The following is a 69504-nucleotide window of genomic DNA, read 5'->3' as shown; positions in this document are numbered from 1 at the left end:
TGCCCTGTCTCTGCATCCCTGGCTCTGCCTGCTGCCCTGTGTGCTCTGTCTCTGTGCATTCCTGGCTCTGCCTGCTGCCCTGCGTGCTCTGTCTCTGTGCATCCCTGGCTCTGCCTGCTGCCCTGTGTGCTCTGTCTCTGCATCCCTGGCTCTGCCTGCTGCCCTGTGTGCTCTGTCTCTGTGCATCCCTGGCTCTGCCTGCTGCCCTGCGTGCCCTGTCTCTGCATCCCTGGCTCTGCCTGCTGCCCTGTGTGCTCTGTCTCTGTGCATTCCTGGCTCTGCCTGCTGCCCTGCGTGCTCTGTCTCTGTGCATCCCTGGCTCTGCCTGCTGCCCTGTGTGCTCTGTCTCTGCATCCCTGGCTCTGCTTGCTGCCCTGCGTGCTCTGTCTCTGTGCATTCCTGGCTCTGCCTGCTGCCCCAGCAGTACCGTGGGGCCAGAGCAGGTTTCTGCTCACTCCGCTTGGCTGGTGGCATGTGAGTCCCAGCAGGTGTGGGGCAGGGGGATGTTGAGGTGCTGGGAGCAGCACACAAAGACACACACAGACCTCCCCTCCCCCTCTGCCTAGGGGCCATAGAGGGGTACCAGCAGCAGTGGTGAGTGAGCAGCAAGAAGCTGCTCTGGCCCTGCTGCACTGCGAATGGTGGTGGCATGAGCCCATGGGGCGTTTTAAATCACCTGGAGTCAGAGGCATGGGGTGGGGAGCAGATGGGGTGGCAGGCAGGGCTGGGGGCCATACAAAGGAGAGTATGCAGGGGTGCCAGGTGGGGCCAGGGACAGGAATGAGGCTGGAATGCAGCCCTGGGTAGCTACCCTCACTAGAGTGCAAGCCCCAGATTATATGAAATTTGCCTCCTCCCTCAATGTGGAGAAAGACATGCGCAACTTTTGAACCCCTCCCAATTAGAAATGACACAAGCTGAGTTACATTATAAATAAGAAATACATTTATGAACTACCAAAGGTGGATTTTAAGTGATGATCCCACAGTTCCAGGCTGCATCCTGGGGAGCCCACCACACACAGGTCTGGGCTGCAGGCTCTGGCATAGAACCTGAAGAGACAGTTGCAGACAATGGGGCAGGAGAAGAGAAAGCCAGATCTGCATCTGCAGGAGTTGCAGGGAGAGATGCCCAGCCTCAAGAGCCAGCTGCCATGGGAGAGGCAAGAGATGCTCAGGTGGAGGGGCAGCTTGGCCAGGATTCCTGGACAGAGGGGCAACGACCCACTGCCTTGGTCATCGAGATGTCTGAGCAGCTTCACACTGAAAGCCAGGCAGAGGGACACATGGCCAAGCGTGGGCATGACCTGTGGGTCCGTGACGCAAGCCAATGGGAGATCGATGTTGAAATACCTTTGAGGAGCCTCTGGGCATTAAGTGCCAACTTTGAGTGCATTTTGAACACACCTTTGAGTGCAGAGTCACAGCCGGTATCTCTGGTGTTCAGCTTTGCCTTTGCTCTCTGAGCTCCAGTGACAGAGAATAATGGCTGGTTTTCAGACACTGGTGTATCCTTGACCTTCAAAACCACCTGTTCCATAAGCCAGTGTCAAACCCTATCTGACCCATGCGTCAGCTTTTATAAAATGCTTATCGCCATCGTATCTGAGCACCACACACGGGTGGATTTAAAAGCCAGCAGGGCAGCTGCCTGACGGTACAAACATTAACATCTGGTTATGATTTGAATTTCGAGGTATAATGTCCTTTCACTGAGATTGCTGGACGGGGTCAAGAAAACTTGAAACTCTTCTGAAAGCAGCTGCTTCAAAGGCTTTTCCTCGTTCCAAAAAGATCACTTAACAGAGCCAGGCCTCGTCTGATATTTAAAGTCACGTTTCAAGTGTTGCATTTCCAGGGGACTCAGCTGATTTGGGAAGCAAGAGTAGAACCCAAAACACACAAGGTAGAGAAGGGAGGTTGAAAAGCTGCGGCAGGATTAAAGAAGGGCTACAGGAGGGTCAAGGTCTGGCAAGTCTGCCTGACAGGGAGAGGTTTAAAGAGCTCCATTTATTCAGTATCAAAGGGGAAGCTGCAGGGAACTGGCTCACAGTCTGTAAGTTGATGCCGTCGGCCATTGCAGGGCCCTGTCATCCAGCGCACAACGGCATAACGAGTCCCAGGGGCTGGAAGCTGAAGTTAGACGTGTTCATCTTGGACATGGGAGGGGGGATTGAACAGCACGGGCAGCTTCCCCAGGGATGCGCAGAGCCTTTAGTTCACCTGCCAGTTAGTGGGCTGACGCTGCTCACCGGAGGGTCACGCTTCATTGTGTATGTGCGTGAGAGCGAGTGGGCCCTGCCCCACACTGCAGCCAGACCCCTCAGCTAGTTCCAGGCAGCCCCTTGAGTCTCCCCACCCTGTGGCCAGAGCTCGGTGGACCTGGGTGATTTCTACTAAAATCAGGCTCTTCTTGTTTTCTGGTTTCCCTGAGGCAAGTGGTGGGGGCCTGGCTGAATGAGAGGGGAGGGTCCCACTCACTGACCCTGCCCCCAAATCCCAGGTCACTGCCTCAGCTGGATCCCGAGGGAGCGACTGGTGATTTCAGAGGAAATCAGGAGTGTCTGGTTACTGCTGGCACATAGATGGGACAGTGCTGCCTCCCCAGCTGTGGCTCATTCCTTGCCCACCAGCTGTGGGGCTAGCAGGCTGCAGGCAGGGAGAGAGGTGGCAGGAAGCCACTTTGTACCAGCAGCAACTTGGCAGGATGGTACCCAGGCAACATGGTCAGAGCCTTGCTGGGAACTGAGGTGAGACCCCCACATAGTCGTCGTCCCTGCGGAGACCCCTTTTTCTGTCTCCAGGATCAGAAGGAAGGCTGGACTCCACGGGCCCCTGCGGCTGTGGTATGGTGGGAGCTGAATGGGAGTGGTGGGGCAGCAAGGCCTTTCAGGGCCAGCCCTCAGAGAGGCTAGAGGCACCGATCTCCCAGTGCCATCCAGCCGAGCGCCAGGGCACGCTCAGCAGACCTCCTGAGAGAGCTGCCGGCCGGTGTCGGGTGGGGAGTAGATGAGGGGGTTCCAAAGAGTTCTTCTGGCCTTCAGCACCCCGGGCCAGCTCCTCAGAGATATGCCAGTGAGCGCCACAGGCGCGGGATCAGAATCAGGCCCCAGCACAGGTCTTTGGCTTGTTTCCTTCCCCTCCCACTATGGGGGCATGTGCCCCAAAGCCCGAGCGCCCCGCCCTCCACATCGCCCCCCTCGGTCTCCAGGCAGAGCTCCTGGCAGGTGCTGAGCCGGCTGTGGAGGGGAGCCAGTGGCAGAGACGCAGGAGTGAAACCCCGGCTCCAAAGAAGCCAGTGGGAGATTGGCCATTCACTGCTGTGGCCCAAAGCAGCTGGCTCCCCATGGGGCTGAGTGTGCCCAGGTCCCACTGACTTCAACAGGAATGTGGGGTGCTCAGCGCCCGTGAGACGTCTCGCCATCCGAAGGCGATTTGTTCAGGCACAAGGCAGAGCTCGGGCCTGGCCCAGGGCCATTTGCTGCCACACCCAGCAGCCTCCGCCGGGAACGGCGCCAGCTTCTCCTGCCAGAGGGTAACTGGAACGACCCTCTCCTGGGAGGCCAGCAGCTGAGCAGACAATCACCCTCTGAATTAAGAGACACTAAATAAAAGAAGTGAGCAAAGCGAGCCCGGTGTGGTGCAACAGGCTGGAGAGCAGCCCAGCGCCAGGAGGTAACACTGCTGGTCCCGTCTGAGGGCGTGCTGCCCCGTGCACCAGGAGCAGAGGTGGCTGGGGGAGGAGCGATGCATTTTACTCCTCCCTTGGGACTCAGCAAACCCAATGCAAACCTCCCCCATCTGCGTGGCATCCGGCATCTGGGGTGGCTCCATGCCCAAGGGCTGTGTGGCAGGCAGGCCTAGCAGGGGCCGGGGGACTGGATTGGTCACTGGTGACCTGGGGCCAATCCTTCTCGAGAAGCTGTGAGGTGTTTTGCAGGCGTCTGTTAGCTGGTGAGAAACAGTGGGGCCTTGGGGCAAAGGAAGAAATGAGTGCCAGGCTGATGGCAGGAGTTTGGGACAGGCATGCCTGTGGTTTTGGGAGCTCTGGATTGACCCCCTGTGGGTCTGGACCTGAGACCAAGTCCAATGCTCTGCTGCTGGCCCTGGTGGGACCTCACTCCCCATCTCTGAGCCAGAGCTGGGTGGGAGGGCTGGAACTTCACCCGGACAGGCACGGCTGTTGCCAGCACCTGGGGAGCAGGTGAAGCAGATGAGATGGGGATGACAGATCTGTGCTGCTAATGTGTTCAAACCAGGAGGCTCTGTGCTGCAGGCCTTGCATTTTTCATGGGACTCTGGGCTTTAAAAGCCTGGACACAGCTAGGGTCCTGTCCCTGGAAGACCCAGCTGAGGGTAGCCTAAATGCAGTGGAGTTCATGGCGGAGGCAGGTCTCACTTAGCCTCTACACAGGCTTCTCGGCTTGTGGCTAGAAAGCCCCTGGAGATGATGTAACACCTCTTGGATGCCTTCCCTGGTGGGGTGGGACTCGCCCCAGGGAATCATCTCCACTTGTGCACTGGCCAAGTGAACCCTGATTATCTGATGATGCTCCAAGCCACAGAGAGGGTGGCGAGCCCCGTCACAGAGGAGATCCTGAGGCAGGGGGAGTTTCCAAGCTGGGATTTACACCTGGGTCTTGTGGTCCCAGGCCAATGCCTTAACTTTACGGTCACTCTTCCTATCGCAGCATCAAAGGGTCCTGTGGCACCTTATAGACTAACAGAAAAGTTTTGAGCATGAGCTTTCCTATTGCATGTCCCATCTGCAGAGCTCCTGCAGGGACATGATCCAGGAGCCCATTTGGTCCCTTTCCCTGTTAGGAAATGTTGCCTGTTTAGTATCCTGCCTTCTGCTCGTTTTTGCTGCTCCTCCTTCATTCATCTGCCTCTTGTAGCATCTGCCATCACTCCCCACCTGGCTGTACACACCGCTCCAGACCTTCGCTGATGGTCAGCATCGTCCCGTCCTTCGTAATCACTAAGCCAAATGCAAACATACAATAACAATAGCCCTTCTTCCGCCTGGGTCGGAGTGGGCCTCATTGTTACCTCCCCACTAGTGGCTGGGCCACAAAAAGGATAACATCCTTCTATGTCACCCTCCAGCAGGACTAGTCCTGCTGCTCAGGTGATAGTGACCCATGCTGAAGGTCACTGGTTCAGTCCCTGACAGATGCTCCTGGTATGTCTGTATAACACCAGCAAACCCCAGGCATTAGTGAGCAGAATCAAACCTGGGACCTTTTGAGCTAAATGAATGAGCCTCTACTGCATGAGCTAAAAGCTACATAGCCCTTAGCTAAGGATGTAGAACAGCCTCATTAATGTTGCTCAGGGTGGTCCTGGTTCCACCAGAGGGACAGAAAAGCACAGCCAGGAGTGTGGGTTACGTCTGCTCTTCCCAAGTGCCAGATGATCTTCCTGGACTTGATTTCAACAGTGGGCATTTTCTGATCCTCAGTGTGAAATGGACCCTCCTCTGCTGCTCTTTGTTCGGAGGGTTTGAGGGATCCTAGACCAGCCACTTCTCCACCTGTAACTGGAAAGTGCCAGCTTCCACTGGCACTTTGGAAGACTAGTAGCCATCCTCCAGGAGTCTGTCCCTGGTTTTTAGTAAGACTCAGTGTTGTGTTGTGCATGTGTGGAAATTGTGTCTGTGCTTTCGAGTGTTTTGTGAGCAAATGGTCAGTGCTAGGAAGACATGCTGCCTTGGTGTGAGCCCATGCTCATGTGCATTTTGTGTAGAGGGACTTAGGACATAAGAAGCTGTGTGTACAGCAAGTGAGAGAGCTACTGCTTTGGGCTCTGCTTAGCGTCCGTTCCCGAGGCAGAAATGCCTCTGGGAACCAGGCCCAGGAGAACACAAGAGGGGTAGAGGAAAGGTGGGAAAGGGGATGCGAGAAAACAAGGGAAGGTAACAGAAGGAGGGAGGGAGGGAAGGATGGACCCAGTGTGGAGGAGTGGAAATGGCAGAGCAGAAGGGAGGCTGAGCAGATGTAGAGGAGCGAGGGGTGGGGGTCAATATATATGAAGCCAGGGGTTGCTTTCATGCTGGGCTGCCTCCCCATGTGTGAGCAGTTCTTATGGGTGTCAGGGAAGCAAGTCCCCTTCGGGCTGACAAGCCACATGAGCTGGGCAGGTGTGTGCCTGGCCTGGCCCAGCTTGGAGCCAGACTACAAGAACTCATTCAAGCCAGCTCAACCCCCAGGAAGACGCCTCTCTTCCTGCAACTTGTGGGGCCAAAGGGCAGGTCCTACCTACAGGCAGGGTTTGGATTCAGTGAGCTCTGACTGCTCCTGGGCCGCATGTGCCAGAGCATATGGGATGGGCAGGGCCTGCAGCCATTGTTTTTATGAGCATCCAGCTGGTGAGGACTGTTCAGAAGGGCTGGAAGGCATTTCAGTGAGTCTAATGGGCCCGCTAGTGGTGCCAGGCCCCTTCCCACAGTGCCCAGCTTAGCCGCAGTGTGGGCAGCAGCCCCAGCCACTTCCTGCTTCGCTTAGCAGTCTACAGCATGGTCCTGACAAGTCACCGTGTCTCCAGCTGGCTGGTGCCTTGGGATCAGGAGAGCTGTGCTGCCATGTGGGCTCACCCCTGCCAGCCACTCACCAGACACCATCTACCCACCTGGGGCTCCAACGATGCCCAGGACAGCTGTAGTCTGGAGCCAGCCTGGCTCCCTCCTAGCCTGGCCAATGCTTCTGCCTGGCCCCAAACTCCCTTCCCTGCGGCACGCTCTCCTGGTCTCACATGCCCAGCTGCCATGTCCCAGGGCTTCTCCCTCCCGACGAGTGCAAATTCAGGAGGCCTCCTCAGGGCCCTGCATGGCCACTTTCCCCAAGGCCTCCTGCCCCACAGACACATGAACCCAAGAGAGGAAGAGGCCGCACCTGGGGAAGGAGGAAGAGCTCATGCCAGGTGCGGAGCATGGCAGATATCCCAGCATACACTGCAGGGCCTGGGGACACACTAGGCTACTTTGTAGGTGGGTTACAGGAACCCTGATCAGCCCCAGCTGGAGCAGGCAGCATGAAGGGTCCATGGGCCCACCCACGGCCCCGAGTGCCTCAGGGAGCAGAGACCTGCCATCCTGCCTGAGGGCAAGTCTCTCAGAGCCATCGGGGGCTGGTCATGCTTTTCCTGAGTCTTCCCCCAATGGGTTAAGTCTTCTCCCTCCATCTGTGTTCCCTAGTTCCCCCTTTGTCTGAGATCAGGTCCCACCCCTCTTCCACTCGAGTCAGCATTATTAGAAGCTGGTGCTATTACTCTTTGTGCTGTAGCCAGGACTGGGGACTCTAGTATAACAGGGCCTGTACAGACACAGGACAGAGAGTCTCTGCCCCAAGGCATTTCCATTCCTGTAGTACCTAAGCTCTATCCCACCATGGACACGCACTTCTGTCGCCTGGGCCTTGCTCTTCCTCACATCTGCCTCTTATTTCCAGAGGAGCTTGAGAACAAAAGGCACATTTGTGTACAAGAAAATCCCCTGCCCTCCCCCTCTTCTGAATGTAAAGATTTCTTGTCAAAACCGGAGGGGGATTTTGTGAAAAGGGCTTTAAACGTATATCCTCATTTTCCTTCCTGTTTAAAATCTCCATGTTCTGTGCAGACCTGCCCAGGATTTCTTCTCGTTTCCAAAGGCTGTCACATTGTTTTCCTTTGAATTTCAGCTCTTTCACATTTCCAGATGCTATCAGCAATAGCTTTTCAAAGGGTCCCAGCCAGCTGCCTCGGTCACCTTTCGCTTTGGCTCCACTGGTCAGTTCTCTGCTTCCCTGCTCACTGCTAAGCGTGCTTTGTCATTTTATTTAAAACTATGACTCATCCATCACCAGAGCATCCTGGCCGGTCAGCATTTCTCAGGTACATGGGTGCCGAGGAGGTGGGAAGAACCGATGCCCCCAGGGTGCGGGAGACGAGACGTGTTACACGGGTGTAACTTGCCGCTCGGGAGCTGCTCCGTGGCGGAGTGCCGATACGTGCGTTCTCTCAGCCTGGCCTTTGGGAAAACCTCTTCGGCCTCTTGGGCTCCCTGCGTGCTGCTCTCCAGCTGTGCTGCTAAAGTTCAGTTTCTGCTCTGGGGTGTCTCAGTGTCCAGGCGTTTCCTCCCCGCCCCCACCTGTGGAAGTTTCCATGCTCCATCCCTGCGGTCAGAGCCTTTCGCTGCCGCTGTAGCCGTGCATGTAGTTCTGTCCTCTGCAGGCTGCTGGAAGTGTAGGCTAGGGGTATGTCTACACAGCAAACCAACCCTCTCAGCAGGGAGTCTGAGCCTGGCTCAGCTGACTCAGGCTGATGGGGCTCAGGCTGCAGTGTGGACGTTCAGGTCTGAGCCCCCCTCCCTCCTCACTGGGTTTTAGAGCCCAGCTTGAGCCCTGCACCAAGATCTCTTCCTTGAGCCAGGCTGGGAAGGGCTGTGCCGGCAGCTGTGAGGAGCCACAGTGGAACCGCCATCTGCCCTGGGCAGAGGGACCAGAGGTGCCTCCAGCCTGTGTCCCTGTCCCCAGGACCCCACCCAGGGCCGGTCGAGGAGCCACGTCACCGCTCCTCACAGCTGCCTGCCCAGCTCTTACCGCCAGAGCCCTGCATGGATGCAGCATTTGTATCTGCCTCTGAGCTGCTGTCTGCAGAAATGGTCCCAGGGCACCCACAGCCCGGGACAGGGTTGTCCGGGCATGTAAAGCAGATCCCCGCGGCTTTGCAGGGCTCCAGGGGCAAGCTTGGGAGTTACACAGGGAGGTGGCTCCCCTCCTCTCTGTGCGTCTGCAAGGAGCTCTGTGCTGTGGGGCTCGTGGAGATAAAGGGAGCCTCGGGGTGCTCAGGGAGTAGAGGTGCTGCTCTGGGACGGCAGTGGCAGCCAGACCAGTGTGTGGCAGAGGAGTTCTGGCGGAAGTTCTGGGGACTTGACGCTGAGGTTTTAGAGCACAGTGCGCCCTGGAGCCCTGTACACGTGGTGCTGTACTAGCCTAGGTACTAATAGGGAGCTATCTCTTTGGCACCCCGGGGGAAAGGGAGTAGGAGTGAGCTGTGCCTGGGCAGTGGGTTTTATTAGTATTATGTGTCTGGATCCCTGTTGCTGGGCAGAGTTAGCACTCCGCAGGCCAAAGGTTCTGAAACTGGGGGTGGTAGGTGGGGGGTCTGCTCCAGTAGGCTCTGTGTCTCTGCTGGGGTCGGACTCCAGGAGGGACAGCGACCAGGACAGCTGCTGTTCTAAGGCCATGTGTCTGGGTGAGCTGGGAGCAGACAGCAGGCTGGTGCCCTTCCCTCTGAAGCACTTTGCTGCAGGTAGTGATAATGTGGCCCTCTGCCAGGGAACACGGGCGGGCAGGGTTAATGTCGTAATGGGGAAAGAGCTGTTTCTAGTTTGTTCTTCTCAGGTTTGGTATCTTCTTGGAGCAGGGGTTCCATTAAACCTGTGTGCTTGTGACTCCCCAGTCACTCCGTTAAACCTGTGTGCTTGTGACTCCCCCGTAACTCCGTTAAACCTGTGTGCTTGTGACTCCCCAGTCACTCCGTTAAACCTGTGTGCTTGTGACTCTCCAGTCTCGCCGTTAAACCTGTGTGCTTGTGACTCCCCCGTCACTCCGTTAAACCTGTGTGCTTGTGACTCTCCAGTCTCGCCGTTAAACCTGTGTGCTTGTGACTCCCCCGTCACTCCGTTAAACCTGTGTGCTTGTGACTCCCCAGTCACGCTGTTAAACCTGTGTGCTTGTGACTCCCCCGTCACTCCGTTAAACCTGTGTGCTTGTGACTCCCCAGTCACTCCGTTAAACCTGTGTGCTTGTGACTCCCCCGTAACTCCGTTAAACCTGTGTGCTTGTGACTCCCCCGTCACTCCGTTAAACCTGTGTGCTTGTGACTCCCCAGTCACGCCGTTAAACCTGTGTGCTTGTGACTCCCCAGTCACGCCGTTAAACCTGTGTGCTTGTGACTCCCCAGTCACGCTGTTAAACCTGTGTGCTTGTGACTCCCCCGTAACTCCGTTAAACCTGTGTGCTTGTGACTCTCCAGTCTCGCCGTTAAACCTGTGTGCTTGTGACTCCCCAGTCACTCCGTTAAACCTGTGTGCTTGTGACTCCCCAGTCACGCTGTTAAACCTGTGTGCTTGTGACTCCCCCGTCACTCCGTTAAACCTGTGTGCTTGTGACTCCCCCGTCACTCCGTTAAACCTGTGTGCTTGTGACTCCCCAGTCACTCCGTTAAACCTGTGTGCTTGTGACTCCCCAGTCACGCTGTTAAACCTGTGTGCTTGTGACTCCCCCGTAACTCCGTTAAACCTGTGTGCTTGTGACTCCCCAGTCACGCTGTTAAACCTGTGTGCTTGTGACTCCCCAGTCACGCCGTTAAACCTGTGTGCTTGTGACTCCCCAGTCACGCTGTTAAACCTGTGTGCTTGTGACTCCCCAGTCACTCCGTTAAACCTGTGTGCTTGTGACTCCCCAGTCACGCCGTTAAACCTGTGTGCTTGTGACTCCCCCGTCACTCCGTTAAACCTGTGTGCTTGTGACTCCCCAGTCTCGCCGTTAAACCTGTGTGCTTGTAACTCCCCAGTCACACCGCTAAACCTGTGTGCTTGTGACTCCCCAGTCACTCCGTTAAACCTGTGTGCTTGTGACTCTCCAGTCACGCTGTTAAACCTGTGTGCTTGTGACTCCCCCGTCACTCCGTTAAACCTGTGTGCTTGTGACTCTCCAGTCACGCCGTTAAACCTGTGTGCTTGTGACTCCCCCGTCACTCCGTTAAACCTGTGTGCTTGTGACTCCCCAGTCACTCCGTTAAACCTGTGTGCTTGTGACTCCCCAGTCACGCTGTTAAACCTGTGTGCTTGTGACTCCCCCGTCACTCCGTTAAACCTGTGTGCTTGTGACTCCCCAGTCACTCCGTTAAACCTGTGTGCTTGTGACTCCCCAGTCACGCCGTTAAACCTATGTGCTTGTGACTCCCCCGTCACTCCGTTAAACCTGTGTGCTTGTGACTCCCCAGTCACGCTGTTAAACCTGTGTGCTTGTGACTCCCCCGTCACTCCGTTAAACCTGTGTGCTTGTGACTCCCCCGTCACTCCGTTAAACCTGTGTGCTTGTGACTCCCCAGTCTCGCCGTTAAACCTGTGTGCTTGTGACTCCCCAGTCACGCCGTTAAACCTGTGTGCTTGTGACTCCCCCGTCACTCCGTTAAACCTGTGTGCTTGTGACTCCCCAGTCTCGCCGTTAAACCTGTGTGCTTGTGACTCCCCAGTCACTCCGTTAAACCTGTGTGCTTGTGACGCCCCCGTCACTCCGTTAAACCTGTGTGCTTGTGACTCCCCAGTCACTCCGTTAAACCTGTGTGCTTGTGACTCCCCCGTCACTCCGTTAAACCTGTGTGCTTGTGACTCCCCAGTCACGCCGTTAAACCTGTGTGCTTGTGACTCCCCAGTCTCGCCGTTAAACCTGTGTGCTTGTGACTCCCCCGTCACTCCGTTAAACCTGTGTGCTTGTGACTCCCCCGTCACTCCGTTAAACCTGTGTGCTTGTGACTCCCCAGTCACTCCGTTAAACCTGTGTGCTTGTGACTCCCCCGTCACTCCGTTAAACCTGTGTGCTTGTGACTCCCCAGTCACTCCGTTAAACCTGTGTGCTTGTGACTCCCCAGTCACGCCGTTAAACCTGTGTGCTTGTGACTCTCCAGTCACTCCGTTAAACCTGTGTGCTTGTGACTCCCCAGTCACGCCGTTAAACCTGTGTACTTGTGACTCCCCAGTCACGCCGTTAAACCTGTGTGCTTGTGACTCCCCCGTCACTCCGTTAAACCTGTGTGCTTGTGACTCCCCAGTCACGCCGTTAAACCTGTGTGCTTGTGACTCCTCAGACTCGCCGTTAAACCTGTGTGCTTGTGACTCCCCAGTCACTCCGTTAAACCTGTGTGCTTGTGACTCTCCAGTCTCGCCGTTAAACCTGTGTGCTTGTGACTCCCCAGTCTCGCCGTTAAACCTGTGTGCTTGTGACTCCCCAGTCACGCCGTTAAACCTGTGTGCTTGTGACTCCTCAGACTCGCTGTTAAACCTGTGTGCTTGTGACTCCCCAGTCACGCTGTTAAACCTGTGTGCTTGTGACTCCCCAGTCTCGCCGTTAAACCTGTGTGCTTGTGACTCCCCAGTCACGCCTTTAAACCTGTGTGCTTGTGACTCCCCAGTCACGCAGTTAAACCTGTGTGCTTGTGACTGCCCCGTCACTCCGTTAAACCTGTGTGCTTGTGACTCTCCAGTCTCGCCGTTAAACCTGTGTGCTTGTGACTCCCCAGTCACTCCGTTAAACCTGTGTGCTTGTGACTCCCCAGTCTCGCCGTTAAACCTGTGTGCTTGTGACTCCCCAGTCACGCCGTTAAACCTGTGTGCTTGTGACTCCCCAGTCTCGCCGTTAAACCTGTGTGCTTGTGACTCCCCAGTCACGCCTTTAAACCTGTGTGCTTGTGACTCCCCAGTCACGCAGTTAAACCTGTGTGCTTGTGACTCCCCCATCACTCCGTTAAACCTGTGTGCTTGTGACTCTCCAGTCTCGCCGTTAAACCTGTGTGCTTGTGACTCCCCAGTCTTGCCGTTAAACCTGTGTACTGGTGACTCCCCAGTCACGCTGTTAAACCTGTGTGCTTGTGACTCCCCAGTCTCGCCGTTAAACCTGTGTACTGGTGACTCCCCAGTCACTCCGTTAAACCTGTGTGCTTGTGACTCCCCAGTCACTCCGTTAAACCTGTGTACTGGTGACTCCCCAGTCACGCTGTTAAACCTGTGTGCTTGTGACTCCCCAGTCACGCCGTTAAACCTGTGTGCTTGTGACTCTCCAGTCACTCCGTTAAACCTGTGTGCTTGTGACTCCCCAGTCACTCCGTTAAACCTGTGTGCTTGTGACTCTCCAGTCACTCCGTTAAACCTGTGTGCTTGTGACTCCCCAGTCACGCTGTTAAACCTGTGTGCTTGTGACTCCCCAGTCACGCTGTTAAACCTGTGTGCTTGTGACTCCCCAGTCACTCCGTTAAACCTGTGTGCTTGTGACTCCCCAGTCTCGCCGTTAAACCTGTGTGCTTGTGACTCCCCAGTCATGCTGTTAAGTCTGTTCGCTGGCTGTCTGGAAGTGACCCATAGCAGAGGAAAATACAGATCTCGCTGGTGCTTGGTCCTGTGTGAGGGCAGGGGACTGGGCTTGATGGCCTCCCTTCCCGTGCTGGTGCTCTAGGATTCCACTAAGATCTGTCTGGATTCCCTCTGGGGATTCGCACAAGCAAGTAGGGGGAAGATGGTTCACACTCGGCAAATTGCGCATCTTTGGTGATCAAAGACAGTGACTGAGACGTGAGTGAACTAAACCTGAGCTTTTGGGACGTCTCCATTTCTTCTTACAGTGTTTTCTGGGGACTGAACGGTTGAAGTTTTACTTCCATTTTCTCCTTGTTTCTGCTCGTTGTGACTGTGAAGGGAACCTCTGAGGGGATATAAAATAGTTATGTCATGTTGTAAAAATTAGAGTTTATGAAGTCATGTGATTAAATCCACTTCTTTCGTTCCTTTTGGGGCATGAAGGTGGAGGCTGACCCTGTGCAGCCCTTGCTGAAAACCCTCAGGCTCTGAGCTCTGGCTCTCCAGCTACTTGCTGTGGGAACTGGGGTTAGTTGCTTTGTTTGTTTTAAGGCAGTGGAGAAGGGCAGTGACGTGGCCACCCCAGGTTACACTGTGCTGTCCCTCACAGACCCTGACTGCAACATAGCTCTGCAGGTGCAACCAGGAAACTTCCCAGGCTTAGGCTCAGGAGCAGCTCTGGGCAGCATTCGAACCCATGCCTTGAAACATCAGAAGTAAAGTGGTGATGCGCCAGGAGCAGGACCACCAAAGGCGTTGCCGAGTGAGAGAAGGCCCTGATGCAGCCTTGCTCACGCCTAGTCTGCTTGGCCAAGATCTGACCTGGTCACTCCGGGCCAGAGGACGTTGCCACCTGACAGCTGCTCGGGGGCCTGCCTGGGAAGTTTGAAAGGTGTGTTTCCCGGTTCCTAGTGGTGGCCTTCACTGAGAGGCCAGGTGCTGAGCTCTTCTCTCCCCTAGAAGCGGTCTTGCAGGGTTGGTAGCCATGACTGGCCCATCCAGACCTGCATGGCGCTGGGAAGACACAAGCAAACTTCTGCCTTTTCCTAGCATGAGACTCCCTCCCCGGGGAGTCCTTTCCGTGGTGGTGTGCTTCTGCGAGCTCGAGCGGCACGTGGAGCTCCCAGGGACTCAGTCTCATACCCGCTGAATTTTTGATGATTTCTGGGCTGCTGCCTCTGTGGGCTCATTTTGGTTTGTTTCTTCGCTGAGAGAGATGAAAGTTCTCAGAGATTTTCCCTGACCCGAGGAAACTCACCAGCGCTGTTCGCTTGGCTTTTAGTGGTTTAGTGCAAAAAGCGCACAGCAAATCTCCCAGGCCCCTTGTCAAGCTCTGCGGATGTAGCTATAGGGCTCTGTTCTCTTCCACTTCAGCCTTATTTGCTGGAGTGGCAGCTCCATTTAAATTACCCCCTGGAATTCAGCAGCCTGTCCTGCCCGGCTGTCTCTTCAGACAGAATATTATACAGTGAGGGGGTGGCTGAGGAGGGCAGGGAAGGAAATACTAAGCCACATCAAAGAGCAGGATAAACATCTGATTAGAGTTAGAGCTGCCCCGCTCTGTTCCCGGCAGGATCTAACAGCAGCAGGTGTCCCACCCAGGCCTGGCAAGCTCCCCTGCCTCCCATCAGCACCTCACCCCAACATCCCCAGGCCATGGGATGGGATCAGTCATACCCTGTGGAGACTGAACCCAGCTCCCCACACGCATAGCACAGCCCTTCTGTACGTCAGCTAGAGGAGGGACCACTCCCTTTTCTGCCCTGGGCTGGCCACTGGCTTGGAACAGAGCATATGCTCGGCCAGGCTGTGGCTCCGGCCCCACTGGGGGAGGCTGAGAGGGACAGAGGAGCTGGGGATGAGGCCTCGGGGCCTGGAGACATTGGAGGATGCAGGGAGGATGTGAGAGGAGACTGGGGTGGGGGGAGATAGCAAGTCCTTCATCCCGCAGTGCTCAGCACACTACAGCCCTTCCCATGCTCCTCTCCAGCACACCCCCTTCTGCTCATGTGCACCAGAGACTGCTACGTCCCACCTCCACCTCCAGGCCACGGCCCAAACCCCCAGGCTCAGCCTTTCTGGGCTGCCAGCGATGCCCTTGCTGGGGGCGAGAAACAGGCTCAGGAGAGAAACCCGAGGCTGAGCCTTTGGAGAAGACGCTTGAAGCCCCTATATGGGGAGGCCACCCCGAGGGCTGGACAGGAGGTGGATTTCCAACGCAGGCAGGGAGGGGACTATCTTCTGCTTGATGTGGTGCTGAGTTGGAGATGCAACCTGCAGCAAGCCTGCAGAACCTCCTGAGGGAGCAGAGGGATAACAGATCGTTGCAATAAAATAAAAAGCATGTGGAACCGCTATAAACATTCACTTCTCAAAGCCAGAGAGCCATAAATTGCAAGAGGCCATCCGGATAAAGCACTTGCTGCCCTCTGCAAGGAGGGGATCAATCTTCTTCATTTTAAAAGTCAAAGACGATAAGGAAATGGTTCTCCCTCGTTTTTCAGCAGAATAGTCCATTGCTGGCAAAGCACCATCCCAGCCAAGCGCTTCGGTGTGGCTTATTCTCATTAGTATTAGCTATGGATTTCTGAACTGCACTGCGCTAGTCTCACAGCCCATTGCAGGGCTGTGGATCAGACAGGGATGAGGCACACATCACGCACCCCTGAAATGCGTCTGCCTCTGGGGTGGGACGAGGCAGCTGTATAATGGCACACAGCAACATTGCACAACAGTTTCTGGCAGAAAGTGCTGGCCAGTCTTGCACCTAGCTGCTGCTGTGGCAGGGCAGAGGTTTCATTGTCAATGGGCAGTGCCCCAAATGGGGACTGGAGGGAATATTGGAGCTAACCCTAGGAAAAGCTGCCCAGGGATGGTGAGGGCCACCAGCTGGTCAGCCCCCAGAGGGAGTGGAGCACGTTCTGAGTCTGTACCAGACCCTACCACTACCCTTCTAATCACAGTGCCTCGGTGTGTCCCTGCTGCCTGCAGCATCCGCCAGCTCAGCCAACCAACCCCCTCCACCAGGATCCCAGCCCAGCCCACCGCGGCTCAGGAGACGGCCCTGGCTTGGGTCTGAACGCTCAGGGCTTCAGCTCCCGCTCCTGGTGGAGGCAGGGTTGGGTGGGCTCAGGATCCAGCTGCCTCTGGGGGTCGTGCAGTAATTGTTGTTGTCAGAAGGGGGTCCCCCTGCAATGGTGTTTGAGACCCACTGCTCCAGCCTGCTGTGTCCTGGGGCACCAGCTCCCAACCTGACCCTCAGCCAAAGGGGCTGGGGGATCTTGGCTGACCGCAAACGGCCAGAGCAGGTGCAGTGACACATCCTCTGTGTTATGTCTTGTCCAGATGGCATCCCCTCTTCCAGCACAGTGCTGCTGAGCTGCCGGCTGAGACCTGTGGGCCGTGCTGGCACTTGGTCTGCAGTCTGCTCTGCACTTCTGCTTGGGCTTCTGACAAGCTGCTGGCGTGGCTCCTGATGAGAGCAGGGACGCCCCCTGCTCCAAGCTGGACTTGTGTCCCCGGGATGCTGCCCAGCCCACAAACAGCCAGGGAGGCCCAGCGGGGATGCAGCCATGGCCACAGGAGACCAGGCACGGTCCCAGCGGTCCCTGGTTACTGACGAATGGTTCTGCATGGGAGCCCCTGTGCTGATGATGAATTCCAGCTTCTGTGCGTCACCCCTCCCAGCACGGCCCCATTTGCTCTGTTCCAAGCTGGCCCTTCCCTCTGCCCCCGACCGCCCACACTCACACCCTTTCATTTTTATGGCTGAGCCATAAAACGCCCGGGAAGAAGGCAGCTGCTGGGAGCGGGGGAGGGAGCAGGCGTTTTGCAATTGGGTTTCATGGAGCATAAATGAAATGAAGAATGTTGTTCCCACTCCCACTGCCACCCCCTGTGTCAATAGTAGGGCACTCCTGGGAGGAAGCTCGCAGCTGGCATCCTTTCTGGCAGGTGCACAGTGCCACATGCGGTAGGGAGCGGACACAGCTGCAAACAGGACGACGGGGACAGGGTCTAACTAGCACGGAAAGGACATTGCTGCCAGGGTTGTCATTGTGGCAAGAGAGGGCACTGCTCCGAGGCCAGCCACGCTGCTGGCGTCCCAGCTGGAACGGGCCTGCGGTGCCACTCGGCAGCAGGGGCAGCCAGCCCAGAGGGCACCGCTGTTGGAAAGCTGCCAGTGCTGGAGTCCTTCCTGCAAGGAAGGCCAGGCCGGCACATTTCTGCGCTCCTTCCCCTGGAGGAGCTGGCTGCTGGGAAGCTCTGACAAGATCCCCGGATTCCAAGGCCACCAGGGGCCATCGTGACCATTTCCTGTGCCCTCCTGGGGAGCACAGGCCAGTGAGCAGAGTTACCCATAGCCACTACTATGAGCACCTCTGGCAGGTGGGCTGTGCCAGCAACCGCCTCCAGCATCCAAACGTGGGTGCCAGGGGCTGACATCTTCTATGTAGCTCAGGCCAGAGAAAGCCTGGGGTTCGTGACGGGAGAGCTGGCACGGGGGGGACACTGCTCCAAGGACACTCGCCTGGCAGGCATGGGGAGCAGCTGGGGTCCCTGGAGGGAGGAGGGCTAGCAAGCAATGCTGACTTCCCAAGGACTGAGAGGCTGGCAACCTGTGGCTCACATGGAGTCAGAGATTCCACAGATCCCACTGAGGAGCCCTGGGGCAGAGACCAGCACCTCCGTTTCCATGTCCTTCCCAAGAGGACAGGATGCTCTCACTCTGCTGGCCTGGGGCCAGCTAATCAGCCACAAATAATGGATGAGATGCGGGCACCATACCAAGGGCACCTAATTAGACTCAGAGACTCAGAGAGATTTGCTGACTGCACCTTGGCACCAGTGAACAGGATGGCAGAGGGTACCAAGGAACCAGGTTCAGTCCGCTGGTACAGGGCTGCCATCCTAGTTGTGCTGCCCCAGGCCAGCACGTGGCTTGTGAGCAGCAGAGCAACGGAGGAGAACACAAGGCGTGCAGCTCCCCCAGCCTTGTGACATCATTGTCCCTTCATCTGGCCATGGGGTGGGACTGGGACCTGAGCAAAGCCAGGGTGAAGGAAAGAGCAGAAGAACTCTGGCAGCACAAGTACGCTACAGACAAGGCTACGTCCATTTTCACATTGGATTTCAACCTCCTTCTGAATGGAGAACACCGCTTACCCGCCCCACACTTAGGGCTCTGACTCTATGGGCGCAGAATGAATTTCCTCACAACTTACCAGTCAATCTGTTAATTAGTATGTTAATTAAAATTAATTAAAAGCTCTGTTCTTAAAAGAACTGTAGCACCTGGTCTTTTCTTTGCCCCAAAAGGAACTTAACAATGGACTAACACAAACTTCCATACAATTAAATTTAATTGAGTTCTTGTGCACAGAGCAGGTCTGTGAACATTAGGTTGTAATTAAGCTACATTGTCAGTGATCGTTGCACATATCTGTTATGGCGACCCCTCAGCTTTGGTCAACAGCTTGGGGGGTCATTGTAACATCAGAGGTCACTGGGACAATCACCACCTTTCCTCTCCGGACAAACTGAATCTCCCAGTGAGCTTTTAGACTGGCAGGACTCTTGTGTAACTGACTGTTCTGGCCTCATAAACCAGACCAGATGTGGCTCTCCAGACACAATAAAACGAACACCAGCCAATCAGTGTATGTAAATATACGTAGAACTCTTACGTTTCCTGGGGAAGGGACTCTTGCAAAGGTCACCAGGGAAGTAAAGGTCTCCTCTTCACTCTATATATTAGTGAATATAATTCTGCCCTTTGGGCTGTCCTGAACACATGACAGAAGAGTTACAAAGCAAAATACAATGATGTAGACCTAGGTAGGCCTTATACGTAGCTGGAGCCGTCCAGCGCAGAGTGCCAGTAAATATTTTCAAACCAATGTCAGGGCAGAAGCCCCAGCCCCTGACACCTCCAGCAGGACTAAAACCCTGAGCCCTGTGGCTTGGGGAAATGCTCTGAGAATTTAAGCGCTGGAGACAGGGAAGGGTGTCGCAGTTGCTGCTGCTTACACCACTAGCATGCGACCAGCTCTGTTTGAACTTTGGCAGTGTGGTTTTAGCAGGACAGTCGGCACGTGTTAAAATTACAGAAGAACAATGGCATAGTTACAGCACAGCTGAGTATTGTGTTTAAAGCAGAGAACTCAACCTCTCTGTTACATATCCATCCCTCAGAAGACAGCACATGCTAGTCCAGCGCTGAACCAGTTCTCAGGTCATTTCATTTATGAATATGTTAATTAGATTAGGAATTCAATATAAATACCAGTGGGTTGTTTGAGAAATACAGCGCCTAGTGTTAGACCTTATTTTGCCTCATGTAATCTCAGTAATAGAAGAACAAAAGCGACTTTTAACTTCTCAGATACTCAGAAATTGTGTGCTCTGGCTCTGCGTGATTTTTTTAGCAAGGATTAAGGGCCATTTTTCCCATTTATTCTTTACAACTTAAAGTTTCTCATTCAGCAGAAACCTGAATTCTGCTCTTCGTGGTAGCTCACAAAACCATCCATTCTGATTAAGGCATGTCAGTAATTGTGGATCCATATGAAATGGAAATGATTCTTAAAGACATTGTTAATTTCTCACACACATTCCCCTGCCTGAGGCATCACTACAGGGCACAGTTAAGGTCATTTGGGTGCCTCAGCTCTCCATTTCTTACCTTAATTGTTAGAAAAGTGACCTTAGCACGGAGTGTTCGGGGTTCACGCTGCTTGGTTTGGGGAATAATTACAGCAGCCCTGTAAAGTGTTTGAGCCTCAGTTATTGATCTCTATTTTCAGCTGCAGCTCCAGCTGCATGGAGTTTTTGTCTGGTGAAAATGAACCCTCCCGTTCCCTTGCTCACTCAGGTAAGTATGACAGGTGGGGGAACCAAGACAGAGAGCCAAAAGGAAGGTCAAAGGGAAAGCTGGGAACAGGCCCTAAGAGGCCTGACTCCTAGTTCTGGGCGACAGCTTTCCTCTTTGACTGTGTCCAGCAAGAGCACTGCCAGCTGCAGAGTGCCCCCCAGCACCAGGCTGGGGCATGGGCACCAGTACAGACCCCAGGAGAACACGTCACCCACCAGTCACCACCACCGAACCCTGCGGCACTGAGTCCCATGGGGCACTCGGAGAGGACAGCGCCACTTCCTGAGTCACCGTCATGCTCACTGAAGCACAGTGCCCCCTAGTGCTGCCCGAGGGCCTGGGGGACTGCCTGGAAACGGGGTGTTGAGTCACCCTCTGTGCCCTGCAGCACAGCACCCCCTGTGTTGCACTTGGGTGTGAGTTCAGCGTTTACTCTGCCTGGGGCTCTTTGCACGGCTCTCGTTTCTCGTCCTACGCACCAGACTCAGCTTACAGCGACAGGCTAGCTACGCCCTTGTGAAATGCCCAGGCCCTCTGCGAGGGCTCTGGACCGATCCCAGGGGTCTAAGAGAGCGAGGGCAGACCCAGCCATATGGGACCCTAAAGCCCAGCACTGAACAAATCCACAGGAATGACAATAGCCACAATGAAGAACAACTCCTTAAATCTTCCTTCCTGCTTAGGGATGGTTGAGCGAGCCAAGCTGGGGGAGGGGGCCTACCCTTTCCCCACGAGCTGGTGGGAAGGGTATCACAGCTGCGGCTTACACATTTTTAATAGCGGGTGCCTGTCAATTAGCGAGCCGGCGGGACAAGCGGATAACCTTGCTGCTTGGTACGTTCTCGCCATTTCTCTTCCTCCATCAAGTGTTCATTTAAGAAACATTTCACTAAATAACCAGCTGACATAAATGGTGCAGGGAGATTTATGCCTCAGGCGCCTGGCTGGTTCTTATACCAGGTGGTGGCACAGGTGACTTTAAAATGATGCAGATGGTGGCCTCGTGCCAATTTGGGGTTCACCTGGAACCTCTGGGGGGCTTGGATTCCTTTCACTGTGCAACATTCTCATGCTTCTGGGCAGTAGGTGACCAGGTGCCAGGGGCTAGGGAGAAAGTTCATCCTAGAGAGTTATAATAGCATGTAACGCCCTCACCATCACTTGTCACCAGGAAGGGTAGCCCCCCCACCCCCAGGGCCTTCGTAGATACCACTACCATTCTAACCAAGGGTGTAACTCCATTTGCTGGTGGCAGCAGTAGGTTAGTCTCTGTGTGGGCTGACCACCAGGTGGGGTGGGGAACAGGACACCCTTTGTAAGTGCGTTTCCATCACACAAGGTGCTGCACTGGGAGGGTGGGAGAGGAATGGCTTGTGTGCCTGGTCTGTGGTTCCACTCCTGGTGTGCCCTAAGAGCATCTCTGAAATGCCTGCCTGCCAGGAACGCTTGCACGAGCCTGGGAGCCTGAGCCAGGAAGGTGCTGAGCGCTGGGGCAGTGAGAGCACAGTCCGTCCTGCCTTGTTTACACACCGCCCCTGGCTCCTACCCAGGCCCAGGGGCACTCAGGCCTCCAGGAGGAACAGGGAGGTATGGGCACTGACTGTGCAGCTGCAGGAAGGCTGCTGAACTCTCACTGGCTCCTCCAGCAACCACAGTGTCTGCTGCCCATCAGGCCCCAGGTGGCGCACAGCCACAGTCATGGGCAGGGGCAGGGCAGGGAGCACGGAGAGTTTCCGGTGCGCCAGGCCAGCTTCTCTGGGTGCGAGGGCCCCAGAGGGGCAGCTGGCCAGCCTGCACAAACCTTCAGGCCTTGGGTAGGGCATGCAAAGGAGAGGCCTGGCACCTTGGCTGGGGACCCAGGGACCAGGGCCTGCCTGGCCCACAGGCTGAAGAGTGCTCTTGCCCCAAAAGTACTAGATCCCATAGAGCACAGAGCACCGCTGGCCAGGCACTCGCGCACAGAGCTCTGCTGCACACCAGGCAGGGCAGCAGACAGAGCGGGCTGGGACTAGCCAAAACCAGAGCAGGGCTGGGCAGTAATATTTGATGGGGACCAAGAGTTGCACTTTTCTGTGGAGGGGGAGTAGTGTCTGGGATGGAGGTTGGGTGCAGAAGGGAGCTCTGGGAGGGGCCTGGGGTGCAGCATGGGGTGTGTGTGGGGTCAGCCTGAGGGGGCGTTTGGGGTAGGGGATTGAGGTGCAGGGCCTGGGAGCGGCTGTGAGCACAGGAGAGGATTCTGACTCAGAGGAGGGGTGCAGGATCCAGGGAGGAGTCGGGGGGTGCAGAAGGGTGTGGGTGCCAGAAGCAGGCTCTGCCTGGGAGTTGCTTAGCTCAGACTTTCCCTGCCTGCCAGCGGCCTCAGCCCATTGGCTGTTCCATGGGGTTCTCTGTGGGGTGGGAGGTCTTCAGCATGCTGCCCCCACCCCTAGCAAAATCGCTCAGCTCCTATTGGCAGGAAGCCAGCCAATGGGAACTGAGAAATTGTGCTGCACTGCCTCCCCTCCCCCCACAAAATTTCTCTGTTCCCATTGACTGATTTCAGGTGCTGCCCCCACTCCCCAGCAATATCTCTCAGCTCCTGTTGGTCAGAAACTCACCAATGGCGCAGAGCAATTGTGCTGCACTGCCCCCACCTAACTACCACCCAAATTTGCAGACACCTAACTTTACTCAGCACCTCAATTTTTGCTCTACAACTTCCCCAGGGGCTCCAGTTTCTGCCGTTGGGCCGTGTTGGTTGTCAGGAGAATCCTGTTGAGTACTGCCCATGAGGAACACCCCCCCCGGGGACTTGGCAAGGCCAATGGCACTGACACCCTAACTGGTACGACAAAGCCTGGGATTGTCTCTGGCCACCCTGGGAGGGTCCCTGGTTTTACATCTCCAAAAGCTGAGCCCCTGCAGAGCCACAGCTGGCCGAGACGTGGTTTTCTCAGCCCAACAACATTGCTGAGAGCTCAATATTTCCCATACTGTTTCAGGGTGAAGAGTTGAAATCTTGAAAATGTTCATGAGCTGGAACACACCCGCTGTCCCCCTCCATTCCTTAATCAGCTCACCAGCCACACAGACACACCACTTCCCAGCAGAAGATCGGAGTTGTTCCTTTAGAAAATGGCCCAACCGCGCGATCTGGCCAAGTTCTCATCCTCGGAAAACCGTGGGAGTCAGAAACATGTCAGAACGGCCCTTTGCCGCTACGGGGTCTGACGAACCTCCATTCTCCCATGCAAATCTGATTGGCTGGAAAATACCCAACCAGCTGTTCAGTCTGGACGCTATGGCGAGCGCCCCCTACTGGGCTACCGGCACCACTCCCTGCGGCGTTGGGTGCAGCACTGACTCTGGGGGCAGAGCGCCCCCGGCGGTGTCGGTTCCCTCCGCGGAACCAAGCCCGCATCACTCCTGTGCGAGAGAGACTGTCTGTGGCTCCCAGCCTGCGCCCGGCATCATGGTGGTGCCCCTCCAGCCACATTGCCACGTGGAGATGTCAGGTTGGCACGTTGCTATGCAGGCCTGGAGGGAGCGGGAAGGGTGAAGCCCCAGCATGTCCTGGTCGCCAGGCAGCAGGCCCTGGGCCCTCTGCTCTAAGCAGCTGAGACTGGATGCTGCACAGAGCTGCCATTGGGCCCCCCACACTCCCTGCAGCCCAGAACTGGCCGTCCCCCAGCTGGGAACTGAACTCAGGGCAGAGGAATGATCCCCGAAAGCACCCACCCCCTTTCTGCAGAATCTGGGTTGTCCTTTGAGACTCCCAAGTCCCATCCAAGGGCAAGACCAGCTTCAGCCCTGGCTAGCCCGGACACCACACTTCACAAGTGCAGCTCAAGGGCTTCGTCCCACACTGCGAGCTGCGCTCAAGGGAAACGAAGGGCTTCATCACCAGAGCCCCCAGGAGGCCAAGGCCTGGCATCAAGATATGTTCAGAGCAGTGGGGGAGCCCCCGGCCCCTGTTCAGCTTTTCCTTTGTCTTTCTGCTGCAGAGGAAATGGCTAGTTGCTGTGGACTCTGGGGACAAGGCTGAAGAGGCTGAGCCCCCCCCCATCCTCCCCCACACCACTGGAGAAGGTTGAAACTCTAGAACAAAAATACCATAGATCAAAGTAAGTGTGCTCAGGAGAACAGGGGGAGGGAGACATGCTGTGCATAAGAAACAGTCCAGTCTCTAATGCACAGCAGCAAAGGGCTGGCGGGGCGGGGACAAGCCTGCTGGGGAGCTGGGGCACCTGTGGCGTGGGTGGGCAGGGAGGAGGAGGCACTCACTCCTTGTGATCCAGTGATGTCTGTGCCAGAGCCACGGCCTACCTCACGCCAGGCTGTCACCAGGACCTCCTAGGCCACCGCGGCTGTCTGGAAGCAGCATTAGCACTAGGTGTCCTGCAAACTGCAGACTGCTGTGACCCCAGACCGCTCTGTCCACAGAGGCTGGCTCTGCCGAATCGTATTGGCCCAAAAGAAACTAAAATAAGAAAAGTTCCAAAAAGAAAACCCATTTGCTTCGTTAATCTAGAAATGAGTCTTTTTTCAATTTTCACTGCAAATGTCCCTTTAATTGCTTCGTCTCTGCACGTGCCCCAAACAGCTCCCAGATGGGAGAGCTGGGCCTGCACAGCAACAGGGGGAGGGCTCCTAGCTCAGTGCTACCTCCTGGGCCCCGTGCACACCACGCCCTGTGGGAGCGGGACAGGTGGGACCAGCAATGGAGGCCTGTGCACCGCCAAGCTCCTGCCTGGAGACTGCAGCGGGCCAGACAGATAATCCTTCAGTCTGATCAGGATGGAGACGTGGCCCGAGCACTCCATTATTCATGCAGCCTGTGTGTGCCTCTCCCAGGCCCAGGCTATTAATATTTTCTACGGCTCCAGCCGCTGGCCCCCAGGGAGTTCTTACAGCACCATTATTCAACACCAGACCCGACAGCAGGAGGGAACTGGGGGGCAGGTGGTCTCTGAACTTGCTCTGCCGCAGGGCCGTTGGATCCCACACAAACTCAGAGCCACAACTTCCCTGCGCCACACAGTTCTGTTTCAGGCCTTCCTGCTGCCACAGCTGGGTGGCAGGGAAAGCACCTGTTGCCTCACTCTGACACACTCACACTCCTCTCACTGAGCAAAGGCAGAGCTCCCCTGGCTTTCCCAAGGCCTGGTAGACCTGAGTCCCTGGCAAGAGGAGCTGCAAACCAGAAAGGGCCCATAGCTGCAGCTTAAGAAAAAGAGATTTGTTGAGACACCTGGACAAGAATTCAGCAGCTCAAAGTCCCAACAAGTCAAAGAAACCCTCTTGTCTTGAGTGGGGCATTTTCCACATCCTTGCCTTTTAAAACATGAAAGGCCCATTTCAAAGGAGAAGTCATCGCAAACGAAAAATCCAAATTTTTTTTTAAACATGAGCAATGGAGCAAAACCAACCTGGATGTGCAAAACATTTGGATATCAAGAAATCGTCCTCTTTCAGCAAAAAAATGCTTTGGCTGAAAGTTTTACCCAACTCTGTCCATAATTGCTTCCCAACCCGCCCCCCACACCTGCCCCCAGAGAACCAGCTCTGTTTGCAAGTGCTCGGGGAGTGCACAGGCCTTTCCTGAGAACAGCCCACCCCTCCTGATCAAACTGCAGCCTGCAAGGCCCTGAGCTCAGCTCATCTGCTGGCAAAAATAAACCTGAATGTGAAGTGGGACCAGTAACAATGGGAATGGTTTCCTCCCAAGGAAAGGAATAAAAGAATTGCTACAGGCATCTGAAATAACGCAGGAGACCCAGCAGGAAGATGGGGCAACAGAAGACACCAGTCCCAGACTGGTCCAACAAGGACAAGTGCAGAGTCCTGCACTTGGGCTGGAAGAATCCCAAACATTGTTACAGGCTGGGGTCTGAGTGGCTCGGTAGTAGTTCTGCAGAAAAGGACCTGGGAGTTGTAGTGGACGAGAAGCTGGACATGAGTCAACAGTGTGCCGTTGTAGCCAAGAAGGCTAATGGCATATTAGGTTGCATCACGAGGAGCATTGCCGGTAGATCCAAAGAACTGATTGTTCCTCTTTATTCGGCTTTGGTGAGGCTGCATCTGAAGTACTGTGTCCAGTTCTGGGTCCCCAATTATAGGAAGGATGTGGATACACTGGAGAGGGTCCAGCAGAGGGCAACCAAAATAATTAGGGGGCTGGAGCATATGACCTATGAAGAAAGGTTGAGGGAATTGGGACTGTTTAGTCTGCAGAAGAGAAGACGGAGGTGGGACTTGATAACAGCCTTCAACTTACTGAAAGGAGGTTGCAAAGAGGCTGGAGAGAGGCTGTTCACAGTGGTCACGGATGGCAGAACACGGAACAATGGTCTCAAGTTGCGGCCGGGAAGGTCCAGGTGGAACATTAGGAAAATCTTTTTCACTAGGAGGGTGGTGAAGCATTGGAATGGTCTACCCAGGGAAGTAGTGGAGTCTCCATCCCTGGAGGTGTTTAAGTCTCGGCTCGACAAACCCCTGGCGGGGCTGATCTGATGGGTCTGGTCCTGCCTAGAGCAGGGGGCTGAACTTGATGGGTTTATTTAGGTCTCTTCCAGCTCTGTTGTTCTATGATTCTATGAAACGGAGTGGTACAGTCACACCAGAGCAAAGCACACGCTGCCTCTGGGTCCCTATGCTTGGGCCTTCCCCATTCAAGGTAACCAGGGGGACGGGCAGAATTGCCAGGCCCTTCGGCATGGGCCTGACTCGGCACTCCCAGTTCACTGGGTTGCATTGGGAAAAGGCCCCACCCTGCCAGTCTAGACCAGTCCTTCCACTCCCTTCACCAGCCAGTCCCCACGTGGCAAGGACCACCACTGCCACAGGCCAGGGGCCGCCTGCCTCCCGGGATCTTGGTGTTCTGGGTTCAGAGTCTGGGGGTTGAAGAGTTGGAATTGTTGTCCCAACATCTCCTGCTGCTCCCTCACTGGGCTGCCTGGACGCTGGCAGCACAGACATGTGCCGGCCGCAGCCCTGCGGGGAAGGAGACAGCCAGAGGCAGGAAGCAGCAGGCCAGGGTGTCTAGGTGCCACCTGACCATTCTGGTTTACTCTGTTATGTCCCTGTTGCTCCCTGTTTCACAGTCACTCTGCTGGATAGATCGGTGTGGTTGTGCGACTCACTTGGAGCCTCAGCTAGCAAACAAGTAACTCAGGGCTACCCGTGCTTTGAATCTTCCTTCTAAGCAGCTGTGTTGACCCTGCCAGGAGAGTGGAGGCCCCACCACATAAATTTACCTGGGAAGAGAATAAGGCATTCACACCATGCTGTGGAGGCGTGATCCAAGTGAACTCAGCCCCAGCCATCAAAACCCGCAAGCCACTGATGGAGGTAAGAGGCTGGATGGGGTGGACATACTGTAATGAACACATTTGGATTTATAACCGGAAATGCTAAAAGAAATAAAACCCAACAAGCATTTTGGAAGGCATATCCACTCTCATGCTTCCGGGCTCAAGCAGATGGCTGTCCTTGAGGGTCAGGAGGGAACTTCTCAGGGAGCAGGTTCTCCCCTCACTGCCCACTGAAGAGTTTTTCTGCACCTTCCTTTAAGGTATCTAGGTGCTGATCACTCTCCAAGCCAATACAATGGACTTAGATATTCCACTCCTGTGCTCCCCTATGGAGGTTTCAACACGTCCCTAACAACTATCCCAACCCAATTCAAATTCTCTCTTTCCTGCAACTTTGAGTCCACCCAGGGAATACTAATAACTAATGAATGAAAAATCAATTCAGATTTAAAATTAAATCGAACCATTTCATTCTCATTTGTGCTGCTCTACTTTTAGGAGGAATTAAGTTTCATTGCACCGTCCTCTCCAGTTCACACGTCCTGGTTCAGGCCAGGACTGGAAATACCATCTGGAAATGCCGTTCATCATGAGATACTTCTGGCCACAGGCTGAAGGAAGCATCAGCAACAAGTGGTTCATACTGCGCTGGTGTGGTCTGTTTAAACTTTGTAATGATCATGCCTTAGTTTTTGGCAGGCTGTGCCTTATCGTCCCTGTGTTCTGCCACTGGAACGGATCGAAACTTTTTCTAAACAACCATTTTCAGTCCCTTTGGTTTGTAGCCACCTCCTTTGGTAGGTCACCTTTAAGGTTCCAGAGACAATGCACAGATAATGCAACTGAGCTTAACCTGAGACTGTTCCAGCGTTCTGTGATTCTAGGACTTCAGGATTCAGTTTATGTCCAAGCTGGCAATCTTGGCATGCCCCTGAAGTTTTTGACACCCATGCAATCACCAGCCATGCAGAGGCATTCCTGGCTTCCAAATTCATCAGTCTTCTCTCCTTAATATGCTCCTACCAAGACAGTCACCAGAACTGAACCGGTGTTGATAGAGGAAGCTGTTGGGTTTGGCTTCAAAGAGCCTCTTTTCTAAGTTCGTCCTGACTTTGCTGTGGAGCAGTTGATGGAGACAAGGAGAATTTTGCCATAGGAAAGGCTGATTGGACTTGAGGTCAGAACATCACCAAATTACCATGTAGGAAAAAGAAGGAACCCTGGCGGTTCACTCAGGCAGCCAGTTTGGAACAGGGATACAATGTCCACGTCCTCTTCACAACACTGCAGAGTCTCCAGATGCGGGAATCCAGATGGCTGCGTCACCAGAGTCAGCAGGATCCCACCTGCATTCATCTGACGGTCAGCTCAAGGTGCTCCTCAAATGTTCATGGGCTGCAGTTCCTCTTTCTTTAAAGAGGGACAGGAAGTACCGGCAGAGTGACCTTCCTTCAAGGCACAAGAGCTCTGCACCTCAGTCCACCAGCTGAAGTCTGAGAAGACACCAAGTGTTTTTTAATCTTGCCCCTGAATAGTTGAGGATAGCGGGAGCATTGTACTGCATCCGCATGACTCTTCCCAACCCAGGGGCATGCTGACATTGTCCCTAAGTGTGGATGGGCAAACATTCATCTGAAAGGCAAGAACCGTCCCTTCCAAATTTCTATAGAAACCTCGAACCAAACCCAGACTGAGCTTTTGAGAAGGCTTCAAAACAGCCAGGCACAGAAGCAGGGTGGGGAAAATTCACCAGACCAAATGTAGGATTCCCCCACAAATTCCAGATGCATCAGGAAGCTGAGAACCTTTGAGGTGCAAGCTGTTGGACTCTGACAGGGTCTGCTGTGATAGGATTCTCTTTAATTTTAATTGAATTCCTCAATCATGCTGTGAGCCAGGGGAGAATGACTTGCAAACAGGAATCAGAACCCAGGTTCTCATTTAACTAGAAATACACTGTTTTGCAAATTAAATTTCCTGTGAATAAACAATGTTTTAAAGGGAACCTTGTCTGGTTACAAATAATACACGTTTCCAAAGTCTGCACCTCTCTTGCTAATAACATCTTAGATCAGGGTTTCCCAGACTTTATACAGTTGGGACCCGGTTTTTTTCAGTACCTTTTTTTTGCGGCCCAAAAATACAAACACATATTTAAAAAAATGAAAACTGAATAAATTGTCACTGTTTATTATTTATGCACAATAATAATAGTACATAGCGATAATCTATGTATTTTCTAAGGACTTTTTTTCCCCCAAGGACCAGTACTGGGCCGCAGACCACACTTTGGGAAACACTGCCTTAGATCACTCAAACTGTAGAGATTTCAAAAATCTAATTCCCTTCTCATTATTTGTTTTCTTCTTTCTTTTCTCCTCAGTTTGAACAAGAAACTAGTCTAAGCAGCTGATTCTAGTTAATACTTAGATACCATGGCAATGTGGTCTCCTTAAAAAAAAGAAATATGTAGAAGGGTATGTCTAGTGAGTAGAGAGGGGCTATTATGGGATTAAAAAGAGTCACGATTAATCACAATAGAAAACCAACTGAAATGTTGTTTTGGGGTGTTTTCCACCATTTTGAACATATTGATGTCACAGAATACAAAGCATGTGACCACAGACCACAACACAGAATTTACAAGAGAATTATGTACAAAAAACTTCACTCAGAAACAAAACAGACAACTTCAGCACTACAAGTTCACCCAGTTCTACTCCTTCTTCAGCCAATGGCTCAGACCCGTATTTGCAGGAGATACTGCTGCCTGCTTCTCCTTTACAGTGCCACCTGACAGTGAGAAGAGGCATTCGCATGGCACTGTGGTACACAGCCTAGCAAAACAGTCATGTGCCAAATGCACTAGAGATTCACGTGTCCCTTCCTGCTTCAACCACTGACCCAGAGGATGTGCTACTCTGGAGAGGGAGCTTGGAGGAAGGGGTAGAACCAGCTCCCAAACTGGCAGGAGGCAGACACAACTGGGGGCTGGGGCAATGGAATGGCCTAGGCCAGGTCACTCTGTTTTCCGCTGCTGAGGATGAGTAAGGGAGGGCACCCTCTCCTGCCGGCACCAGGCACCTAACTAGTTCTCTCAGGCCATGGGGCTTGGGGGAAAGGAGTTGGAGAAGGGATGGAGTAGTGGTGGGGCAGGGCCAGAGTGGGGCAGGGAAATGGGGTGGAGTGGGGGATTGTTCCCAGCCCTGCACCCTCATAGGGATGGCCTCCCCCCAAGCTGGGAGTGGCATGGGGAGGAGTCACTGTGCCCCCTTTGTGTCCCTCCCCAGCAGTTGCCACTGTATCCACATCAGTTTCTCTTTTAAGACTCCTGAAGGCAGGCTCCACACCCCGTCCCTCTCGGCTTTCAGGCGGCACTTCAGAGTCCGACCCCGGTGTGAGTGCTGTCGCTAACTTTAGACATCTCGCCTTGGTACCTCCTGTGTGTTTTGTCAAGCCTCCAGTGAAAGTGTTCTTAACCAACCCGTCCTGGGGCGTCATACAAACCTGCTATAAACAAAAAATATATGGCAGAATGTGGGTAAAACAGAGCCAGGGACACACAACCCTCTCCTAAGGCATTCGGTCACAAATGCAATCAGTGCATTACTTTTTTTAAATGCACATCAGCTGCACGGAAGCATATCCTTGGGAATGGGTACACATTTAGCATACCTGGCACGTAAATACCTTGCAATGCTGGCTGCAAAAGTGCCTGCAAGTACCAGTTCTTAGAAACACAGAATCCCTGGGCTGGAAGGGACCTCAGGAGGTCATCGACTCCAGCCCCCTGCCCAAAGCAGGACCAACCCCAACTAAATCATTCCAGCCAGGGCTTTGTCATGTTGGGACTTAAAAACCTCTAGGGATGGAGATTCCACCACCTCTGTAGGCAATGCATCCCAGTGCTTCACCACCCTCCTGGTGAAATAGATTTTCCTAATATCCAACCTACACCTCCCCCACTGTAACTCGAGACCATAGATGACACTGTAAACAGGAAGTTGTCAGAGTTATCTCCCGTAAACTAACTTGCTCCTCTTATCAATTGGTAGAAGAAGAAGTAGGACTGAGTGGACTTGGAGACTTTACTTTTGAGAGTAGTTAGGTACCAAAAATTCTATATTTATAAATTGCACTTTAACTGTAAAGAGAATGCACTACAACACTTGTGTGAGGTGAACTGAAAAATACTATTTCCTTTGTCATGATTACAGTGCAAATAACATAAATAATAAATACTATAAAGTGAGCCCTGTGTACTTTGTATTCTGTTTTGTAATTGCTTGTAGCCCCAACTGATTTTTCTGGGGCTTCCTGACACAAAACATGGTTCCCCACCTCCTGCCTTAAAGACAGGTGATGCTGCATTTCTCCTCATGGCTGTGGAGCAAATCTTGAAAACGTCCCAAGTGTATCCTAAAGCAGCAGCTTTCAAGCTTGCCAGACCACTGTACCCCTTTCAGGAGTCTCATTTGTCTTGTGTATCCTGGATTTCATCTGATTTAAAAATCGATCATATAATTAGAAACAAATACAAAGGAGTCACAGGCAGCACCCTCACTGAAAATTGACTGAAAATTTCTCATTTTTACCATATAATTATAAAATAAATCAATTTGAATATTAATATTGCACCTATAGATCACTGTATAGTTTACTAAAGAGCAGTACAAACAAGTCATTGTCTGTGTGACATTTTAGTTTGCATTGATTTTACTCGTAGGTTTTTTTCTAGAGCCCAGTGTAAAACTCAGCACATATCTAGATGAGATGATGTACTCCATCGCCCCCGGAAGATTTCTGCATACCCCCTGGGAATAATTGTACCCTTGGTAGAGAACAACTGTCCTAAAGGTTCAAACATGAAATGACAAATAAAACAGGCAAAACATGTATTTTAATCCTGTGATTTTTAAAATCATTCTCTCATGATTTTGGGGGACAGATTTCTGATTTTTGGACCCTTAGGCTTGACAACAGATAGACCTACAGAGACATCCATCTGCCTGGTGATAGATTTGAGCTGCCCTCCATTTCTTCTGTGCCAACACAGTTTTGCAAACACAGAAATGTTGTTTTCGAAAACATTTCACAGAAATCTTCCCTTTAGTGTGAAGAGTCATATTTTTACATAATATCTGCACAACGGAGCCAATCTGGCCTGAGTTTTGTATTAAGGAGGAAAATATAGATCATAAAATTCAAATCACACACAAAAAACCTGCACAAAATCCAAATCACCACCAGGCTCTCCTCTCGGAAAAGGAAGCCTGAGACATCCGTCTTGGAGGTGGGGAGCACACGTTAGTACCAGCACACATTAGAGCTGCCTGCCAGCCTAGAATTTCTGATTTAATCTGGTTCCATTCGTGGCCCTGGCACATTTGTGAGCCTCCAAATTACTCTGGGGCACATGGGCTGGGACTTTCACAGATGTATTGATTCTAAGTCCTGAAGGGACTACTGTGCTCATCTTTTCTGAGCGCTTCTGTAACAGGCCATAGATGCACAGCATTTCAGACCACAAGGACCATTATACCATTTACTCTGACATGTAGCCAGACATTAAGTTTCACCCAATTCCCGCTACAACAAACTCAATCACTAGGTTTGGCTAAAGCCAGCCTACCAGGGAGGCCTCCACCTGAGATATGAAGACATCCAGTGCCACCACTTTCCTGGCAGCCCCAAACTTCTGGTGCCCTACACAGGTGCACACTTTGCATATTGGTTGAGACGATGCTGGCAGCTGCTGACCCCCGCTGGGGCAAGCTGGCACAGGAAGAGGGGCTGTGTCTGTCAGAGGGAGGCCCTCAGCTGCTTGGGCCACTCTAGACAAACCCGACAGCTGAAACGCCACCTGGAAAGCCAGAAGTTTTCCTTGGGAAAGCTGAGCGATGCTGAAGCAAAATAGGGAGTAGACTTATGGCATCGCTGTTCTGGTTTGTGGCCATGATGCTCCCAAATAAGAGGCATGTCTTATGCAATATAGAATAAGAAAGTGACACTCAGTGGCAGCTGACAACTCTAGATTTCTCTGACTGCAGCTTTCTGTACATAATGCATGGGGGATAGATTCTAAACCTATTTAACTATTTAAACAAATCATAAGGATTACCTAAGCTAAACTATTTTTTCTAGCAACATCCAACACAGCAAACAGCTTAGGAATTGTCAAATCACACTTACATTAAAAGGCACAGACAGAGTCTCAAAGAACGATGCATTGACAAGCGAATTATTTACGTTACGAACCAGGTGACCCACTCAGCCATATCCACATCTTCATCCACAACATTTTCTCCCAATAAGCAGTGTTCCTTATGATTTTCATTGGTGCAGCTAAGCCCTGCATCATGTTCTGGCACTGCTTACACTTAACACGTTTTCCTTTTTCACCCGGAGAACAAATTTCTTTCTTTCTTTCTGATGGGGTCTCTTACGCCCAGAGCCAGAACAGCTTCTCTGTGGCAAAAACACAGGCAAATATAGGAGGCTGTGTGTGCACTTTTTCTTTCCCCCTTTTTCTTTCCAATCCTTTTTATGCTGCCTCTGTCCTTTCCTACATATTGTCTGTCTTTAAGACAATATCTTAACTAACTCCTCTGCCAAGCTTGGCCATGGTCCACTACCACATAAGCACAGAACCAAACTGCCCAGTCCAGCCTGTGCCTTTCTTTGCACATGTTACTTTTTAGTCTCCTGACAAAGAGAAATTGAAAGCCCAGAACTTTCAAGAAGCAAGAGCTGGCAGTTTGGCTGGACGGACTAGAGCCAAGAGTTCATGTTTATGGGACTGTAAGCGCAGCGTGTTTGTGAGGAGATTTAAATGTAACTTATTTTTAAAAGAAAAATGTAGTGTTTTTGTGATGACTTTTTTAAGAAATTAAAAAATCTAATTTAAATCTTAAAAATCAGATTTTTTTCATTAAAAAAAATCGATTTTTATCTGCCCTGATGCACGTCGAGATCTCACAGGAATCTCCTGGAGGCACTTGCCGATCCTCTGCCCAAGGCTCCTGTGCACAGCTGCTCTGTTCCTCCCCCCACTGAGAGACACTTTTCCACACCAATCACTTGTGCCAGGACCAAAGCGGTAAAGAGGCGAGAGCCATAAGGTCCAGGTCAGAAGTATGTAGTGAACGCATCCTGGCTGGTCCTTGGGACTGACCTCTCTGCTGGACTGGTTCCTGCCTATGGAAAAGGGTGAGAAAATTTGGAATATCCCTAGTCCACTGCCCATGACCCTTTCATATAGTGCTGTTCCCCCTCATACAGAATTCCCCCTGCCATGGGGTAAGCTCACCTTGCTTGGGTGTTTGCCAACATGTGTCCAAGGGTCTGTGAGAAAGGGATTGGGATGGTACCAGAGGTGTATTTTACTGAACGGTTTCAATGCTGTGTGTGTACTTACCCATCTGCTGTATTGTTGCTTGTGGTTCTACAGCTCTGGCCTTCAGGGGCCTCCCCAGCACACCAGCAGAGCATCGCAGCCAGATAAGGAAGTGCCCAAGACCGAGCAAGAAGAACATGTGTTAGAAGCTGCTGCCATGCTCTGGTTCAGAAAAGAGGGACCGTATGGAGTTGAGGGAAATTGAAAGGCAGGAAAGGAAAGAAAATGAGGCCGTATTAAGGGTGCAGTTGAGATTGTTATAAAAGCTAGAGAGGAGCAAAGCAGATGCCGACGTCCCTCATGATGTCCAGCCGGGGTGGATGCATGCCGCCCTCCCCGTCCGCACATGGCGAGTTCCTCCCCAGCTCTGCCCACGCGTTCCCTTCCATTTCCCGGGACTTCTCGCTGCCTGCGTCACTCCACCCCACGGACACCTTTTCAAACCAGAGCGGTGCACAGGCGGCTCTGAAACAGCCCTCCCTGCCTCCTCTCCCACACCGAGGTGAGACGCTGGCGACGTGAGCTTCCTCGCAGCAGTGCCCTGCCGAAGCTCTCCCCATGTCTGCAGGCAGAGCGTCTGATAGGTCGCCTCTCCTGTTGAGCAAGCGGCACTGTGATTAATCAGTGACAAAGTGAGAAATAAGTTGCAAAATGTAATCAGTGCTTGGGAGGAAAAGGAATAATTGAACAGCGTTTCTGGGCCGGGATGGCTTTAATCAGCAGCTCCTTTCTGCTGCTGTGGGCTCCTTTCCCACTCACCAGTGCTGATTTTTATACAAAGGCAGATTGGACAAGCAAGGCTCAGCAACGCCCCCGCCCCGCAAACTCAGGATGGGGGAGAGGGGCAGGAGAACCATCCCGGGGTCTCAGCAGTGTGCTCACTGAAGGATTGGGCAGGATTCTGCAGCCCCTACGCTGACCATGCTGTCCTGCACACGATGCCCGGAGGAGAACAGACCTGTGACAGAGGCTTAATGCCTGCCTGGGACATGCTCAGATCCTGCAGCGAGGAGCAGAGCGTAAGGGCCTGTTGGAACAGTACCAGGCCAGCCGTGCGCCCCACCGCTGAGGCCCCCAGGCCCTGGCAAGCCCATGAGACTGAGCTCCATGCCCATCCCACCAGGCCCCATTTCTCACCCTGTCCTCTGAGGCAGCTGGGCCGACCCCTGTCACTAGAGGGGCTGAGCCAGGCCCGGGTCCTCGTTCCTGCTCCCAGTGCCGGGGGCTCCCAGCACCCTCTCCTGTGTGCTTTGCCAAGGAGCGCCCCGGCCTGGCTGGTGAGAGCTGCAGGGAAACGCTGCCAGTGGGGTGACCTGCCAGGGGCCCTGGTCCTGCTGGGCACAGGAGCACCCGCTGCAGTGGAGGGGGGCCGCACACGCCGCTCACCGCCGGCCCAGTGACCAGCGCCCAGCGCCCAAGCCCACGGGCCTCTCCAGCACTGCCCAGCGCAGAGGTCGGGGCCTCCTGGGCTGTCTCGGCGCCTCCCCGCTGGCTGCAGGGCCAACAGCCCCCGGCGCCTCCCCCAGGGCAGGGGGAGGGCGGGGCCGGGATCGGGGCCGGGGCCCCGCGCCCGCCCGCCGCTCCCGCACGTGGCTGCAGCGGGGGGGGCGGGCGAGCGGGCGGACGCGGGGGCGCGCCGGCAGGCGGCGGGGGCGCGCACTGCACAGAGCCGCGGGAGCGGCCGGAGCACGTCCGGGGCTGAAGTCGGGCCGGGGAAACTTAGCGCGGGGCAGCCCGGGCCCCGCCATGCCGGCGCCGCGGTGCCTGGGCGCGGGGCTGGCCGGCCGGGCGGGCGCGGGGCGCGGGCGCTGAGCGACGAGCCGCCCCGCGTGCAGCCCCGGCGGGTGCGGGCGGCCCCGGGCGCCTCGGATGAGCGCGGGGGGCCCGGCGGGGGACCCGGGCCGCCCCCACGATGCCGTTCCACCCGGTCACCGCGGCGCTCATGTACCGGGGCATCTACACCGTGCCCAGCATCCTCGCGGAGCAGCGCCCCGTCGAGATCCCCGAGGACGAGCTGGAGGGTGAGCGGCGGCGCCGCGCCGCGGGGGTCCCCGCTGCGCTGGCGGGGGGAGGCGGCACCCGTGCGCCGGGAGGGGGCCCCCGGGGGAGCTCGCCGGGGACTCTCGCCCCGCGGCTGGGCGCCGGCTCCAGGCAGCGCCATTGGCATTCCGCGCGCGTCGGCCCCTGCGCTCCGGGCGGGCTCCCCCCGCAGCCCCGAGGCGCCCCGGTGCGGGTGCGGGTGCGGGAGCCGGAGCCGGAGCGGGGCAAGGGCTGCAGGGGCGGGAGGCGCCGCCGGGCAGCCGCGCTCGGTGTGGGGCGCCGCATGCAACAAGCCGCGGTCCTTCGCCCCTGCTGCGCCGTGACAGGGCCCCGCGCGGCGTGGGGCAGGGCGGCTCCTGGGGCACCCGCCCTGGTCCCTGTCGTGGCGTGGGGCACACGCTCCCTGGGCACCCGCCAGGTCCCTGGGCTACTGTCGTTCTCACTTTCCCCGCACCACACATGCTAATGGGACACCAGCCGTATCACTATCCCGGTGCAGCGAAGGGTACGCTCGCGGGGCTCCAGCTGTGGTCGCTGTCCTCGTGTAGGTCCCCCTATAGTGGCTCGGTGTGGGGCACACTCAGGGGGCACTGGCCGTGGTCGCTGTCCTCGTGTGGGTCCCTGTACTGGCTCGGTGTGGGGCAGACTCACGGGGCACTGGCCGTGATTGCTGTCCTCGTGTGGGTATCACTGTACTGGCTCGGTGTGGGGCACACTCACGGGGCACTGGCCGTGGTCGCTGTCCTCGTGTGGGTCCCTGTACTGGCTCGGTGTGGGGCACACTCACGGGGCACCGGCCGTGGTCGCTGTCCTCGTGTGGGTAACGCTGTACTGGCTCGGTGTGGGGCACACTCATGGGGCACCGGCCGTGGTCGCTGTCCTCGTGTGGGTCCCTGTACTGGCTCGGTGTGGGGCACACTCACGGGGCACTGGCCGTGGTCGCTGTCCTCGTGTGGGTAACGCTGTACTGGCTCGGTGTGGGGCACACTCATGGGGCACCAGCCGTGGTCGCTGTCCTCGTGTGGGTCCCTGTACTGGCTCGGTGTGGGGCACACTCACGGGGCACCGGCCGTGGTCACTGTCCTCGTGTGGGTCCCTGTACTGGCACAGTGTGGGGCACACTCACGGGGCACTGGCCGTGGTCGCTGTCCTCGTGTGGGTATCGCTGTACTGGCTCGGTGTGGGGCACACTCATGGGGCACCGGCCGTGGTCGCTGTCCTCGTGTGGGTAACGCTGTACTGGCTCGGTGTGGGGCACACTCACGGGGCACTGGCCGTGGTCGCTGTCCTCGTGTGGGTAACGCTGTACTGGCTCGGTGTGGGGCACACTCATGGGGCACCAGCCGTGGTCGCTGTCCTCGTGTGGGTCGCCCTGTACTGGCTCGGTGTGGGGCACATTCATGGGGCACCGGCCGTGATTGCTGTCCTCGTGTGGGTAACGCTGTACTGGCTCGGTGTGGGGCACACTCATGGGGCACCGGCCGTGGTCGCTGTCCTCGTGTGGGTAACGCTGTACTGGCTCGGTGTGGGGCACACTCATGGGGCACCGGCCGTGGTCTCTGTCCTCGTGTGGGTCCCTGTAATGGCTGGGTGTGGGGCACACTCATGGGGCACCAGCCGTGGTCGCTGTCCTCGTGTGGGTCCCTGTACTGGTTCGGTGTGGGGCACACTCACGGGGCACTGGCCGTGGTCGCTGTCCTCGTGTGGGTATCACTGTACTGGCTCGGTGTGGGGCACACTCATGGGGCACCGGCCGTGGTTGCTGTCCTCGTGTGGGTAACGCTGTACTGGCTCGGTGTGGGGCACACTCATGGGGCACCGGCCGTGGTCGCTGTCCTCGTGTGGGTCCCTGTACTGGCACGGTGTGGGGCACACTCACGGGGCACTGGCCGTGGTCGCTGTCCTCGTGTGGGTATTGCTGTACTGGCTCGGTGTGGGGCACACTCATGGGGCACTGGCCGTGGTCGCTGTCCTCGTGTGGGTCCCTGTACTGGCACGGTGTGGGGCACACTCACGGGGCACCAGCCGTGGTCGCTGTACTGGTGCAGATCCTCCAGCTTGGTGTGAGGCAGCTCTCTGGGCATCGGTTGCTGCTGCAGGCTCAGCACGGCTCCTCCACAGCCGTGCCACAGAGCTGACTGGTGCTCTCACCTGGCCCGTTGTGTCACAGTCGTGTGGCCTGGGGGGCCGTGGGCTTTCCAGAGAAAATCCCGCTGTGTCCTAAGCAGCTCTGCCTGTTCTCACCCCGTGCCCCCGGTCGCTTGCGTGAGTCTAAGAATGTCAGAGCGCAGTTACGAGGGCCTGTTGCTCTCTCGCGGTACCATTGGCTGGACCTTTGCTTTTCTGCCGCACTGTGTTTCTGCGGCTGGAACTGGTGTTCTGGGACACCCCAGCACAGCGGCTGGTGCTCACACACCGTCCGGCTGTTGCTATTTTAATGACTTAGTTTCCTATCCTGTGACGTGCACAGCTCCCGCTGGCCTTAGGTTTTCTGTGCCTGTGTCCCGGTAATAGGAGCGGGTCCCTGGGCAGTCCTAGCCCAGTGGAAGGTGGGCATAACTCTTGCTTTCCTACCCGGAGAATGGCTGAGTCGCAGCGGCTGTGTTTTCTGTCGCTCTCCTAAGGGGATTCTCTCCTTCCCGTGCCTAACGCCGAGCCGGGAGGGAGCAAACACCAAGCACAGGGGCCCTCTCAGGGTTCTCTGTCCCATTCCCCACCCGCACCCCAGCTGGCAGTCCCCTCACCAGCTCTGCCGACGGCTCGTTTGCCAACAGTTTCCCTTCTGCTTGAGTTCAGCCTGTCCAGCAATGCCTGGCAGTAGGTGGAGCTCCTGCCCCGTGGGCCTGCTGTGCCAGCACAGCTGTGATTGAAACACCCCCTTTGGCTGTCTTCTGTGCAGTGAGCAGCGGGCGGTCTCAGTTTAGTGCCTGGAGAACAGGCGTGCGCCCGGCAGGAAGGTCCCCAGCTCCACGCTGCCAGACTGAGCAGAGGTGCAAAGGATGACAGGGTGACAGAAATGGAGGTGCCCTAGAAGTGGGCAGGGAAAGCCTGAGGCACAGGGGTAGGTGGGCTGCAATGAGCCTGGCTATTGTGTCTGTCCTGTGCCTGCCTCTCCAGGCACCTGTCCCAGTGCTGAATCCTGGGCTGCTTGGAACAGGCTTGCGGACCTGTGGCCTGTCTCCGCAGTGGGCCCCAGATACACTGCTCTTAGGGCAGATTTGGGCAGGACGTTTCCAGAGACGCTCTGCTCACCCCTGTTCAGTGTGGAAAAGAGCTCTCAGAAAGGCCAGCCAGCGGGTCTCAGCACAGGTCCTCTTTGCAAAGACACGGGGCAGGGCTGGTTCCAGTCCCCATGAAATGGACACAAATAGGGCATCACAGAACAGAACTGCCATCCTCCGGCCCGGGCCACAGCCTGCCCTGAGGACGGCCCTGCAGCTAGGATGAGGCATTAGCTAGCACGGCTGAGCTAGCTCACTACAACCATCCAGATAGTCAGGCTGGCCCAGGCAGCAGCCAGCCTTGCTGTGGCCCTGGGCACATACTCGCTGCTAGCCACCGCTGCTGGGACTACTTGCTGTTTGTGCTGTGAGGGGTGCAGCCCGGGCAGACCCCAAAGGAGAAAACATCCTGCCCCGTAGCCCGCTCGTTCCAGGCTGCTGGATTTCACTCGGGGACACAACGGAGCAGCTGCTCTGTCCCTTCCAGGCTGCTGGGGAGCTTGGCTGAGGGGATCACCGTGGACAGGCTGGGGGCAGGATGTTCAAAGCCCTCTCCCTTTCCCATGGTGACCGTGGTCTCCCACTGCTTTCCTGCAAGTGCGGTACGACCGGCCCTTTTCCTCCCAGACTCATGGGAGGCCAGGAACACGGGAACTGCTTGGCCCAGCCCCTGGGACCCTCCAGGGCGAGGGTTGTCCAAGCGTGGGTTGGGACCCCAGAGTGGGCTGCCCCTCATTTTAGAGAGGTCCCCAAGTTGGAATTAGACTTGCTGGGGCCTGGGCCTGAAGCCAAAGCACCTCTGCCTGCGCGGGCTCAGTCTTTGGTGCTGCCCTGGGGGGTGTAGTAATTTTTTGGGTCACCGTGCAATGAAATTTGAGACTCGTGGCTCCCGTGCATCTCCCAGCTGGACTGGGTCAGACCCAGGGTCCATGTGCAGCCCACACGCCTCGGGGTGGTTCACCATCCCATGCAGTGGCACCTGGACCCCTTACAGAGAGAGAGATGGTCTCCTCCACTGCCTTAGCTGAGAGCCAGCTGCTTGTAGTCCCAGCTGTAGAGCAAGGGTCAGCAACCCCCAGCTCGGGAGCATGACTTGCAAGCAAGCCAGTTTTCATCGGAGTGCAAGGCAGGAGCTCAGCCCCTCCCCATTTCCACCGTGCTGCCGGGAGCTGGCTCAAAGCTTTTTCATCTGTGGATTAACAAGAGACCAGCTAATGCTACCAACCACCTCCTAACTGGTAAAGCTCTGCAGCTTCATTCATTAATGAAACTGCTGGAGGCAGGACTATTAGTGACTTTAACAAGTATCACTGGCACTCAGACCGGATGCAGAAGTCAAAAGGTTGAATTTCGGCACTCTGCCTCAGACCAGTTGCTAACCTCTGCTGTAGAGGCTCCTGCCGAAGCTCCAGAGGTTGCAGGTTCAAGCCCGCCAGTGGGTGGTTACGTGTGCAGTCCTGCCAGCTGATGGCTCTGTCTGCATGGTGCTGGGGCTGTTTCATGCGTGGGGCAGAGTCCCATAACCCACCTTGTTAAGTTGATGTGCCGCCTTTGCAGCTGTTTTAGCAGGGGCTCCCCTTCTCTGCAGGGGCATGGTAGATGTGGCCTTGCTGAGTTCATTACCTTTGCAGGAAGTAGTCAGCTTCCCTCAAGGCCGTCCCTACCCATATGCAGAATGCACAGCTGAATGGGGCACTGCTGCATCTTAAGGTCCACCCCAGCATCCCCCTTCCATGCTTGTTGCTGTTGCAGCCTGGTGTGTCTTCAGCCAGTGTTGGGCTAGTTAACTGTGAAGTGGAACAGCTATTAGCAGGCCTGTTAACAGAACACAGCCTGTGAAAGAGCCATTCCAGTGGTGATGAAGCCATTTTAACAGGCAGATAATGTGAGTTGCTGAATTACTGGGGTTGTGTACACAGGAACCCACCTTTAAAATATTTCATTAGTGTGTTCCTAAATCACCCCTCTAAAAATCGTGTTGTCCTCCAGGCTACAGTGGGCACAGGCACCAGTTTAATAGTACTGTGCGGGGCTCAGTACAGCCTGCAGGCAGCCCTGGTCTCATCTGAGGGGCGCTGAGACAGGCGGGTGCCCCCTGCCATTCCCAGCTGCTTCTCGGCTCACCCTCTTTTCCGTCTCCCCTCTCCACTTCTGCTCCTTTCGCTCCCAGGCTCCCTCTCTAGACAGAGCAGGAGCTCAGCACCCCAGGAGTGCAGCCACCAGCTCACTGGGGCCCGGGGCCTCGCTGCTAGGTGCCTGGTCTCCGAATCGGACTGTGAGGCAGGGTGGTTCCCTAGTTCACGCACCCAGCTGGGCCTTGGGAGATCTGGATTCAGTTCTTGTCTTTCCCGCTGCCTCCCGGCATGACCTTGGAGAAGTCGCTCAGCCTCCTTGGGCCTGGGCTGTGCTGGCATAAAATGGGCGGCTCCTGTCTCTTGTCCGCTGTGACTGTATCTTCTCCAGGGCAAGAACTTGACCTGACTGTGCAAGGGCTGAGGTCTCTCGCTGCTGATGTGACACCCAGGAGGAGTTAAGCCAGTCCTAAGCGGCAGCTCACCCTGCCCCTGCATAAGCTAATGCCGAACCCTGGGCAGTCTAGCACCCTGCCGCAGGGGGCTCCCAGCCAGCCACATGTCTTGGCATACGTTTCCTTTTCTCCGTCAGCGCAATCATTTCCAAAGCCTGGTGGGATCGTAAATGGAACTCCCCTATCAGGGCAGCAAGCGTTGTTGTTATCCCTGTGCAACAGAGGGGAAACTGAAGCACAGCACGTAACATGAGTTGCTCAAGGTCACCCAGCAGGCCCTTTATAGAACCCAGAATGGCATTTTGCCCTGCAGACCTCTCCCTGTTTTAAATTGGCATGGAAAGAGCTGCCCCAGCTGGCTCTCACCAGGGCACCCAGCTCTGGGGAGGTTATCTTAGAAGAGGCAGCAAGACTGGAATCATTTCCTTGAGACACGAGGGGAATGAGCAGACATCAGAGTCTAGGTAAGAGTAGCTGTTACGCTTAAAAGAAGCACCCGGGGTTTTGTTACGGGGAAAAGGCCGCACTCCCCGTTTACTGAGAATACAACGTTTATTGACACACGAGTCCTGGTGACATCACTGTAGTTACCAGCCTCTGGTTTGGACCAATCTCATGGTCAATTAGATGGGGCCTGAGCAGAGAAGCCGGGTGCTTTTGGTTCCAATATGATGCTCTGAGGTTGTTGCTTGGCAGGACGAACCCAAAGAATCAGGCAACACAGCCCAGCTGCTGGAGAAATCCCTTGTCGTACACATCAGTGGATTTGGCTGCCATATCTTGTAACTGGTCACTTTGCAGTGTGTTTATTGGGGGATTGTTCTTATTGTGGTTAATATTACAACAATTTAATGTTGGTTTGCCGCTGACTTCTTTCCGTCCGAGGAAGCAGGTTTTACCCATGAAAGCTCATGACCTAATAAATCTGCTAGTCTCTAAGGTTCCACAGGCAGCTTATTAACCCACTGACCATAATTCAACTTGCTTTTTACCTTTTTAAAGATGCTTATTTATATTGGTTTGAAACACACAGGCTTGAATTAAATTAATTACAGGTGGTTTGTAAATGTTACGCTTTTGTCCATTTTACCAAGTAATCCTTCTATTACTATTACAACCCTTTTTTTTTAATTGTTGTTACAGTATTGAAGACCTGGGACCCTCCTCGTGCCCTGGCTTGTAATTTCACCTCCTACCCTAACCTTTTTTTAGTCAGTGTTCGAGTATAAAAGGGAGTATTTTAGCTTAAAATGAATTGTTCCCCCCCCCAGTGCTGTCTGCTTTAAGGTATTAATTCATAACACAAAAACAGGGTTTAGAGGTAGAAGAGAATGAAAACTTTACCAATTTGCAATTCTAAAGTCTTTTTGAAAGGTGTTTTTACTTGTTGAATGCTTAATTACAATTATTTATAAGTTACACATTTCTGTTTATTTCTTCTGAGATACAAAAGCTTCCCCGTAGTGAGTGGGCTAGAGAAGGGCGTTTAGCATCGCTGTTCTTTCTGGCTCCCTGACGCCAGGGGTCAACCAGTGAGACTGAGATGGGGCAGGCGGGGCCGTATTCAAAACAGAGGAATCGTCACCCAGTGCATAATTGGCTGCACGTCACTGCCACTGGAAGCCACCAAGGCCAAGAATTTACAGCACGAGTCACAGGGACTGGGCACACGTATGGCCACTGCAGTGTTATCCGGACTAATGACGGCTATTGTGGAAGAAGGAAAACCAGGTGTGGCCGGTGTAAGCTGATCGCTGACTGTTAGAGATGAGGGTCAGGTCTAACGTGGAGTCAGATTATCCCATACCTGCTGCTGCTGCTGTCTTCTTGTGCCATCTGCTGGTGCCGAGCCGGGATGGAGAGAGGGAACAGGACTAGGTGGACCTGCCTGTGTTCCCAGGGGTTTGGCAGCTCTCTGCCTCTCTCTGACTGCCAGGGTGCCCTGAGCTAGGGGAAGGCGACGTTCCCAACTCCCTGGTGCTCCTCTGTCCGGACAGGTTCTCGCCTGCATGGTGAGCTGTCAGAGCTCAGCTGCCGGGAGGACTTGCCCCTTAGTGGAAGGCAGGATGTGCTAAGGCTCTGCGAGGTGGGAAGTTGCCAGCACAGAGGTGAGTGGGCAGCTCAGAGCAGTGTTTTCACGGCAGTCAGGGTGTTGCATCCACTGAGAGGCCCCTTGGACACACCGGTTCCTAAGGCCCATGTTACACCAAGGGTATCTGTGTCTAGCCAGACTCATCCCATGGCTCCTGACTGAGCAGGACCCAGACCTTCCCCTGGCGGGGGATTCTTGTCTGGAGAGCCAGAGGTCCCACTCCCAGCACAGCGCGCACCTGGCCAGGTCCCCTCCCAGGGGAGAGCAGGCGCCTCTAATGCTGCAGCGAAAGGGCAGGCCTGGGGCTCTGGAGGCTGGAGCCGTGACCCTGTGCCCAGCCACTAGCAGGGGAGCCACAGTTTGTACTGGCAGGGTTTCCCTGTGCCCGATGGTTGCTGACCCCGCTCAAGGGTGGCAGGAGAATTTCTGGCCTAGTCATGGGGAGGAAGCCAGTCATCCAGGTTCATGGGCCCACTCCTGTCTGCTGGGTCCCGCTCTTTGGCTCTCTGTTCTGGAGCTGCCATTTGCGGCTATAAATACATCAGCGGGATCAATTCAATTAGGCCTCAGCTCCTTGGCAGCCACAAGCCATTGCCGGCTTTCAGCTCATCCGTATGCGTGGAGGCAGCAGGGCCAGGACACCCGGTACGAAGCAGTGACAGGACAAGGGGGCCAGCGGCGGGGCCGTCTCCTTTGTCGAGGCGCCAGCAGCACGAGGGACATGATCGATCATTTTAATGAAGCTCAGATCATTACGCGTGGCATCTTCAAGGTACTTACAGGCATCAACGAATGCAGCCTCAAGGACCCCAGGAGGAGGCCCAAGGGGAAGTCATAGCACCACATTCCAGCTGGGGGAACTGAGGCCCAGGGGTTAAAGTGGGCGTGTTACACCTGCCTTAGGTCCCAGTTCTGAACATTCGGGCTACGCCTGTGGTTACTGGGTGGTTCTCAGACTGCAGCCTGGCCAGCTGGAGTGGGCAGTTGGAGGGGGCAGGAGAGCAGGACCAGCTGGGCCGGGCCGGGCTGGGCCAGCCCTCACTAGGGAGGAAGCAGGAGACCCCTGCACACAGCTGTGGCAATGCGGCTGGGGGCCAGGAGCCCCGGGGCTGTATGCACCCATGGGACCCTCTGGCTAGCACCCACAGCAGCTAATGGAAGCTGCACCCCCGGGCAGGGCCCCCAGCCCCAAGCCGCGTTACCTGTGATTGGTTTGTAATGCACCTGCGAGTGGTAATGTTGTTAGACTATGGGCCATGGAGGCCCCCTGGCAGCTCAGCCCACAGGGCCCTGCTTTCACCATGCAGTCCCTCCCCCCATGAGCAGGCCCACTTCCCTCCATGGGGGCTGCAGTTGTGTCAGGGCTGATCCCCACTCTGACGCTCCGAGGGCACAAGGTGTGATGTTGCAGGACACCTTAAAAATGTATTTCCTCTATAGGCTTCTGTTTGAAAGCTTCCCATGGCCACAGATCCCCTGACCCTGGAGGGAGCTGCCACTACTCAAGTGGGGAGAAACTCCTCCCCCACCTTTAGAAGCCAGGCAGACACACTCGGGATGTCTCCCTGTGGGGTAACCCCCAGCTCAACCCTCCATTGGGAGAGAGCCTGAAAGCAAAGAGGAAGAAATTAAGCTGCAGTCTGATAGCTGATGTGTCGGTCTTAGACCTGGATAGACACAGCCCCTTCTCTAGGACATGGGAATCAAGTCGTTGCTTTAAAAACAGAAAAAAGTAATTTTATTAACAAAAGAAGAAGTGCACAAAGAAAGTGATAAAGCAAATGTGGTTGCTAGGTGTTACAGAGCAACTTTAAAAAAAAAAAAAAAAAGCAGGGTGGGGGGAGGGATGGTTAAAGCCCGAGAATTACTTCCCTGGGATTCAGTTTGGAAACTACAATGTACCGGGGTACCTCAGCCAACCTGAGACGTCTCACACCAAACCCAAAATAAAATAACCTGATCACCTCCGACTAAATGTTTCCACCTACTTATCCGTATGCCCAGCTCACCTTAGCTGTGTCTACACGTGCATGCTACTTCGAAGTAGCGTCACTAACTTCGAAATAGCGCCCGTCGTGGCTACACGCGTCGGGCGCTATTTCGAAGTTAACTTCGACGTTAGGCGGCGAGACGTCGAAGTCGCTAACCTCATGAGGGGATCGGAATAGCGCCCTACTTCGACGTTCAACGTCAAAGTAGGGACCGTGTAGACGATCCGCGTTCCTGCAACGTCGAAATTGTGGGGTCCTCCATGGCAGCCATCAGCTGGGGGGTTGAGAGACGCTGTCTCTCCAGCCCGTGCGGGGCTCTATGGTCACCGTGTGCAGCAGCCCTTAGCCCAGGGCTTCTGGCTGCTGCTGCTGCAGCTGGGGATTCATGCTGCATGCACAGGGTCTGCAACTCGTTGTCGGCTCTGTGGATCTTGTGGTGTTTAGTGCAAGTGTGTCTGGGAGGGGCCCTTTAAGGGAGCAGCTGGCTGTTGAGTCTGCCCTGTGACTCTGTCTGCAGCTGTGCCTGGCACCCTTATTTCGATGTGTGCTACTGTGGCGTGTAGACGTTCCCTCGCTGCGCCTATTTCGATGTGGTGCTGCGCAACGTCAATGTTGAACATCGACATTGCCAGCCCTGGAGGACGTGTAGACGTTATTCATCGAAATAGCCTATTTCGATGTCGCCACATCGAAATAGGCTACTTTGATGTAGGCTTCACGTGTACACGTAGCCCTTGTGGCCCGAAGAGTTACAGGATTCATTGAGCACGGCTTAGGCTTAAACTGTCTGTCTCTCTCCTCCAGCCAGACAAAAAAGGGCCCTTCAGCAGGTCATTGCTTCAAGTCAAATGATCCCTGTTTCCCCACTGGCTTCCCTGGCTGCTTGCCAACAGAGAACCTGCTATCTCCGGGTTTAACCCTTTGCAGGCGTTCATTCATGACAGGCTGTCAGGTGGCATCCAACCTGCGGAAGGGTGAAAGCTGAGCCTCAGTAGGCAGAGCCTAGCCCCAGGGTAGAGAGCAGGAGGGCGTGGCTGACTGCTTGGAACTAGGCTGTGGCGTATGCTGGCCTGCTCCGAGTTCTAACCCTCACCCGACTGTCAATGGCTGGGCTTATCTAACAGCACCAAAGGCCTGTACAGACCTGCCCCTTGGTGTTCAGCAGTGTCCAGAACGCTGGAAACTGACCTCTGTTGTCCAAAGCAGCTGCCTGTTTCTAAGCTCCACCCCGCAAGGTGAGTCAGTCCCACTGGTGCCCACAGTTATTTCTGTTCTTCCCAGGAAAGAATTGGTTTCCTGCAGGGCCCCCCTTTCCTGTGCGAATCCACTGCACTTTGGAGCAGGGCTGGGGGAAGAACAGACAGCCTGTGTGGTCAGTCTAACAACCCAGGCAGTAGCTGAGCTGGCAAGCCACCAAGAACAGCTGGGTGCACACTAGCAAGGTGTGATGGAGTGCGGGGAGTGCATGTGTGAGTCAGGCTGGATGTCTGAGGCAAGCAGCAGCTCCCAGTGGCTAAGGATGACCCTGGGGCTACAACTGGCAGGTAACACCTCTGCCCTGAACAAAGAGGAGGGAGGAGCCGAGCTGGGTTTTGAATCGGGGGCGGCAGTTAGGAAGCTGGGGGGAAAGAGGAGCTGGAAGGCAGCCAGCCAGAGGAGGGGGAAAGCTACACCCCAGAGGGGCACCCCTCGGGGTCTTCTCCCCAGGATGGGTTGGAAGGACTGTCTCTGGCTGCTGTGCTGTCGCTTCTGTGAGAAACTGGGCATCTGTTGCCTAATAAACCTTCTGTTGTACCTGCTGAGTGAGAGTCACTCCTGCCAGCAGACGGGGTGCAGTGCAGGGGGACCCCTGAACCCCATCACACAAGGTGATGGGATCTATCTGCTAGCTTCTGAGATCCTGCGCCTTGTCCCCAACACCATGGTTTGCAGGGCTGGGACCCACCAGAACAAAGGGCTTTACCCAGTGAAAAGGCCTTTTGGTTCCTAGGAGTTGCGGGTGGGGGCTGCTGCTCTCCGGAAGCTGCTGGTGAGATGGGCTGCATGTTCTCGATGTTCTAATGTCAAAATCAGTAATGTCCCAAAATTGCATTCACACAGCCACGGCACTGCCAAAGGGAGTGTTCTCATTTACAGCCATGGCTCCCAGCCACGGCACTGCCAAAGGGAGTGTTCTCATTTACAGCCACGGCTCCCAGCCACGGCACTGCCAAAGGGAGTGTTCTCATTTACAGCCACGGCTCCCAGCCACGGCACTGCCAAAGGGAGTGTTCTCATTTACAGCCACGGCTCCCAGCCACTGCACTGCCAAAGGGAGTGTTCTCATTTACAGCCTCAGCTCCCAGCCACGGCACTGCCAAAGGGAGTGTTCTCATTTACAGCCACGGCTCCCAGCCACGGCACTGCCAAAGGGAGTGTTCTCATTTACAGCCTCAGCTCCCAGCCACGGCACTGCCAAAGGGAGTTTTCTCATTTACAGCCACGGCTCCCAGCCACGGCACTGCCAAAGGGAGTGTTCTCATTTACAGCCACGGCTCCCAGCCACAGCACTGCCAAAGGGAGTGTTCTCATTTACAGCCACGGCTCCCAGCCACGGCACTGCCAAAGGGAGTGTTCTCATTTACAGCCACGGCTCCCAGCCACGGCACTGCCAAAGGGAGTGTTCTCATTTACAGCCACGGCTCCCAGCCACTGCACTGCCAAAGGGAGTGTTCTCATTTACAGCCACGGCTCCCAGCCACGGCACTGCCAAAGGGAGTGTTCTCATTTACAGCCTCAGCTCCCAGCCACGGCACTGCCAAAGGGAGTGTTCTCATTTACAGCCTCAGCTCCCAGCCACGGCACTGCCAAAGGGAGTGTTCTCATTTACAGCCACGGCTCCCAGCCACGGCACTGCCAAAGGGAGTGTTCTCATTTACAGCCTCGGCTCCCAGCCACTGCACTGCCAAAGGGAGTGTTCTCATTTACAGCCACGGCTCCCAGCCACGGCACTGCCAAAGGGAGTGTTCTCATTTACAGCCTCGGCTCCCAGCCACGGCACTGCCAAAGGGAGTGTTCTCATTTACAGCCTCGGCTCCCAGCCACGGCACTGCCAAAGGGAGTGTTCTCATTTACAGCCTCGGCTCCCAGCCACGGCACTGCCAAAGGGAGTGTTCTCATTTACAGCCACGGCTCCCAGCCACGGCACTGCCAAAGGGAGTGTTCTCATTTACAGCCACGGCTCCCAGCCACGGCACTGCCAAAGGGAGTGTTCTCATTTACAGCCACGGCTCCCAGCCACGGCACTGCCAAAGGGAGTGTTCTCATTTACAGCCACGGCTCCCAGCCACGGCACTGCCAAAGGGAGTGTTCTCATTTACAGCCACGGCTCCCAGCCACGGCACTGCCAAAGGGAGTGTTCTCATTTACAGCCTCGGCTCCCAGCCACTGCACTGCCAAAGGGAGTGTTCTCATTTACAGCCACGGCTCCCAGCCACGGCACTGCCAAAGGGAGTGTTCTCATTTACAGCCTCGGCTCCCAGCCACGGCACTGCCAAAGGACCCTTCCCGTGAGCAGATGATAGCTGTGCTCTGTTCACACACATTCCTTTTCGACCTTGAGGGTGGTGCAGGAGGGTCAGCAAGAGCCCCTGGCAGAGCTAGAGTGATAATTTCGAGGGAAAAGCCCTCTTCTCTCCACTTGCCCCACTCAGCTGTGTGAACGGTGCATTGGGCGGTCTCGGAAAAAAGTGTTTTTTTCCAGAAAAACCTCCCAGTGTAGACAAGCCCTGGAGAAGGACAGGGCTGGAAGAGACCTCAGGAGGTCACTGAGTCCAACCTCCTACTCAAAGCAGGACCAAGCCCAACTAAATCATCCCAGCCAGGGCTCTGTCAAGCTGGGACCTAAAGCCCTCCATGGAGGGAGATTCCAGCACTATCCTGTGTGTGTCTCTCTCCTGCCTCTTGTTCCAGGGCTGCCTGGCCTCTGCTCACATTTCGTCAAGTGTCAGAGGGGTAGCCGTGTTAGTCTGGATCTGTAGCAGCAACGAAGGGTCCTGTGGCACCTTATAGACTAACAGAACAGTTTAGAGCATGAGCTTTCGTGAGTTAACTGAGTTTCGTGAGCAGCATCTGAAGAAGTGAGTTAACTCACGAAAGCTCATGCTCTAAACTTTTCTGTTAGTCTATAAGGTGCCACAGGACCCTTCGTTGCTGCTCACATTTGGTGACTGCTCTCGCTCCCTCTCTGCTCCTGCTGTTCCATCTCACAGTGACGTAACAGTCGAGCTTTGTGAGATCATTGTTTCCAGGATGACACATTGTGATGTCACAGAGGAGGGTGCCTCACTTCATATTCAGCAGTCCCCTGGCCTTGGTCTTTTGCAAATATTGAGGATTCCACCATTCCCCTCCGGGGTTGAACCCGTCCCCTTCGTAACCTGGATTTCCCCATTTACCTCCTGCTCTGCCTGGAGCAGAGCATCTCCTACTTCCCAGCAGTCTGTTAAACAATGTGGCATACAGGTGTCCTGACAATGCCGGTAGTGACCCCACTGAGCTCCGTGGGGACAGCTCCCACCTCCCCATCGAGGGTGTTCCCACCCTGCCTGCTACTCCGGGAAAAACGCCCTTGGCGGAAACAGATGTTTGATAACAGGGCCCCCAAGAAGTGGGCCCTGAAGCCAGGGAAACTTCAGCCTGGAAAGCAGCACTGCTGCTGGGGAGTGAGGGTAATTCACCCTTGGAACAAGGCACCCAAACCTCCATCACTGACAGTTCGTAAACCAGCATGGGCCGTTAGTTCAACCAAGAATTCCCTCCAGGGAGTCCCTGGGCCTGGTGGGTCTGTCTGGGTGAGGACGCTGGTCCCTTTAACATCGGACGCTGCCTCAGCACCTCCTCATGCACCAGGTTCCCTCCTTTATGCAGACTACATGCTCCTCAGGTGGGTGTTGTCTCTGGACAGGCGCATGTGCAGTGCTGGGCACAGTGGGGCCCCTCTGGGCTGCTGTTACATCAGTGGCGAGGATTGTCTAGAGAACACCCAGCACATGGACAAGCCCCGCCTCCTCTCACATCAGGCTCCCCCCAGACACCCCAGACACCCCACAGCTCCTCAGCCTTAAAACTGCCCTTGTGTGTATTCGTCTGACCTTGGTCTCCCCCATCACCTGGTTCTGTGGGGTGACGCTGCCGGCCGGCTGAAATCCCCAAGGAAAAGCAGGTGCTGAGTCACCAGGAAAAAGGAGACATCGGGGGTGGCTTTTCCCCAGTTGCCATGTGCGCTGGGGAGGGGACCCAAGGCCAGGAGTCAGCAACCAAAAGAGCAAGAAGAGCCATTTTTTTCTAATTCAGTGAAAAGCTCAGTAAGTCAGGACCCGCAGTGCATGTGAATACGAGGTGGTCCTTAATGAATAACGACCAGCCAGACTTTCTGAACCCCTGCTTTAAGAACAGCGGCCACACGCTGATTTGTGATGTGCTACCTGCTTACTGCAGAATATTCACAAACTTTTTACATCTTCTGTTTCCTCACGTGAGTGTTTGGACCACTCTCTGCCTGACTTTCATCCCTGAAACTCCTCTCTCTGGTGGACGCTAGGTTCTGAACCGTTTCATTTTTGGTTTTGAAATCACTGGACAGCAGCTCTGATAGTTTGATAAAGTGCTCGTTTGTGTATTGGCCCTCCGTGAACGGCTTTCCTCCCTTCACAATCTCTTGAGTTGCCACAAAACTAGCCACAGTTTTGCTACTTGGTGATTTCAGCCAGTTAGTTAGCCAGTCAGCCAGTTAGCCAGTTAGTTTGCTCTGCTTTGCATAGCTGCTCCTCCACAGCTTCTGCTTGGGTGTCTGCAGCTGGACCCTGTTTGGTGAAAGTAGTGTGGTTTTTGAGAAAATGCCCCTCCAGGTTGCATTTTTTGTGGTTGGCAAATTTCTCTGCAAATTGGATATAAACGGAACCCACCTGAGCTCAACAGAAATGCGAAGGGTTGGGCCTGTTCAGTTTGAAATTTTCAGTGTTTTCATCTTCGGTTTTCCCCTTTTTTGAAGCCATTCCAACTCCGCTTTAATTATGCGTTTTACTTCACATTCAATTGCAGTTTTCTTGCTTGAAATGCGAGTTGCCCTTCACAGTAGGAATGCCACACGCTTCCCCTTTTCAGAACCAAGACTTTATTAGAAACACGTTCAAAACACAGATAGGGTATCATATCCCACACTGCACTGCACATGCTAAAGGGGGAGTTCCCCAATGTTTTGCCATCCTTTGCTATTTAGCTATGAGTTGTTCTTTGTTAGACTTTTAGACATTCACCATTTATCGAAAATAATCACGAGGGGTTTTTTCCTTTGCAATCACAGCATCAGGAGCGATGCATAAGTCCTTAAAGAGCTGCGGTCAGCTTGGGGCTGCAGGTTGCAGAGCCTTGTCTATGGAGGACTGGCGATGCTCAGTGTGTGTTGCAGGCTGCTTTCTGTGCTGATCTGCAGGGGGTCCGAGTCCCTCGCAGGCAGCTGCAACTGCTGCAATGTGGCCCTTGAGTTCCAGCTGCCGCAGCAGTGCTGAGGCCTGGGGGCCCTGGTTCACTCCCAGGTCATGCTGGGTCTGCTTCCTCCTCTCCAACCACTGAATGGCATGAAAAGCCACCAGGTGTGTTCCCACACTATCTTGCCAGGTCAGGAATGTGCCGAGTTGCCATGGGGAGGTCACCAGGCTGAGAACCGCAGGGCTGTGGCCCACGCAGAGGCAAATGGAGCTACCCTCTGCAACCGCTCCCAAGATAACTTTCCCACTCCACTGTCTTTTCTGTGACCTAGATATGACAGGCACCAGGCCCACAACCTCTGAGCACTCCACCTCTGGCTCTAGACCATCCACCAGCCTTTGCCAAGGAGCTGTGTAGGGCGGGGCCGTCCAGCTGGCTGGACATCAGCACCGCCTGAGAACTCCCAGGGGAGCAGGTCTCTTCCAGGCACACCAGCCAAAGGCTGCAGCCATCTTGCCAGCAACAGGCAGCGAAATCTCTCTCTGGGGGAGGAGCAAGCGGAGCAGTTGTGACGCTCGAGCCTGAGCTGGGCTGTAACAAACCTACCAAAAGGCCAACTCCCTTTTCACGCACATGTCCCACTTCCTCCCTTCAGAGCCTTGGGGGGAGGGGGTTGAAGGCCCTGTGTGCTCAGTTCAGTGCCAGTGTTGTCTTGGGTTGTTACAGGAGTTCTCACAGTGCCTGGTTCGAGCAGGGGAGTTCCTGGCCGTCCCTCCCCCGTACACGCTATCTGTCGCAACCTTCAGGCGTGCGCTTGTGATGCTGCTGGTTGCCCTGGGCAGAGAGTGCCTCGCGCCCACCCGGGGCAGGTGTTGGCAGCTCAGCTGTAAATCAAGTCCTCTGTTTCCCCATTGCTCTCCTGGCTGTCCTCGCTCCTTCACCGCCAGGGAGCTGAGCCCACAGGCCTCCTTAAACCCCAGGGGAATCTAACATTGCGCAACAGCTTCCAGGGCTGTCTGAGCAGGTTGGGGCAGAGTTAAGGTTATTTGAGTGGGAATTTGAGGTATGGCAGAGCACCATTAACTCTGAATTAGAGTTGTCAGCTTCCCAGTTTCTGAGAATTAGACACCCTTGTTCCACCCCCCACACTGAGAATCCACCCCCATGGACAACCCACCCCCGCTGCTCGACCCACTCACCCCTCCCCTCCCCTCCTCCGGCACCTAACCCAGCAGCCCCTGGGCTCTCCCCAACCCACCAGTGACTTGTGGTGCGCTGGGAGGTTCTCTCTCTAAGACACCCATGCAAGTCTCCCAAGAAGCATGTGGAGGCACTGGGAATGCAGCCCAGGCGTCCTGGCTTCCAGCACCTCACACCACTCTTCCCTGAGTCTGTCTGTCTCACCCACTAGTTCCAACTCCCAGAGCCGGGGAGTGAACCCAGTAGTTCTGACTCCCAGCTCCTCCCCAGGCCCCGCCACAGAAGCCAGGGACGCTCCCAAATGTGCCTAGCCATCCCCTGCCTGCCTGGGCCCATGGAAACGGGGCAGGGAGAGGAGCTGCTCGGCTCCATCTGGCGCGTTTGCCCCGTTGTTTGTGGCTGCCGCCTGGGCTACGCCAGCTTCATCCCTCGCTGGCTGAGGCAGGTGCCTCTCTGAGCTCAAGCCTGCTCCACGGACCTCTGCCTTGGGCCCCAGCTGCACCGTGGGGCTGGAGGGCCCACGAGGCTCTGAGAAGTGATTGGCGAGTGGCAGCGTCCGATGGGGAGGAGGAGGGAGGGTGCCGGTGGGCGCCGGGGGAGGGCGGCCACCGAGCACGGGGTGCGAGGCTGTTTTCGGCTCTTGGGTGCCTGGCCTTCGCCCGCTTTAGCAGGGACCCTGCAGGGCCAGCAGCTCAGACGGGCTCGGTACCTACCAAGCTAGCGAGCCCAGCACTCCCACCTTCCCGCTGGGTACCTGCGGCTCGGGGAGGAGGGGACAGCCGACCCTGCCCCCGCGGCAAGCACCCGTCCTCCTCCTCCTGACCCCGCGCCAGCACCGCCCCCTGCACACTGCTTAACCCGCGAGCCCCTGGCGGGGCCAGCCCGGGAAGGGGAGGGCTCAACGCCCTGCGACCCCAGGGAGGCCCGCAGAGGGGGGTCCCCGCTGCACGGCTGGGCGAGGGACGTGGGCAGGCGGCTGCAGACACCGGCGCCGGGGCAGGTTTCGCCTGCGCGATCGCCACAGGCGGGCGGCCGCGAGGGCTCTGCGGCGCGCCCCGCACCCGCCCGGAGGCTGCAGTGGGGCCGGGAGCGTTCCGGCGGCGACGGAGCTTTCGGGGGCCGCGGCAGGGCTCCCCCGCCCCCTCTGCTTCTCGCGGTGGGCCGGGGCCGGCTGTGCCCCGGGCGCGCAGCTGCGCGCTCCAGCCCCTTGGCTGAGGCGCACTCGCTCGAGGGGCGCGTCTGGGGCGCGGCTCGGGCTCCACCCGCAGCGCCGGCCGCTCGCACCGCCCTGGGCCACCCGCGTGGGAAGCGCCTGGGCTGAGAGTTCGGGGCTCAAAGGGGGCAAGGGTGTGACTTAAAGGGCGAACAGCTCGCACACAGACACACACGCACACACCCCACAGACACACCCCCTCACACGCACACACCCGCACACGCACACCCCCTCACAAACACGCGCACACCTCCCCCACAAACACACCTGCACACACACACACAAACAAACAAACACACACCACAAATACACCCGCACACACACACACGCACACACCCGCGTGGGAAGCGCCTGGGCTGAGAGTTTGGGGCTCAAAGGGGACAAGGGTGTGACTTAAAGGGCGAACAGCTCACACACAGGCACACACCCCCACACCCCCACAGACACACCCCCTCACCCGCACACGCACACCCCCTCACAAACACGCGTACACCTCCCCCACAAACACACCTGCACACACACACACAAACAAACACACACACACACACACACCACAAATGCACCCGCACACACACACGCACACACCCGCGTGGCGAGCGCCTGGGCTGAGAGTTCGGGGCTCAAAAGGGGCAAGGGTGTGACTTAAAGGGCGAACAGCTCACACACAGGCACACACACACACCCCCCACAGACACACCCCCCTCACACGCACACACGCACACCCCCTCACAAACACGCGCACACCTCCCCCACAAATACACCCGCACACACACACACACACACACACACACACCCGCGTGGCGAGCGCCTGGGCTGAGAGTTCGGGGGCTCAAAGGGGGCAAGGGTGTGACTTAAAGGGCGAACAGCTCACACACAGACACCCTCATACACACAGCCCACAGACACACCCACCCACACACCCCCTCACAAACACGCACCCTCACACACATCTCCCCCACAAACACACCTGCACACACACACACACCACAAATACACCCGCACGCGCACACACACACCCGCGTGGCGAGCGCCTGGGCTGAGAGTTCGGGGCTCAAAGGGGGCAAGGGTGTGACTTAACGGGCGAACATCTCACACACAGACACACACACACACACACACCCGCACCCTGTTGCGCTACCGGAGCCGCTCTGTCGCACGGCGCGCTCCGAGCCAGAGTCCCCCCCAGGGGCGGGCGTTCCCATCGGCGCCCCCGGGCTGGCCTGTGTCACGCGTGTTGTGTTTGGCGGGGCCCCGGGGGCAGCCGGCTCCGTGCTGAACCTGCCCGGGCGAGGGGGCTGCCGCGGCAGGCAGAGCTCTGCAGCCCCCGCCCGCCTGGGGCTGTGCCGGCTCTGGTGCTCGGCCGGGGCGGGCTGGGGACTCGTGAAGCGGCCGCCCCCCGCCCACCCCGGCCGCAGCGGAGCCCCCCGCGGCAGGCAAGGCCGGGCAGGGGCTTCCCAGGCGCGCTGCGTGAGGAACGGGCTGGCGCAGCCCCCTGCCCCGGGGCGCGCTCGGGGCCCTCCTGAGACGCGCGTGGGCTCTTCCGCGGGGGACCCGGCAGAGCGCGAGGCGGGAGGCGGCCTGTGCCCCGGCCGGGCCCGCTGGTTACCAGGCTGCGGTCGGAGCGAGCTGAGCGCCCGGGACGGGTCCTGGGCACCGCCAGCCGGGACACAGGCCCCAGCGTCTCCCGGGCCGGTGCCCCGCGCGAGTCCCCCTTCGGCTGCCCTGTCGCAGTCAGGTGCTTTGCCAGGGCCGGTTGCCCCGGGGGCCCCGACTGTCGTTCCGCCGCGGGCTTCCCTGGGCTGCTTCCCTCCCTCCCTCCGGCGCTGGGCTCCTGCCCCTCGGCGGGCGCCTCTGTCGCTCCCGGCTCTCTCCCCGCGCAGCGGACGCGCAATCACCGCCAGGCTCCTGCACTGGAGGGCGACACCCGCCCCCCAGTCTTGTTGGAGCGGGACGGTCCTGCGGGCAAGCCCCGGGGGCCGCCTGGGCCGCTCCTGCCTCTGCATCACTCCCTCCCTCCCGGGTGTAGGCTGGACATTAGGAGCAGCTTCCCGTTAGTCACTGGAGTAAATTGCTGGGGCGGTTGCGGAATCTCCCCACCGGACTGATTTAAGAGCGGGTTAAACAGGAAGCTGTCGCGGGTGGGCTAGAGACTCCCGGACCCCTTGAGGCCCCTGCCAGGGCTATGGGTCTGAGGCACTGCCCGTTCCACGCCTCAGTTGTCCCATCTGTGGAATGGGTATCGTGCCAGTGACGGCACTGAGGGAAAGCGCTGCCTAAGCTCTAGCTCAGGGGCGCAGGGCAGGTGAGTGGGGCGGGCTCAGCAGCCAGCGGAACTGCTCAATGTTAAGCCACCCACCTGTAAGCCCTGTGTTCATGCAGGTCCCCTCTACGCGCAACACACCAAGGCTCACGGGAGCTTGGCCAGTCCCCACGCGGTGTGCCGCGAGGGTTAGGGCCACATGGCTGGTTAACCCAGGGCACCGTAACTATGAAGTGGACGCGGCGAGAGGGGCCCAGAGGGGTTTACCAGCCCCACGAGCGCTGGGGGCTTGGCCTGGCGAGCCGGCGGGGCGCCTGCCGGTGCACTAAGCCGGGGCGATGCGTGTGCGCCGGGAGGTCAGTGGGACGACTGGGCCGAAGGCAGGTGCCTCGCTCAGGAGGGACACCCGCCTGTACCACCCGGGCCGGGCCCGCTGCTATGGGCGCCGCGCCGGGGGCTGGAGGCGGCCGGGCGAGCAGGGGCCGGAGGAGCCGGCTGTGGTCAGCGGGGCGCAGAGGCGCCCGGCGGGGGACGTGCCAGCCGGCTGCCGGGCCTGCCATGAAACGATGGGGACACGGGTCTCGCTTGCGCGGAGGGCAGGAGACGGGCCGGGGTGCAGCTGCGCAAACCGAGGCGGTTGGACCATGGCGGGGGGTTCACGCTCCGGATCGGGCCGTGCGTGTTCCCTTCTGGCCGGCAGTAAGGCGAGCGGGGGCCTCAGTGTCCCTAGGCGGAGCAGCCCTGCGTGGAGGTGATGGGCGTTTCCCTGTGATGACTCTCGGGCGGTGGGAACGGTCCTCCGTGCCGCGTGGAACCCAGGTCACCCCCGGAAACAGGCCACAGGAGGGAGGAGGGGGCTGGCTGCTGCGAATTGGCCCTGGGCCCTTGGGTGGGGCAGTCTGGGCTGGCTGGAGAGGGAGGCAGGCGGCCAGGGCCCGGCTCGGGGACCCCTCTGGGCCCCTCTCCCCAAGGTGGGTTGTATCGACGGCTTCTTAGCTCTGTTCTGACAAGTGTGGCCCACGCGGCGCCCTGGCGCCCGGTAACCGCCTGTTCTCCTGCGCAGTGGGGGTCACGTCTGCCTGCGGATGGGGGGCAGGACCTGGGGACCCCCATGCCACGACTGAGGGACCCGCAGGAAAAAGGCCCTCGCTAGAAACCCAAGGGGCCACCGGAGCAGACGCCTGGGGAGGCTCCTTCCCCGGAGGGGCTCGGGAGGTGGCCTGACCGCGTCTGTCTGGGGCGCAGGGGACGCAGCCGCTGCACCTTGGCAGGCTGAGACTCGATGCGCCTCGCAGCTCCTCGGACCTGGCGGCTCTAAATTTGTGCCATTTTCCCACCTTGTCTCCTGCAGCTCGGGCGGGCGGGTCCAGCTGCGCGACGCTCTGCCCCGGCCTGCGAGCTCGCCGGGCTGGACGGTCACGTCCCCCTTTTCCAGCCCTGGGTAGAGCCCCGCTGCGCGCAGGACGGGGACAGCCCGCTCCGCTCGGCAGCAACCGGCTGCGGCCCACAGGCGGGAGCTGGCGGCTGGCCCGGTGCAGGGCGCCAGCCGAAACGCCGGGGAGCGAGCCGCGGCCCGGCCATCCCTCTAGCAGCGCCGCTCAGCCGCGGCCAGGGAAGCGGCGACCGCGGAAGCTCTTTCTAAGCTTTGCCGGTTTCGGCCCCTGCTCACCGCGGGAACTCGGCACCTCGGCGCGCTGCCCTTGGTCACTCCGCGCCGCCGTCTCTCGCCTGTGAACTGGGGCTCTGGCCCTGCTCTGCGCCGCGGGAAGGCGCGAGATAGGCTGGGTCGCGCTCCCCACGGTGGGGCACCGGGTAAGGCCCCCTCGGCACACAGCGCGCGCAGACGCCCCCCACCCGCGGGGCCAGCAGCTGTTCCCGGGCAGAGTCCCCCCCCCCGGGAGCCCCGTGGGTACCACCCATTGGCAGCCCCGCCCCGCCCCAGGCTCGCTCACCCCCCTCCCTCTCCGCAGAGATCCGCGAAGCCTTCCGAGTGTTCGACCGGGACGGGAACGGGTTCATCTCCAAGCAGGAGCTGGGCACGGCCATGCGCTCCCTGGGCTACATGCCCAACGAGGTGGAGCTGGAGGTCATCATCCAGCGGCTCGACATGGACGGTGAGTCTCTGCTCCGGCCCTGCTGCGGCGCAGGGAGCCCCCCGGGGCCGCCTCCCCCGCCGCCAGCCCTTCCCCTCCGGTCCAAGCCCCCGCGCCGCGCGCGCTCCCGTGGGCCGGGGTGCGAAGCGAGAGGCCGGGGGAGGCGACAAGGCCTGTCGCAGGGGCTGGGCTGGGGGCGCGCAGCCGGGAGGCGGATCCCCCTTGCGGGCCGGCGGGGCCACAAGTCCCTCCCCAGCGACTTCCCCAGGCCTCCCTGGGGCCCAGGCACCGGCAGCCTCTCAGCCGGCAGCGTCGCGCACAACCTACGGGACCGGGGCTGCGCGCGGCGCGCCGGAGAGGCGGCTGCAGCCTCCAGCCGACCCCGGGTTACAGCCCCTCGGTGCAAACTGGTCCAGCGCCTGCCTGGGGCCTCGTGCGGCCGGCTCAGCCCGCGCCCCGCGCAGACCCTCCCGCCGCTGTCCCCGCGCCCCTCCCTCACCGCCTCCATCCCCCCGGGCTCTCCGGCCGCGTACCCCGGCCCCAACCCCGAGGTTCCTGCAGTGGGGAACCGGGCCCCCTCCCTCGGGCCTGCGCCACTGTCCGCGGCGGGGAGGGCCGCGCGGGCAGAGGAGCCGGAGCTCTGGCCAGTGGGAAGGCCCCGCCGGCGGCTGAGCCGCGTTCCCGGGAGCTCCGGTCTTGCTGCAGCCGCCGGACCCTTGCGGCCCCGGCCGTTTTCCGCCGGTGTCAGCCGGTCCCAGGCGCAGCGGCTGGTTTCCGCCAGGACCCCGCTCGCAGCGGCGAAGCACCCCCGGGGCTTGACGGGGCGGACGGAGCTGCCGGGGGCCAGGCCCTGCTCAGCCCCAGGCGCTTTTATCGGCAGCCCGGCCCGGCCCGGGGCGCAGCTGCGCGGCGGAGCTGAGCGCGCGGAAGAACGAAGGGCCGGGCCGTGACACCGGGCTCGGAGGCGGTTCGAGCCGTTCAGGGCAGCCGGGGCCCTGCGGAGGCGCCGCTGCGACGTGGGAACCGGGGCGCTTTGGCCGCCACGTCTCGTGGCAGCCGGCCGGGCTGTGGGGCCGGGGCACGGGGAGCGCACGCGGCAGCCACGCGCGACCGCGGGCCACGAGGAGCGCACGCGGCAGCCACGCGCGACCGCGGGCCACGAGGAGCCCCTAAGAAGGGCCCAGCCAGGTCCGGGCTCACGCGCCACGACGGAGCGACCGCTGCCGCCGTCCGACGGCTGGTACCGGGCCGCGGCCGCCCGCTCCCGCGGTGAGCACAGCCGCCGGGCTCTCCCCGCGCTCAGCTCGCCGGGAAGCGGGTGAGGAGTGAGCATTAACCGGCGCGGCTCCGCAGGCGCCCAGCCCGGGTTCGCCGAGGGGGGGGACCGGGCACCACCGGCCCAGCAGCGCAGCGCTGCGAGCCCCCAAGCGGGCGCTGGGTCCTTGCACGGGCTGACGACGGTCCCGAGGCGGCTGGTGCCAGGCCCCGCGCTCTGCTTCCCCAAGGGGATCTCCACAGCCCCACTCGCACTGAGCTGCCTGCCGGGGCCTGTCCCTCGCCGGCCGCGAAGGGCGCCGCTCCTGCGGCCGGTGACGGAGTGCGGCGCTTGGGCTCGGGCGCTTGACGGGGGAGAGCCCTGCTCAGCTTCGCAGGGGCTGAGACGGACGGCGGGCGAGGGGTCGGCACCGCTGGGCACCTGGCACCGGCCGCTGGCGGGACACAGGCCGCTGGGCCGGGTGGAGGTACGGGCTGACCCAGTCCGGCTGTTCTCTGGACAGCAGCATAAAGGCTGCAGGGCCCGGTGAGCAGCCAGCTCAGGGCACGTGGCGCACAGCCCGGCGCGCACATGAAGGAGGGACGTGGGGGGCGCGAGGGTCAGCGCTGAAGGGCCATCCGAGGGGGCTTTGAAACTGGGCTGCGCCCATCAGCACTTAGAGCAGCCCAAGGGCCGCTCTAACTTACACCCACCCACGGGCTGCAGATTCCTTACGCCAGCCTGCGCTGCGGCGACGCCCCCTGCACGCCAGGCCTCGCAGGGTCACAGCAGAACACACGTGGCCTCCGCTGCAGGCCTCGGCCCCCAGCACCGGCTGCCCTGGGAATGCCCGGCGGGGGCCCCGCTGGCTCTGGCTGGCACTGCCGACCAGGCCATTCAAACGCCGGTCAGCGTCACTCAGGGCCAGGCCAGGCTCCCTCCTGCCTTGGCTCTGCGCAGCTCCCGGAGGGCCACACGCGGCCCTCGCGGTTCCCATGGGGCGCAGCTCCCTGGCCAATGAGCGCTGCTCAGTTGTTACTTGGCCTGGAGCCGCAGCCAATGGGCGGCGCAGGGGCAGCACGTGGCTGGAGCCTGCCTGGAGCTGTGGGGGCCGCATGGATGTGGGGGGTCCCTTTCCCGGGGCGGGGGGGGGGGGAGGTCACGCTACACACCTGCACCCCAGACTCCTCCAGCGAGCCCCGGCCCCTCCCGCACACCCCAACCCAGGGCAGGGGTGAGGGGGATCACAACATCCTAGGGCTGGGAGGGACCTCAGGAGGGCACCTGGTCCGGCCCCCGGGGCTGGGGTGAGCAGAGGGCGGAGCCGTGGAGGAGGGGGCAGAGCCTGGGCTTTCCTCCCGTGTGGTTGGGGCATTGGCAGCACTAATTGGGTCCCTGCTCTGGTGCAGCCCAGCACCTCTCTCTGCTCAGGCCCAGCCTGCCTGCCCCCACACCTGATGCTCTTCCACGTTCCTGTCTCCCCGTACCTCCCTCAGCTGTTGGGGCCCATGGGACCTGTGGGCGTCGGGGCTAGGGTGGGAGTCAGCCCATCCCTCTTTGCCAACAGGCTCTCTAGTGCTGGTGCCCTGGGCAGCATGGAGGGGTGCTGGGGGCGGGGCATCTTGCCAGGGAGGCCTGGAGGGAGGAGACACATCCCCCAGTGAATCCCTCTGGTCCTGGCCCCCTACCAGAGATGGAGTGCCTGGATTAGCAGCCTCAGGGGGATCTGTGATTCCCCCCAACCCTAGGGGCACAGGGCTCAGAAAACAGGAGCCCCCCCTGCAGTTTAACAGCATGGGGGAATCCTTTTATCGCTGGCTCAGCAGGAAGCGTCCCTCTGATTGACAAGCAGGGCCCGCAGGAGGCTGGAATGGGCTTGGCTGGGGATGGAAAACGTGCCCGTGGGGAGAGGAGAGCGCCCCAGTGAGTGTCCCCCAGCGCCTGGGGGTAACTCCGGCCTCTCTCCTTCCCAGGGGACGGGCAGGTGGACTTTGAGGAGTTTGTGACGTTACTGGGGCCCAAGCTCTCCACCTCAGGGATCCCTGAGAAGTTCCATGGCACCGACTTTGACACCGTCTTCTGGAAGGTATCTGGAACCACCCCCATGACCCCTCCAGGCCCTCCCAGCACCTGACACTTCCACTTGGGCCCCCAGCCCTCCAGGGGGACTTGTGAGCACAGAAGGAGCTGCCCACCCAGCTGGGAAGTGCACAGCACCCCTGTTCCACCCTCGCCCCTGCCCCGGGGCTCTGCTGTGGGTGGAGCAGCCAGTGCCCGGCGGAGGGTGGGGAGGATGCACCGTTAATGAGAAGAGGCTCTGGGAGGCCCTGCCCATAGCAGCTGCAGCAGGCTCCTGCATGGCCCTGCTCCACCCCAACAGCACCAAGTTCAGTGGCTGGTCTGCGTGCCCTCAGGGGGTGGGGGCTAGTGCGAATGCAGCCCCGAGCAGGGCAGGTGTCCAAGACCATGCCCGGGGCTCTGCAGAGTCCGCACGGCCCCCTCCGTGCTCCTGCCCTGCCTGTGGGGCAGCGTGGACGCACTGGGGCCACATGCACCTGGGCCACGTAGCCAGCACTGCCGGGGCCCCCCAGCCTGGGACTGGCCACCGGCCACACCAACGCCACGTCACTGCAGTGGCCGTCGCAGCTGGCTCTTGGGGAGCCCCTAGAGGGGACACTGGCAGCCCAGGTTGTAGTTCACAGAGCCCTTTCACTGGCAATTGTCACAGGCCCAGCCAGAGAGCCCCCAAACAAGCATTGGTCCCCTCCCCACTCCTGTCACCCCCCCTTCCCATGCACCCTGCCTCCCCGCCCTGCCTGCTCCTGGCTCAGGAGGCAGTGTGCCCCTGCCATCGGCGGTGAGCTCCTGGGACAGCTGTGTGTGTGGTGGCGAGGGGTCGGGGCGCAGCTGGGGCATGCCAGCCCATGAGCTCAGCAGGTGCACCCCGAGCGCCCTGCGAGACCAGAGGCATGTGGCGGTGGCTGACCGGTGCGTGCTGCTCCCCATGACACACAGCCCCAGGAAGGCGATGTCCCCGGGAGCCCACAGGACCGCAGCACAGCTCTTGCTGCTTCCCCCCCACCGCAGTGCGACATGCAGAAGTTGACCGTGGACGAGCTGAAGCGACTGCTCTATGACACCTTCTGCGAGCACCTGTCCATGAAGGACATCGAGAACATCATCATGACGGAGGAGGAAAGCCACCTGGGCAGCGCCGAGGAATGCCCGGTCGACGTGGAGCGTAAGTGACCTCCCCCGGCCCTGGCAGCCTGGGCACTGCTGCTGCCTCCTGAAGCAGGAGCCAGGTAGTGTGGAGCCTAACCCAGCACTCCCCCAGGAGCTCACCAGCAGCCTCCCGGGGCTACCTGGCCCTGGCTGATGCTGCCTGGAGCAGCCAGGCCACAGTACGTTGCGAGCCGTCCTGGCAGCCCTCTGTCCCTTGGCCACATCTTCCCCTTGCTGCTCGGCAGTTGTCTGGGGAAGCAGAACCATTGCTGTCGGCGCAAGCCGGTAGCTGGCTGTGCTGAAACACGAGCGAGTAAGGGGCTGTCTGGCTGCCATGAGACACTGGGCTGCCCCCTCCCCACCCAGCTCCCCGGTCAAGCCAGGTGTGGGCAGAGCACCTGGGCGACCTTGGCTTGGCCAAGGCCTCTCCGCTAGAGGCAGCTTTTGTGCAGTACCCATAGACTGGTCATCAGGAGCAGCACCTCTGGGGCAAAGGGGCCATTCCCCCCCAGGCCAGGCACTCTGGAGGGACCTCCAACAGATGCCAGGAAGGCCAAGCTAGCTCCCAGCTTAACCCTGGCTAGGCAGGGCAAGCGCAGCAGGGCAGAGGAGCTTTTCATCCCTTACAGACACTGCAGCAAAACACTGATGGGACCTGCGTTTGACTCCTTTCAAGCTCTTCAAATCCCGGATTCGCCAGGGGGCTGCCAGGACTGTGTGTTTTTTAAATAGCAGCGTCTAGAGGCCCCAGAGCACCCACTCTCCCTTGCCCCCACGGTACCCACTCCCTCCCCCGCAGGGTCCTGGCACCACCTCTGCTCAGGACAGGCGGGGTTGCTGTGCATCATTTTCTGCCCCGCTCAGGTGTCAGGCACCCTCCTGGGCACGAAGGGCCTGCTGAAATAACAGGGGTGCAGAGGCAGGGGGTGGAGTCAGTGCTGGAGTGCCCACCTGTGGCTGAGCATGGAATGTCTCCTCACCTGGTGCCCCTGCCAATGGTCTGCATCTGTTCCCTGCTCAGCCCTAGGGCCAGGCATGCTTGGTCCCAGCTCTCCCAAAGGCAGCAAAGTCCACGAAAACACAAGCCGGTCCTGCTGCCCAGCCCCCAGGAGGCCCCCTCCCCTTCTCAGGACTTCACATCCCCTTGCCACTGGGTTCCAGGCGGGGAGCCCCACAGCCTGCTCTGCTCCATCAGAACGTGCCATCCCCCCAGGTCTCTTGCTGCCCTGCGCCTTTCCCTCAGCATCTCTCAGCACCCTTTGCAGGGCAGAGCACCACGCAGGGACTCTCCCCAGGGGTCAGGGCCTGCCTTTGGGGCCAGGCTGGTCACAGGGGCTTGCTCCAGTCCCATGTCTTCCAAGTCCTCCCCAGACATCCTTGTCCTGACTTGAAAACCCTGGGAGGAGCCCACCCACTTCTTAAGAGTCCTCTCCAGCCTTGTGGGAGGGACCACTGAACCCAGGTTCCAAGCAAATGCAGAGGGCACCTAATGTCAGATGTGTCCAGAGTGCAGGTCATAGAGTCAAACCCAGGGAGCCAGCGAGAGCCACCAAGCAGAGAACCCCGGACAGTGCCTGCTGCTCCTCGAAGCTGCCTAGGCAGCCAGCAGACGCCAACCAGACTTCCTTGTTGGCAGCAGAAGCCGTGCTCATCCCCCTAGGCCTCATCTCTCTCTGACCTCAGCTTGCAAAGTTTCTCTCCCTCTCTCCCTGCAGCCCCTAGCTGCCTGCCTCAGGCTTCCTGTCTTTCTGGTCACCATCCAGCTCCCTGCCTAGCTGGGCTTCACCCCCAGGAAGGCCTGGCTTTCCTTCCAGGCGCAGCCAAATGAGTTAACTCACCTCCCAGGCCTACATTCGCCCTCTCAGAGCTAGGACCAGGGATCCAGCCCATCAGCACAGGGAAATGACAGCAATGAATCTGGTGAAAAGCTAGAGGAAAGGGGCTGATGGGTTTAGAGAGCAGACAAATTAGGGCAGCCAGGGCAGAAGCTAATGGCTAGAAGAGTTTGCCCGATCTACCCCAGAGGTGGCTGCATTTTGGTAATGGGTAAGATAAGGTCTTATCAAGCAGCGATGTAATTGCCTAGGAGAATCAAAGTGCACTCCCTGAGCTCTAACTGTGCACGCCTCTCTCGTTAGAGGATTCCCTGCGCTCTAATTGGCTGAGGCATTCTGAGTTGCATGACTATAAAGTTATTTCTCAGTCACTGTACAGTATACAAATCCCAGCATTCTGATTGGCTGACAATCGCTGCATTGTTAGGCAATTCTAGCATAGTGTTTTGTACTTTCTTGAATGGGTATATCACAATTCTGTAAATATCTCCACTCTGATTGGTTGCAGTAAATTCCTCTGCACTGATTGGCTGCTGCTCTCAACGTGAGGTCCACAAACAAGGCTCCTTCGTCCACAACTTATTCCCCAGCACACTCAAGAGCAGGTCACGTCACATCATTCTGGGTGTGTGGCTGCGGAAGCTGCTGAGCACCCTTGCACTCACCACACCTCCTGGCAGCCACCACCTTCTCTCCACATACACGCCACGTTTCAGGCATGTTACCATGTCTGTCACATGTACACCGTGGAGGTCACAAATATTACCCCAGTGCATTCACACACGCAGTGGAGGTCACCACCTTCTGTGCACGTGTGGTCAGCAGAGGTCACTGCGTTGCACGTCCATGTGGCTGGCGGAGGTTTCTGCCCCCCACCACAAGAGGCTAGGACTCAGTAAAAGGGGCAGCCTCTGCTCTCATCCACTGCAGTGACCACTGGGACTTTTGTGCATCTAGCACAGGGTGACTTTTGCAAGAACCTTCCATGACCGGCCTGGTGAGTGAGGACAGGCACCGACATGGTGCCCAGTGCCTCTCCCAGGAACTGTGCCAGCCAGAGAGACTGAGCCCTGTTACTCCTTTTTTTAATGTTAATTAAGAAAGTGACTGTTCTTTTCTGGTGTGGGGCTGCTCAGAATGTTAATGCAGGAGGAGGCCACCTCCTGGGCCAGCTGCTGCTCTGCATGTCGAGGGGCAGTGTGTCATGCGAGGCTTTGCAGCAAAGACACCTGGCATTGAGGAGGGAGCATCCTGCACTTGCGGCATCAGGGGCCAAGGAGAGGGGCGCCTGAAGTCAGCGCGTGGGAGGGGTGCGGGTGAATCTCCCAGCTGAGCCTGAGACTGGAGGGTGAGATGACAGAGGACGCCCAGCTAACCTCCCTCTCCGCCTTGTTCCCTGCAGCCTGCGCCAACCAGCAAATCCGCCAGACCTGCGTCCGGAAGAGCCTCATCTGCGCCTTCGCCATTGCATTCATCATTAGCGTCATGCTGATCGCTGCCAACCAGGTGCTGCGGAGCGGGATGAAGTAGCTCAGCCAGACAGATGGACCGCTTACCTGAAGAACAAAGACAGACAGACAGACACATATAAATATATACATTATATATAGAGAGAATCTCTACACAACGGGGGGAGGAAAAGCCAAACGATTCCTCCATGGACCATGTCCTGTGCACCCCACATACGCCCTCCCCCTTCTCTGCTGGGAGCGTCCTGACAGGAGATGGGCCGGCCTGTCGCCCGAGATCAGTGCCTGGCTCCCCCGGCTTGGCTCCCACGCGCCTCGGGGCAGGAGAGGTCACCGGGATCGCATGGCTGTTTGCGGAACATTTAGACTAAACCAAAAGTGCATGTAGCATGCATGGAGCCCCCCAGTTCAAGTGCTGCAATAGCGTGTGCTTTTCTAACTGGAGATCAGAGTCCCAGCAGATAGATAATCTATTCTATAGCTCTATATTTATGATAAACCAAATCATCTTGTAAGCAATACACCTTCATTGAGATTTTCTAACTGAGATCCGGGCGTTGCATGGACCCCAATAACAAGGGCTGGATTCCACCACTCGCGGTAGCTCCATCTCCCCATAACCATCTCACACCCCCCAGAAACCCCCGCTCCCATCTCACCCCAGCCATACTGCTGTGGGCAGCAGGAAACTGTGGCACCTGGCCCTGGGGGTTCGGCCCCAGCACAGAGAGCCCAGTCTGTGCTGCAGCTCCGGCTCTGCTGTTGGCAGAAAAGCCACATGAGACCTTCCCTTGCTGGTCACCCAGGGGGCTGCTAAAGCTCCCCCTAGGGAAGGGGCATGGGAGGTCCCTGAGGAAGCATCTCCCCTGGTGTAACTCATCGGCTATTGTCCTGTTGCGCCCTCAGGGAATGTCCCAGGGCAGTGGGTCCCAACCTCTTCCTAGTGCAGACCCCCAAATACCCTGGAAGCCATTCATGAGCCCCCTTTAAAGCCGACTCTGGCCACTGTGTATGCTTCACTCAGTGACAGGGGACCACACCCTAGCTTTTGGGACAGGCATTAATCACACTATTGGACAAGCGTTAATTTTAAAATAATTACTGAGTGTAGCTTGGCAGCTTATTTAAACCTGATTTTCTAGGCTCATTTTTATTCTTTTCCTCAGCCCACCCCCCCACAATACCCTCACCAACACCCACCCCCCCTGACACTGCCTGCTTAGCCCCTTTTCCACTGGGGGGGGGGGCAGTGGAGCCAGAGTTGGGTTCTTTGCCGAGCGATGCCACTGGCCTGCGGGTGGCCATAGGTAAGTCATTGTGCCTCAGTTTCCCCAGCTGTAAAGTGGAACTAATGCTACTTCTCAAAGAGAAGTTCTGTATAACCTCTGGGTTATTAGCCTGGTAACCCGCTGAGTCGCCCATTGAGGGACGTAGCCTGGCCTGGATCACATCACCACCCACTTTGAGAGGAGGCTGTCAAGGGGCTCAGCCCCTCTGGCTTGGGACATGTCCTGTCTAGACAGCCACATCTGACCTGCCTCATCCCATGGCCCCTCGGTGTGCCCCCACCCCCTGTCCACCACACATGCTCATATCACTACAGCCTGGATGTAGCATCTGACCAGTTTGGGTTTTATTTTTTATTTTCAATCCAAATAAAAATGGAATTTATAAACCGAGCTGGACATGGCTGGGTCCGGTGGTGCTTGGGCGCGGTCCGGGCCATGGGACAATCCTGCAGAGCGCTGAGCAGGAAGTGGCCTCACAGCACCCCATGGGCTGTCTCTGGCACACCAGGGTGGGGGAGGGACACATGCAGTGCCAGGTGAGTCGGGCAGAGGCTGGAGAAGGCCAGCTGGTGCTGGAGTGGGCGGTGGGAGTTGTGGGTGCCTTGGGGGGAGGAGCAGGTGGGGGATGGGAAGGCTGATCTGGTTATGATGGAA

General features: G+C 57.3%; 1 protein-coding gene and 1 long non-coding RNA gene across 3 annotated transcripts; both read left to right on the top strand.

Annotated features, from left to right (window-relative positions):
• The first annotated feature begins 22428 nt into the window (after positions 1 to 22428).
• Positions 22429 to 31518, top strand: LOC142022900 (uncharacterized). Its single transcript, XR_012648069.1, has 5 exons — positions 22429 to 22808; positions 22966 to 23478; positions 23968 to 24087; positions 27172 to 27313; positions 27775 to 31518. It is a non-coding gene; the product is annotated as an uncharacterized LOC142022900 (long non-coding RNA).
• Positions 31519 to 36309: 4791 nt separating this feature from the next.
• CABP7 (calcium binding protein 7) lies at positions 36310 to 69211 on the top strand. Of its 2 annotated transcripts, none has more exons than XM_075013224.1 (5): positions 36310 to 36693; positions 59655 to 59798; positions 63006 to 63118; positions 64120 to 64273; positions 67495 to 69211. In XM_075013224.1, exons 1-5 carry the CDS (start codon positions 36585 to 36587, stop codon positions 67620 to 67622), a joined length of 648 nt encoding a protein of 215 aa, XP_074869325.1. In that variant the 5' UTR covers positions 36310 to 36584; the 3' UTR covers positions 67623 to 69211. The 2 variants fall into 2 exon arrangements, with proteins under 2 accessions (XP_074869325.1, XP_074869324.1); XM_075013223.1 differs by having other exon boundaries at positions 64048 to 64273.
• The last annotated feature ends 293 nt before the right edge of the window (positions 69212 to 69504 follow it).

This window comes from Carettochelys insculpta, chromosome 18 (genome assembly GCF_033958435.1).
Source record: "Carettochelys insculpta isolate YL-2023 chromosome 18, ASM3395843v1, whole genome shotgun sequence".
NCBI lineage: Eukaryota > Metazoa > Chordata > Testudines > Carettochelyidae > Carettochelys > Carettochelys insculpta.
This window is presented reverse-complemented; position numbering and strand designations above follow the sequence as displayed.

Bases quoted from the DNA above. Each gene is read 5' to 3' on its own strand.
- CABP7 (XM_075013223.1), top strand. From the start codon at position 36,585: ATGCCGTTCCACCCGGTCACCGCGGCGCTCATGTACCGGGGCATCTAC. The intron at 59,799-63,005 runs GTGAGTCTCTGC...TCTCCTTCCCAG, and splicing joins CCAGCGGCTCGACATGGACG to GGGACGGGCAGGTGGACTTT. The intron at 64,274-67,494 runs GTAAGTGACCTC...TGTTCCCTGCAG, and splicing joins ATGCCCGGTCGACGTGGAGC to CCTGCGCCAACCAGCAAATC.